This window comes from Medicago truncatula, chromosome 7 (genome assembly GCF_003473485.1).
Source record: "Medicago truncatula cultivar Jemalong A17 chromosome 7, MtrunA17r5.0-ANR, whole genome shotgun sequence".
Lineage (NCBI taxonomy): Eukaryota > Viridiplantae > Streptophyta > Magnoliopsida > Fabales > Fabaceae > Medicago > Medicago truncatula.
The window spans coordinates 22,009,855-22,081,943 of record NC_053048.1 but is presented as its reverse complement, the minus strand read 5'-3'; the positions used below and the strand labels follow the sequence as shown (position 1 = coordinate 22,081,943).

The window sequence follows — 72,089 nt, the reverse complement described above, 5'->3', positions numbered from 1 at the left end:
TCCCAAACGGCTACTTTTTCCTTTCTCTCTCCAAGGCGTTGCTTTTTGACAGTTTTTCATCCTTCCCAATGCTAACTGTCATCATATCACTACTATTCTTTTTCTCTTGCACGTTTTGTCTATATAATCAGTTACCAACTCTGATTATTTCACTTCCATCTCATTTCCTAACCTCTCATCTCTCTCCTCGCAAAAAAAAAAAATTCAAACTGCTCTGTTCTTCATTTTCTGAAAAAATGGCTAGAACCAAAACTACCCCAAGACTTTCTGAAGAACATTGTCAACCACCACCATCCAACACCGCTGCTGATCAAACCTCTGATCAACAACTTTTAAGTGAAACCCCTGTACGCACCATTCTTCAGGACGTAATCATTCCTGCTTCTGAAAATCCCAAATCTTCCAAAACCAGATCCTCTAAGAAACCCATCATCAAACCCAGACCAATACCTACCAGACGATCAACAAGGATGAAGAAACCTTTGAAGAAACCAAAGGTATCTCACGTGAATCTAGATTCTGACGAAGAAAAAGAAGATTCAAGTGATGATGAAGACTCTGAGGATGAAACAGAGGAAGATCCAGAAGAAGAGGATGAAGACTCTGAACAAACTCTTTATGACGCAATGAAATCAGTAAAAGCTTCCTCAAAAAGGGATAAGGAACTTACAAAGAAAATACTTCAAAGGAGGAAGGAGATTGCTGCTGAAGCTATGCCCTTATCTGAGGAAAAGACCTCTGAAGATGAAGAAGAAAGTGAAGAGGAAGAATCTGAAGAAAAGGCTGAAAAAGAAGAAGAGAAAGGCTCTTCTAAGAAGCATGGGAAAGGTAAAGATATTACCAAACTTGCTGCTACCTTAAAAGCATCTAGGGCTGAGAAAATTGCTCTCAGACCTATGAGCAGAACCAAGTATTTCAACCTTGAAAGTCTGGAAACCAAGGCATGGAATATGAAGGAGTTCACTGAACCTCAAGGATGGACTAACTTCATAACTCTTCAAGAACACACCTATGAAGACTTGGTCAGAGAGTTCTACACCAACCTATCAGTTCAGGAAAAGAAGAATGGAAATGAGAAGTTTCTCATATCATCAGTCAAAGGTGTAAAGATCAAGATGACTCAGGAATTTGTCTCTGAAGCATTCAAAATTCCAAATGAAGGTAATCAGCTATACTCTAGCTTCTGGTTTGATGAGTCTAGAGTTAACCGTAACAAACTCATAGTTAAATACACCAAAGAAAATCACACCTTTAACTCCACAAACCTGGAAGATACTCCCAAAATTCTTCACAACATGATTAGGCATTGTCTTTTACCTAGATGTGGATCTTTTGAACTTGTCTCTGACATAGATCTTTGTTTCATCTACCATCTCCTGAAAAAGATTAAGTTAAATCTGTGTTTTATCATTATTCAACACATGATTGATTCATGCCTAGCCATAAAACAAACATCTGCTGGACTACCCTATGGAATGCATCTCACTTCCATTTTTCAAAAGGCAAAAGTGCCCCTTGAAGGAGAGAAACGCAAGCTGGATTTTATGACCTTTTCTTCCAAGACCTTAGGTCAACTCCATATTACTTCATCCAACATGCCAGCCTCCAAAACTTCTGGACCCTCTGGAGCTGGTAAAAGAAATTCTGATCATAATGTTCAGAAAGCTGTGAAGAAAAGAAGGGTTGAAGAGATTACAGATACCAAAACTCCCTCTCCACCAGCAGAAAATTTGTTCTCTGAAGTCTCCAAGCTTGCAAAGGAGATTGTTGAAGAAGGAAGCTCGCAGTTCAAAACCTTGATTGGAGAAGATGATGCTCAGAAGGTTGATGATGCATCTCTTCAAAAAGAAGCTGAGAAAGTCAATCAAGCTGAGGAAAGTGAAGATATCCCTCAAGATGCTGCTTCCAATCCTGATGATCAAAGAGTTGAAGAAAATACTGAGTTTGGTACTCAGAATGTTGATGGAGAAACTCAGGAAGTGGCTGAGCTCTTAGCTTCAAATATGAACATTGAAGAAGAAGCTCAAGATGTGGAGTTCTCAACTGGATTTGATCTCAATATTGAAGATATCAACATTGACTTCAATAGTGAGTTGTTTCAAGATGGACAAGAAACAACTCAGCAAGCTCCAAAAGGTCAGAATGTTGAAATTCCTGCTGTTCAGAATGTTCAGAATGTTGAAACTTCTGTTGGTCAGAATGTTGCAGTGTCTAAAGCCCAGAATGATGAAGATATTCATGTCATGGCTGATCGAGACAATCAAGAGCTTGATGATCAGCATGCCTCAAATGAACTTCCTCCAGATGGCCAGCTGTCAGTTGATCCCATGCCTTTGGCATCAGGATCTCTGCCCTCTGAGGAGGTACAGCTCATGGCCCAAAATGGTCAGAATGTTAACCCATCATCCTCCACCATGGGTTCTGTTGCAGGTGCTACCAACTTCTTGGTCTCTGACCTTCCTACTCCACCTTTCATTCCTTCATCCACTCCACCACCACCACAAATGAAGACCACCACAAGAAGCAAACTTCCAAACATGGCTGCTTTATTTGACTCTCTCAACACCTTTGTGTCTGCAAACAGAGAGCAAGCTGAAGCCTCTGGTCCTGCTGAACCTGCTAAGCCTTCAAGAGCAGAGAAGATAGCCTCAAGGGCACTTAGAGTCTCCACCAAGACCCACAAAATTGCTTGTGTGCTGGCTGACTGGACTGTCAAAGTCCATGCTCCTGGTTTGGCCATTCCACCTCCAGTATTTGATGACCCCTCCATCTTTGAAGCAGAACCCTCTTCTGATTCTGGAGACTCCACTCCATGAATCTTTTCAGAAATCCTCCATATCCTTTTTTTGCAGATGACAAAAGGGGGAGAAGCTTTAGGATTCAAAGTCTTTAAGTTTTTTTTAGTTATAGGCCCTAAGTAGGTCTAGGTGATCAATTGATATTGGAATTTATAAATTCCATCTTTTGCTTTTCTTGATCACATGCACTTTGATTTTCTTTTTTGTTTTTGAACCATCTTTTCATGTAATGTACTTCATGTTATATCAAATGAATGAATATTGAATTTGGTTCAGTCTTGCATATTTTTACTTTATGCAAAAGATTATGAAATTGAGGGGGAGCTTTTTAAAGTTCTTAAAAACTCTGCATAATGGATTATAAAAATGAGGGGGAGCATTAAAATAAATGTTTTAGCTCTGTTATATAATCAAAATCCTTAATCCTAAATCATAAGTTTATCATCTTCAAAAAGGGGGAGATTGTTGAGGCAAAATCCCTAATTAATTTTAAAGATAATAAACAAATATGATTAAAGAATTAATGGACTTTGATTAATTCCTTGGTATTTAACTTGTGCTCTTGAGTGTTTTATTAAGACAGGAACAAGGTTTGAATCATACCAAGAATCAAGAAATCAAAGGACATTTGAATTCATGATCTAACACTGAGGTCAGAAAGTTAGATCAGAATGTTGCTCGAAGATCAGAATGTTCAGAAGCAAACAAGTTCAGAAGCAACCTAGTTCAGAAGGTTGTTCAGAAGCAACCAGTTCAGAAGCAACCTAGTTCAGAAGGTTGTTCAGAAGCAACCTAGTTCAGAAGGTTGTTCAGAAGCAACCTAGTTCAGAAGGTTGTTCAGAAGCAACCTAGTTCAGAAGGTTGTTCTTATACAAGCCAAGAATCTCAAGAACTGTGATCAAGGTCATGCAAGGCACATGTGACATAAATATATGTCCAGGAAAGTACATTTGCATGGATCAATCAAGCAATAAAGGCATATACAAGAGTTATGTCAAAGAAGGCATTCAATGTTCATTTAAGACTATGAACATTGACGTACTAGGAATATTTTTCAAAGGAATATCATCCTAGATGTTATTATCACTGCTCTTCATTATTGTTTCACTATTAGGATTTGATTACATCAAATGATAGTCTTACAAATCATCCTAAGTGAAACAGATGGAACATTCTGATGATCAGAATGTTCAAGCTCAGCTCATGCTTACTTTATGAACAGTATAGTAGGTGAAAAGCAAAAAGCAAAAGCAAAGCAAATCTGTCATCTTCAACAAGAGATAGACACGTCTGAGAGTTGGTACTGAACAAGGACAACACAATCTCTCAAAGCATGGGCATGAAGATGCAGAATCCCACTAAATCCTCCTGCACCGGTTCCAAGACAAAATCTGGGAAAGGAACATTCTGATGTATGAAGAAAAGTCCATACATTGGTTATTGTCCAGAAATTCATATGAAAAGCATATGCATAGCCCAGAACTTCATGTGTTCATTCATACATGATGAACCCAGATGAAGAACATGATGAACCCAGATGAAGATCATCATGAACACAACAACATTCTGATGTTCATCAGAGATCAGAATGTTTGCCCAGAATTTCAAGTTAAAGCTTGTGGGACCCAGGACACATGGCAGAACACCATTGGACACCCTACAACGGCTATATGAGCCCAAAGACTCTATAAATAGAGGGCTTGGCCTTAGCAAAACTTGCACCATTGCAAAGCATACAAGAAAACAACTCTGATTTTGTTTGAAGCTTTTGCAAACTGAAATTGATCAATCTCTAAGTCTTTTATCAACTTAGTGCAAATCAATACTCTTGTTATCTGTAAGATAACCTCTTCTTCTTCCTCCACTGTTTGTTTCACAAACACCCAACTTCCATACAAATTGTAACAAAGTCTCATCTAGCTTTTAGAGGTCCTAAAGTGTTAGGTTGAGCAAAGGTTGTAAAAGTCTAAGTGGTTAACTTAGCAAGAAGGTGCAAGCCTGCTGAGGCTTAGAGAATACAGGATTGTAATTGTTCAGGTGAACAAGATTGTAAGGTGCAGGACTTGAGAGGTTATCTCAAGCATCTTAGTGGAAACTCTCACAGGATTGTGGGGAGTGGACTAGCCCACATTGGGTGAACCACTATAACTCTTTGTGTGTTCTTTCTTTCTTCTCTATACTCTTTTATCTACAGTATACACAACACACACTCACACTTATACTTTATTAAACAATTTTGTTTATGAACTTCAGAACATTCTGAAGTCAGAAAGTTAACATAATTCCAAGTAAACAACTTGAGAATCATTTTTAAGTTTCAGGATAATTTTTAAAGGGTCACAATTCAAACCCCCCCTTCCTTGTGACTATTTTATCTACTTCAGTTTCGTCCAATGGTAATAAGAAATTTGGGAATGGTTACCCAAAGAGGAATGCTCAAGAGGTTAGCATGGTGGCTCATGGAGGACCTCAGCCCGTGTACCCTAATCACCCCTTTGTTGCCAACATCACCCCACAAATGACCGCGCCCCAGAACCCAAACTATCAATCACCCAGACCTCAAGGACCTGCACCATACTACCCCCCATTATACCAACCACTATACAACCTACAACAATTCCCTCAACAACCATATTACCCCCAACAACCATACCAACAAAGACCACAGCAACAACCCCGTCCTCAGGTTCCTCACAATCAGCAGAATCAAAGGCAACAATTTGACCCCTTGCCAATGACCTATGGAGCATTGCTCCCTTCTTTACTTGCACAGAATCTGGTCCAAACAATACCACCTCCTCGCATTCCAGACCCTCTCCCACGCTGGTACCGTCCGGACCTTCATTGTATTTACCATCAAGGGGCACCAGGCCACGATGTGGAGCGTTGTTTTGCTCTTAAGAAAGAGGTTCAGAAACTGATAAATAGTAAAGAGTTAACCTTCACCGACCCTGATGCTGTAGCTCAGAACAATCCTCTGCCTACTCATGGGCCTGCTGTTAATATGATTCAAGACGATCAGGAAGGGGCTCGCATTCTCTCTGTAGGTGATATCAAGACTCCTCTGGTACCGATACATGTGAAAATGTGTAGAGCAACTCTCTTCAACCACAATCATGAAGCTTGTGACATATGTTCGATGGATCCTCGTGGATGTATACAAGTCCAGAATGATGTGCAGGGTCTCCTAAATAGAAGGGAACTTGTGGTTACAAGGGAAACCGAGAGCAAGGACGTCTGTGTTGTCACTCCGGTATTCAGAGCCAGGAGGCCGCTGGTGATAAACCCTAACAGTACAAAGCCCGTTGGTACTCCCTTGGTAATCTGTGTGCCTAGGCCCACGCCTACTACTGCTCAGAAAGTTGTACCCTACAAGTATGAAGGCACGATTCTAGAGCCCGGAAGTGAGACAACTTCACCTGTTGCTGTGGATAATATCGCAGAGAATAGCCGGATTTTGAGGAGTGGCCGCATCTTTCCTACGGTGGGTCCGAAGAGTGTTAGTGTTCCAGTCGATGAGCCAGTAAAAGAGCGAAGCGCCGGTAAAGGTAAAGCTGGGGAACAGGCCAAAGAGTTTGACTTTGAGGATGCCGATGAAGTCTTGAAGCTGATCAAGAAGAGTGAATACAGGGTGGTGGACCAGCTGTTACAAACTCCTGCGAAGATTTCCATCATGGCCCTGTTATCAAGTTCTGGTGCTCATCGGGATGCCCTGAGGAAAGTACTAGACCAGGCATTTGTGGATTATGATGTAACTCTGGGTCAATTCGAAAGCATCGTGGGGAATGTGACCGCGTGTAACAGTCTGACTTTCAGTGATGAAGATCTCCCGGCGGAGGGGAATAAGCATAATCAAGCATTACTCATCTCTGTACTTTGCAGAACGGACTCGTTATCCAACGTCCTGATAGATACCGGCTCTGCACTTAATGTGATGCCCAAGTCAACTCTCGACCAATTGGCGTACTCCGAGGCTCCTTTGAGACTTAGCAAGGTGACGGTAAGGGCCTTCGATGGAACTAGGAGATCGGTGTATGGTGAGGTAGATTTGCCAATTTCGGTCGGCCCACATGAATTTCAGGTTACTTTCCAAGTCATGGAAATCCAGGCTTCTTTCAGCTGTTTGCTCGGCAGACCATGGATTCATGACACTGGGGCTGTGACATCTACTCTCCATCAGAAATTGAAGTTTGTAAGTCGTGGAAAGTTGATCACTGTGAGTGGCGAATCGGCCTTTTTAATCAGCAATTTGTCTGCTTTCTCTGTTATCGGTGGTAGTGGTTCTGACGGGCCATCATTCCAAGGGTTCTCTGCCGAAGAAAGTGTCGGTAAGATTGAGACTTGTATGGCTTCGTTGAAGGATGCCCGGAGAGTAATTCAGGAAGGCAAAACCGAAGGCTGGGGTCAGCTAGTGGAGTTGCCAGAAAACAAGCGTAAGGAGGGAATTGGTTTCCTTAACAGTAAGCCTGGGGTGTTCGACCCTACCAGAGGTTCTTTCCACAGTGCTGGTTTCATTCATGATTCGCCAGAGACCAATGCAATTTTAGATGATGCACCTGGAGGAGTGACACCGGTCTTTGTGACGCCTGGAGGAGCTTGCTGCAACTGGATTGCTGTTGACATTCCTTCTGTGACACCCCGCTCTAAGTAATGTGTTTGTCTTGTCTTTTGTTGTTTTTTTGTTTTTTAAGAAAACTCCTTTCGTTCTGCCCAAGGCGAAAGTGAAATCATGTAGGGCTTTGTTTTGCTTCTAGTACTTTTATTACAAATAAAAATCGTCGTTTCTATCACGGCTTTTATTACTTTTTATTTTTTGTTGCTTTTTCTGGAAAAAATGGTAATACAAAAAATTAAAAAAAAATCATTCTCTTTTTCTTTTAAATTTCAAAACCAAAGGTCTGCATTTACTCATTAAAATCAATCATGAATCATGTGCAGACTGAACATAAGTGAATCCGTTGAACACAGTGACCCCATGCTTTCTCCCAACTTTGAGGTCCCGGTTTACGAGGCTGTGGCAGAGGAGGATGAGGAAATCCCGAATGAGATCAAATGGATGTTGGAACAAGAAAGGAAGACAATTCAACCTCATCAGGAGGAGATAGAAGTTATCAATCTGGGTACTGAGGAAGACAAGAAAGAAGTCAAGATTGGGGCATCGTTGGATGTATCTGTCAAGAAAAGAGTAACTGAGCTTATCAGAGAATATGTTGATATATTCGCATGGTCATACAAAGACATGCCGGGTCTAGACCCTGATGTCGTTGAACACAGACTACCTTTGAAGCCTGGCACAGAAATTGAGGTCTACGTAGATGATATGATTGTTAAGTCTGGCACAGAAGAAGAACATGTTGAGTATTTGTTGAAGATGTTTCAGCGGTTGAGAAAGTACAAGCTCCGGTTGAATCCTAACAAATGTACTTTCGGTGTTAGATCTGGTAAACTCCTAGGCTTTATCGTCAGTCAAAAGGGTATTGAAGTTGATCCCGACAAGGTCAGAGCCATCAGAGAAATGCCTGTTCCAAAGACAGAGAAGCAAGTCAGAGGTTTTCTTGGTAGACTCAATTATATCTCCAGATTTATCTCTCACATGACCGCCACATGTGGACCAATTTTCAAGTTACTCCGCAAGGATCAAGGGGTGAAGTGGAATGATGATTGTCAGAAGGCTTTTGATCAAATCAAAGAATATCTGTTAGAACCTCCAATTCTTGTTCCTCCAGTTGACGGAAGACCTTTGATCATGTATTTAACAGTACTGGAAGATTCCATGGGCTGTGTTTTGGGTCAACAAGATGAAACCGGAAAGAAAGAGCACGCTATCTACTATTTGAGTAAGAAGTTCACTGATTGTGAGTCCCGATATTCTGTACTTGAGAAAACTTGTTGTGCTTTAGCTTGGGCTGCCAAGCGTCTCCGTCATTATATGATTAATCATACAACTTGGTTGATATCCAAGATGGATCCTATCAAGTACATATTTGAGAAGCCAGCTTTAACTGGAAGGATTGCTCGCTGGCAGATGTTATTGTTCGAGTATGATATCGAGTATCGCACTCAGAAAGCAGTCAAAGGTAGCATCTTGGCAGAACATTTGGCTCATCAACCAATCGAAGACTATCAACCAATCAAATTCGACTTCCCAGATGAAGAAGTTATGTATCTAAAAGCAAAAGATTGTGACGAACCAGTGTTCGGTGAAGGTCCTGATCCTGAATCCGAATGGGGTTTGATATTTGATGGAGCTGTTAATGTCTATGGAAGTGGAATTGGTGCGGTACTCATTACCCCTAAGGGTACTCACATCCCTTTTACTGCAAGGTTACGTTTTGATTGCACAAACAACATCGCAGAGTACGAAGCTTGCATCATGGGTATCGAGGAAGCCATCGATTTGAGGATCAAGAAAATTGTCATTTATGGAGATTCCGCTCTTGTGATTAACCAGATCAAAGGAGAATGGGAAACTCGTCATCCTGGATTGATTCCCTACAGAGATTATGCAAGGCGTTTGCTGACTTTCTTCAACAAAGTAGAGTTACATCATGTGCCCCGCGATGAGAATCAAATGGCAGATGCTTTAGCTACTCTATCCTCAATGATCAATGTGAATGGTCACAATACTGTGCCAGTAATCAATGTCCAATTTCTCGACCGACCTGCTTATGTGTTTGTAGCTGAAGCAATTGATGATGACAAGCCATGGTATCATGATATCCAAGTTTTCCTTCAAACTCAAAAGTACCCACCTGGGGCATCCAACAAGGACAAGAAAACATTGAGAAAATTGTCAAGCCGTTTCTTCCTTAACGAAGACGTTTTGTATAAAAGGAACTTTGATGGGGTCCTACTTAGATGTGTGGATAAGCATGAAGCAGAAAAATTGATGCGCGAGATTCATGAAGGCTCTTTCGGAACTCACTCATGTGGGCACGCCATGGCGAAGAAGATATTGAGAGCTGGGTACTACTGGATAACAATGCACGCTGATTGCTACAATCATGCCAAGAGATGCCACAAATGTCAAATCTATGCTGACAAGATTCATATACCACCATCTATGCTCAATGTCATCTCTTCCCCGTGGCCCTTCTCTATGTGGGGCATTGACATGATTGGTCGGATTGAACCAAAAGCTTCCAATGGGCATCGCTTCATATTAGTGGCTATCGATTATTTCACCAAGTGGGTTGAAGCAGCATCTTACGCCAATGTGACCAAGCAGGTAGTGGTCAGATTTATCAAGAACAACATCATCAGCCGCTACGGTGTTCCCAACAGAATCATCACAGACAATGGCACAAATCTGAATAACAACATGATGAAAGAGTTGTGCGATGACTTCAAGATTCAACATCACAATTCTTCTCCTTACAGACCTCAGATGAATGGGGCAGTTGAAGCTGCAAACAAGAACATCAAGACTTATAAGGACTGGCATGAAATGTTACCCTACGCTTTGTATGGATACCGTACCTCAGTGCGAACCTCGACAGGGGCAACCCCTTTCTCTTTGGTATATGGTTTGGAGGCTGTACTACCTGTAGAGGTTGAGATTCCTTCTTTAAGAGTCTTGATGGAAGCTGAATTGTCTGAAGCTGAATGGTGCCAGAGCAGGTACGACCAGTTGAATTTGATTGAGGAAAAACGTATGGCTGCTTTGTGTCATGGACAGTTATATCAGTCAAGGATGAAACAAGCATTCGATAAAGGAGTCCATCCCCCGCGAATTCAAGGAAGGAGATCTTGTGCTCAAATGTATCAAATCCTTTCAACCAGATCCTAGGGGCAAATGGACGCCAAACTATGAAGGTCCCTACGTGGTGAAGAGAGCTTTCTCTGGTGGTGCTTTAATTCTTACAAATATGGATGGAGAGGAGTTACCTCGTCCTGTGAATTCGGATGCAGTCAAGAAATATTTTGTCTAAATATATAAAAGAACAGCTCGGTAGGTCGAAAACCTGAAAGGGCGGCTTAAACCAAAAATGAGCGTCTCGGTGGATCGAAAACCCGAAAGGGCGGTCCAGGCAAAAATTAGAGTCAAAAAAAAAAAAAAAAAAAAAAAAAGGGAAATTATCCTGATAGATCGAAAACCCACAAGGGCGATCTATGCAAAAATTAAGGATCGAGACAAGTAACTGCATCAGATGAAACATCACTCGCCCGAGACACCTTGACTGTCAGAAGTTCTCTAATATTGAAGCATCCAAACTGTGGAATTCAAAGTGGTTAAGAAGTATAGCGGTTATTGTGTTCAATGTACCTATCCCTTATAATTACCATATTCCAACTCTTTGTAATCTATGGTGCCATGCCTTTAGCCGGTCACCATTTCTATTAAATCAATTTGAGCATGTGCCCCTTTGTTGGAATTCTTGTTTATTCTATGTGCAAAAAATCTTTCTTTCGTTTTTAGTATTAGTATTTGAAGCAAAAATTTTGAAAACTTTTCTAAAAATTTTATGTTTTCTTTCCAAAAAAAAAAAAAACAAAAATGACAAACATATTATCTTTAAAAACATGTATCACATAAGTATGTGTCAACAGTTGGTCCGAAACAAGCAGGTTCAACAAAGAAGAAATATTCATTGCAAAAAAAAAAAAAAAAAAAAAAAAAAAAAAAAAAAGAGGCGCCCTGGTGGATCGAAAACCCGAAAGGGCGATCCAGGTAAAAATTAGGGGCATACAAAAAGAGAAAAAGAAAAATGTCTCCCCGGTGGATTGAAAATCCGAAAGGACGATCCAGGCAAAAGTTAGGGATTTCAAAAAAAATATATATACAAAAGGGCAATGACTATTCAAACATGAAAATACGGTGTTGCATTGGTGAAATGGCGACTTCTACCCCGGTTTGGGAGGACTTACCCCAGCAGTATGTTTAAGGGCTGTACCCCAACAATGGTTGATTCATTCCCCGTGACTTTATCCCCAATGAAGGCTTTGAGTGTTCGTACAGTGATGCCGGGCCATTCTCCTCGTAGACCTGCCCAGTCCTGTCTCAACAATCTTACCATTACACCATCATATGAGTCTCATACATATTCATTCATTCATGCATACATAGCACGCATATAAACATCATCCATACATAGTTGCATTTTTACCCAATATTTTGCTTCATTATCCTCAAAATGTGTCTAAACTCAGGTATGTTATAAAACCAATCATGTTTCAAAGTGGCAGGTCTCGCCAGTAACCAGTCTATACAATTGCCCCATCGTCTTCAGACAATTTCATTGTTCCCCTCAGGTGTATCTTCGTCAAGTTAATCCCCACTGATACCAAGCTTTACTTTGTCTTTACTTTCACCGGAGGCTTTGCTTTTAGCAAATGCTAATGGTCTGTCTTGCCTTTATTTTTTTACCGTGTGTGCGCTATCCCACAATGTTAGCAAACCCTGTCGGCAAATCATGTCTTTACTTTCGCCACTCGTCGGCTAATCATGTCTTTACTTTCGCCACTCGTCGGCTAATCATGTCTTTACTTTCGCCACTCGTCGGCTAATCATGTCTTTACTTTCGCCACTCGTCGGCAATCATGTCTTTACTTTCGCCTTGAAACAATGTTATTAAACATCATCATTTATACTCCAGTCGTTTCAAGGTACCTCACAACAATCGTAAGCATTACCTATCATTTCTTTCCCCAGTGATACCTATCCATTTGTCTCCCAGTCAGTCTTTGCATCATCTTTACCTTCATGTTTATATCATATTCAGTCATATTATCACATTCATCAGCATCACATCTCTGGCGTTTCAAACGGTCCAAAATTGGCGTTTTATATATTTAAGTCTCCTCGACCCTTTGGTTTAAAAGTTTCCCTTTTAAAACCTTCGAGACGAAGAAACTTAAATAGGGGCATCTGTCATACCCCAAATTTGGACCATTTGAAATCTTTCTTGTCCGCATTTTATATTAGTCCAGATTCTCTTTTATGCGTTTTTTTTACCTTTTAAAACTCGTGTTTTTCGTCATTAATCATTTAAAGACTTTCATCTGGCATTTAAGTCCTCGCTTGCTTTTTTTTACAATATTTAAAATCACTTCATTTGAATTTTTATAAACGCATTTTATAATCCTTTTAGTCATAACAGGCAAGCCATTTTAAAATGGCTAATTGTATTTTAAAAGGCGTGTCTTTTTAATCATTTCAACCGAAATTTCGGCAGGGAAAATACTTTGAAGTACCTCATGTCAGATTTCGAAGGGACTTTTTATTTTCTTTTTTTTAGGTTAGTTTGTTTATTATTATTTTATTTTTTATTTTTTAGAAAAAAAAAACAAAGAAATGAAAGTCACGTGAGTGACTTTCTTCCTTCCTCTTTTTTATTTTTTATTCATTTTGTTTTTGTTTTATTTATTTATTTATTTATTTGTTAAAGTCTTTTTCTCCAAGTCTCAGCTGCAGGGGCATTTTGGTCATTGATTTGTACCAGAGCCAACCCTAGTTTGTCACTATAAATACACTGTCAATCATTGGGAAATGGGCCAGAAAAAAACACTGTAGCCGCGTCAGAGTCAGAAAACGGGTCAGATTGGTCCCCATCACATAGAAAACACTGTTCCCTTTTCTCTCTCTTTCCAAATACGAATCAAACACCAAAAAAATCACAAAAAAGATGAACATCACCAACAACATTCATGAATATTCATGAACATTCATCCTCATAATTTTTTACCAGAAAATCAACATAAACACCACAAATCCATAAAACCAACTCAAATCAACACATAACAAAACAAAGCAAACCGAACCGGAGCAAAAGGGACGCGCCGGAACCGAATCGGAGAGAGAGCAGATCCAAACTTGGAATCTGCGTGAGGTCGCGAAGAAGAAAGGGACGCGTCGGACCGGAGCAAAAGGAGCAGGTTGGAGCAAAAAGAACAGTTCGTGACGGATTCAACTCGAGGTAAAGATGTAGAAACTTTCTCTTTCACGTTTTTGTGCTTTCTTTGTAAAAAAAAAATTTAATTTCAAACTCAGATCTACTCCGTTTGGGACTTGTTTTCAAAAATCTAAGCTCGGATTCACGTAAAGCAGGAAAATGGATGTTTAAAAGTGCAAAAAATTTCTAAATCGGAGCAAATTTTTTTACTCCGGCGGCGACGCCGCCACCGTAAGGCGGCCGACCACCGCGCCGGAGTTGGACACCAATCGGAGAAGATGACCGGAATTCTAGAGAGAGGTCAGACTCTCTCTCTCTAGAATTCAAAGGGGAGAGAAGTTTTTTTTGTGTTTTGTGTTGTTTTTTGTTGAAGTCCCTTTTTATACTACACTTGTTTTTGTCCAATCATATATACGCGCGTACATGCTCTTTGGTGCTCCCTCGCGTTATGAGCCATCAGATCTGGATCGTTCCTTGATCTGATGGCTACTGTGTGTTTTGTTTTTGAATCATGTGTGTGTCTATTTGGGTGAACATTGGTATGCTTTCTGTTCAAACCGTCGGATCTATGATCTGACGGTCACTGTGTTTCCTGTGTTATTTCTCTGCTTTTGAGCTTTTTTTTTAAAACCATTGGATCTTAGATCCTATGGCTGTGATGAGATCTTGGGATTCAGATCTGGACCTCTGGATTCATCCAACGGTCCAGATTAGATCCTGCTGAGCCAATTTTGTTTTTTTTAATTAAGTGTTCTTTATCATTTTTTAATACTTTTTACACTTTTTTCTGACATTTTAATGCTTTTAAAAATTCCAAAAAATATTGTTCTTATCATCTTAATTTTCTCTAATTTTTAAAATCCATCCTATTTGTTTTCTTTTAAAAATTTTTATTTATTTCTTATATGATGATCTTAATTGTTGCTTGTCTTTATTCCTTGCTTTTTATTTCTTATGTCTCATTCACCATGATATTTCTTATGCTTACTAACAATTTAATTTTTGTCTTGAATCATAGCATACACATTTAATTTTCTCATCATCTTATTTCGTCATTGACTTAGTATGTATAAATAGGGAATTGATGTAATTTTATTTCTTGCATTTTTATTTTGGCATAAAGGCCTTAGGGTTGTATTTAGGAATTGATGTAATAATGTAGGTAACACACGCACCGACACTTGCACCGACACTACCACAATTTATTTACCGCTTTCCGTTCGCTTTTACGACGTTACGTTAGTTTAGAAAAATCATTTTTCTTAAAAAAAAAATCAAATATTCAAAACTTCAAAATCATTTTCTTAACAACATTTTCTCTTTATTTTCTTAATCAAACTCTCAATCAATCTTAATTCAACTTCAACCATTTTTAAATTTTAAAATCAATCAACCTCACTTGTTTTCTTTATCTCATGCCTTGAGGCCTCTTTCTCTTCTTAAAACCCATTTTCAAAAAAATCTTAAAATCAACCTAACCCACCAAAGAAATTCTTGAGTGGAACTACGTCGGTTTTGATCCCTTTCCCAAAAAGGGTACGTAGGCAGAGGACTTGTCCTTCCAAATCAAATAAAAATAACCAAAAACATACTTCTTCTCCCTCCATTCTTTCACTTAGATTTTAGGTAATAATTTTTCAAGTAAGCCAAATGAATTTAGCACAAGATAATTTAGGTAAGCGGTTCCTTCGGAGTACCGAAGTCGTTTAGGGTGCTTAACACCTTCCCTATTCGAAACCAACCCCCGAATCCAAAGTCTCGATAAGGGTTTTTACTCATTTTTTCCCTTCCCACGAATAAAAATTGAGAGTTCAAAGATTGACGATTCAAATCAATTAAAATGGTTTGATATCCGAAAATCGCGAGCACAGAGTTCATAAAAAGCCAAAAAGCCAAATAAATTCCAAGATCTCATCATTGAATCTAGATTGGGGAAGGAGGTAGGCCCTCCGACTTCCTACGTGAAGATGATTGTTATCTTAAGGAAAAACTTTAAAAAGCATCATTGAATCTAGATTGGGGAAGGGGGTAGGCCCTCCGACTTCCTACGTGAAGATGATGTTTTAAGGGATACCATTGAATCTAGATTGGGGAAGGGGGTAGGCCCTCCGACTTCCTACGTGAAGATGTTGTTCCTTAAATAAAGAACTTAAATGTGCAAATGGCAAAGAACAAAGATTCTCAAATACTCCCTCTCTTATATGAATTATAGAAGGAATCTTTCTTGGTTGGTTTAGTGCTAGGATTAGACCATGTTTCCTCATAATGCCTATCTTATACAGGAGCAAGAAAAGGGTTGGACTTCACACACACACTCACTTGAAACTTGATCGTTGGGTTGAATAAAAATTACAAGAAATGCTTGAGTTTGTGATTAGTGTACATTTGGGATTTAAGCCCTTGAGGAGACATGTGCTTTAATTGAATTGTCATTTGATATAACTGTTTGTGCTACTATGTATATGTCTTTTGCTTGAGGACAAGCAAAGATTCAAGTGTGGGGGAGTTTGATGAGTCATTTATTGACTATTTTAATATGCTTTTTAGTTTAGTTTTATTTAGATTTTATATGATTTTATATTAGTATTATTCCCTTTTTAGGATAGTTTACTTTAAATTGCATTTTATTATATTTCAGGAAAGAATATTGGATGGATTGAGTCTTGGAGCAAAAGAAAGGGACTTGGAGCCGATTGGACACAAAAATATGAAGATTGAGAGACAAAAATATGTCTCCCACAAGTCAGAAGCTTGGCACGGCCCGTGCTAGCCTTGGCACGGCCCGTGCTAGCCTTGGCACGGCCGTGCCACCCTCCAGAGTCACTTTTGCTGCTTTTGCTTAGATTTTAAGCTACTCTATTTTTATCCCAAATGTAATAGCTTAGATTTTAAGTCGATTGAATGCTATAAATAGAGTAGCCATCCATCACAAATATTCATCTTTACTTGGAATACAATAAGTGACAATTGCTTTTCTAATTAGAGTTCTTTTCTTTTCCTTTACTTTCTTGTCATTTACTTTTATGCTTTCTCTCTTCTCCCCCATGTCTACGATGAACATGAGTGAGTAGACTTCTCCTTGTCTTGGGATTGTTGGATAAGTCTAAATGACATAATCCTAATCAAACCAAGCTCTAAGCCTTAATCTTATGTAACCCTAATTTCTTATCTGAATTCACCGTCTTAACATGGATCAACCATTATCAAACTGTGGAAACGAAAGTGGAGGGTTTGATAATTGTTCATCCATCATTCCAAATATCAATTCATAAAACGAAAGTGGAGCTTTGATATTCGAACAAGTGAATTCAGACAAGGATTGCAAAGTCAGCGAAATAGGCTTTGCAATCTTTTAGACATATAGTTTCGATCTTCAAGGGAACTAATAACAATCAAGTCAGCGAAATAGGCTTGGTTGTTAGAGGAACCAAAATCTAATAGTAATCAAGTCAGCGAAATATGTAACGCCCTCTCTAATTATTTGATTATTTTAAATGAGTTTAGAATATACTTATATGATTTGTGTGATTTATATGATTTATTTTGATAAGTGATATTTTGTTATGATATATGTTATATATTTATTAATATAATATATATGTTATTTGATTTAGAAATATATATATATATATATATATATATATGTTATTTGATTTAGAAATATATATATGTTATTTGATTTAGAAGTATAATATATGTTATTTGATTTAGGAATGTATATATGTTATTTGGTTCAGAAATATATATGATTCGTTATAGAAATATATACATGATTTGTTATAGAAATAAATGTTATTTATCATAGAAATATGTATGATTTGTTGTAGAAATATATGTCATTTGCTATGGAAATATAAATGATTTGTTATGGAAATATATATATGTTATAGAGATATATTTGTTATTTATTATTGTTATAGAAATATTTTATATATATATGTATATATTAGAATAGAATATTAATATTTGGATTTAAGAGAAAAATAAGTAGGTTAAAGATTTATATAAATAGTAGAGACCTACTTTAGAAAAACATAACGTACGTACGACTGCTTTTGGAGAAAAGGGAGAAAAGCCAAGAGAAGAGGGAGAGACCTAGAGGAGGGCTGCAATTTTGTGTATTAAGGTAAGGGTGAGACTAACCTTGCAATTCTATTAAGTATGTGAATCAACGGTTAGGTTTAACATGATGTAGGATGAGTTTAAGAAGAATCGGAAATTAGGTCAAATTGATAGAATTGATGATTAAACGGTGGAAACTTGTTAAAAAGATGTAGAAACTGTCCTTAGACCTTAGATAATGATTTAGATGAATTCTGGAATTGAAATTAGACTTAGAACCTTGTTAGATGATGATTTTCGTGTAGAAAGTGCATCATGTCCGAGCCTAGATTCATCGCTCGCCACGCGAGCCTTCTCCTTCGCCTCGCGAGTGTTTTGGTATTGCTCGCCATTGCGAGAAACCTTACTCGCCATAGCGAGTTAAGGCAGAGAGCATGTTAGATTTTGTGTTTCGACCTTTTGAGTTGAACCTTAGATGCCTTTGAGTACCTTTAGGTGCCTACTATCGATTAGAGAATGATTTAGAACGAGATTGAACCTAGAACAACCTTAGTTGGAAAGTTGGCTTGTACTCGCCACGGCGAGCAAATGCTCTCGCCTCGCGAGCACTTCCAGAATTGAGTGTTTTTAGTGCATTGTGAGACTTAGGTTGCTTGGATTGGTTAGAAATGAACTTTAGGTACATAGTGTGACCTATTAAAGATAATGATTGTGAATTGTGAAGCTATATTGAAATGCTAAGTGTTTATAATGTGATTTATTGATTGATTGCATTACTTGAATTATTATTGAATGATCAGGAAGTTGTTGAAAATGAATTGATAATAAGCTGTTGATATAATCTGATTATGCTGCTATTGTTATTTAACTAAGTTACATGAGTTGTTGTTGATTATCATTTGATATTGTTATATCCTGAGATGTTCATGTGTCGCCTATGTTGTTGTTGTTGATTATGTGAAATATTTATATGCCTTATGTGGAAGATGTTTGATGTTTAAGTTGTTGATGCTTCACATTAATATTGTTATGTTGTGAATTGCAATTGATATATTGATATCTCTCTATTGTTGTGTGATTTGACTGTGCTACTGCTGTTATTTAACTAAGTGTATGATGTCTATATATATATTATGAAATGATGACGTTTAGCTCCAAGTTATTGGATGCATGATGATATGTTGATTACGATGATTACGGTGTTTTGTTGTTAAGAGTCCATGCATAGCATTTCATTGAGCTTTGTCCTCACCACGATTAGGAGCTTTGTCCTCCGCACGTTTTAGGAGCTTTGTCCTCCGCACGATAAAAGTATATTAATACTTATGATGACGATTGGTACCACATGCATATAAGTGTCTAAGTTGCATTGTCGCATATGTCGAGTCAAGGTCGTTGTTGATGAATTATCATCCATGAGTTGTTAAGTTGTCGATGAATTATCATCCATGAGTTTGTCGAGTTGTGTTCTACCTATGTGTTGTTAAAGAAGTACCTACGAAGATTATACGATGTGAATTATATGATGTTGACTAAAATATTGCTATGTTGTTTAACATGTTGATTATGATATTGTTACGTTGCTATGCTGTTTAAGATAATGATTATGATATTGTTAAGTTGTTATGATGTTGTGTATAATTGTTACTATTAAGTGATGATCTATGTTGTTATAATTTGGTTAATATGTGTTATATGATGATGTTTATAATGTGATGAGTATGAAGTAAATGATAGTTAGAAGTTGGTTGAACTATTAAGAATTATTACATGAAGAATTATTATTACTAATGATGTTATTTATGTTGTTAAATATAATTATTGAATTATATGCTTGATATTATTGTTTTGTGAAATCTCACCCCTTCTGCTTGAAAATGTTGCTCTTCGTATGAGTAACTTGCAGGTATTAATGATTAGTAGGAGTGATGGCTCAAGTGTCTTTAGGTGCTCTGATACGTAACGGGATGGGAATTTTAATGTTGTCTTTCTATTCCTTGCGTATTGTTTTTGAAGAATTATGACTATGTTTTTAGAATGGATTTTTATGAGATATTAATGATGAGGCCTTGTGCCAAAGACTGTTTTGATTATTGAATAATGTCCGCTGCGAAGTATTAAAGACTTTTTAGTTATCGAATTTTAAAGGATAAATAATGATTTATTCAGTTTATGATTTTAAGAAAAGAATGTGACATTCCGTTTAGGTGAATTACTCTGATTAAATAAATGAAATTTTCACGTTGGGAAAACGGGGTGTTACAATTGGTATCAGAGCTGGTCGGTCTGTCCGGCCAATTAGAAAAGTCGTGTCGAGTTTTAGTAATAGTTATATTACTACCTTTATGTTGTTTGATTAGTTGTTGTTGTGTTTCTGATTAATAGTTATGTTTATTATGTGATCATGTTTGATTGACTAACTTTGACGTGGTTTGCATGTTTTGTTGATGTTTCTATTTAACCATATATGGTTTAGTATGGTTATACAATAATTGAGTTTATTTCTTGTGTGCTTGAATTTCGAGGACGAAATTCTTTTAAGGGGGGGAGAGTTGTAACGCCCTCTCTAATTATTTGATTATTTTAAATGAGTTTAGAATATACTTATATGATTTGTGTGATTTATATGATTTATTTTGATAAGTGATATTTTGTTATGATATATGTTATATATTTATTAATATAATATATATGTTATTTGATTTAGAAATATATATATATATATATATATATATGTTATTTGATTTAGAAATATATATATGTTATTTGATTTAGAAGTATAATATATGTTATTTGATTTAGGAATGTATATATGTTATTTGGTTCAGAAATATATATGATTCGTTATAGAAATATATACATGATTTGTTATAGAAATAAATGTTATTTATCATAGAAATATGTATGATTTGTTGTAGAAATATATGTCATTTGCTATGGAAATATAAATGATTTGTTATGGAAATATATATATGTTATAGAGATATATTTGTTATTTATTATTGTTATAGAAATATTTTATATATATATGTATATATTAGAATAGAATATTAATATTTGGATTTAAGAGAAAAATAAGTAGGTTAAAGATTTATATAAATAGTAGAGACCTACTTTAGAAAAACATAACGTACGTACGACTGCTTTTGGAGAAAAGGGAGAAAAGCCAAGAGAAGAGGGAGAGACCTAGAGGAGGGCTGCAATTTTGTGTATTAAGGTAAGGGTGAGACTAACCTTGCAATTCTATTAAGTATGTGAATCAACGGTTAGGTTTAACATGATGTAGGATGAGTTTAAGAAGAATCGGAAATTAGGTCAAATTGATAGAATTGATGATTAAACGGTGGAAACTTGTTAAAAAGATGTAGAAACTGTCCTTAGACCTTAGATAATGATTTAGATGAATTCTGGAATTGAAATTAGACTTAGAACCTTGTTAGATGATGATTTTCGTGTAGAAAGTGCATCATGTCCGAGCCTAGATTCATCGCTCGCCACGAGAGCCTTCTCCTTCGCCTCGCGAGTGTTTTGGTATTGCTCGCCATTGCGAGAAACCTTACTCGCCATAGCGAGTTAAGGCAGAGAGCATGTTAGATTTTGTGTTTCGACCTTTTGAGTTGAACCTTAGATGCCTTTGAGTACCTTTAGGTGCCTACTATCGATTAGAGAATGATTTAGAACGAGATTGAACCTAGAACAACCTTAGTTGGAAAGTTGGCTTGTACTCGCCACGGCGAGCAAATGCTCTCGCCTCGCGAGCACTTCCAGAATTGAGTGTTTTTAGTGCATTGTGAGACTTAGGTTGCTTGGATTGGTTAGAAATGAACTTTAGGTACATAGTGTGACCTATTAAAGATAATGATTGTGAATTGTGAAGCTATATTGAAATGCTAAGTGTTTATAATGTGATTTATTGATTGATTGCATTACTTGAATTATTATTGAATGATCAGGAAGTTGTTGAAAATGAATTGATAATAAGCTGTTGATATAATCTGATTATGCTGCTATTGTTATTTAACTAAGTTACATGAGTTGTTGTTGATTATCATTTGATATTGTTATATCCTGAGATGTTCATGTGTCGCCTATGTTGTTGTTGTTGATTATGTGAAATATTTATATGCCTTATGTGGAAGATGTTTGATGTTTAAGTTGTTGATGCTTCACATTAATATTGTTATGTTGTGAATTGCAATTGATATATTGATATCTCTCTATTGTTGTGTGATTTGACTGTGCTACTGCTGTTATTTAACTAAGTGTATGATGTCTATATATATATTATGAAATGATGACGTTTAGCTCCAAGTTATTGGATGCATGATGATATGTTGATTACGATGATTACGGTGTTTTGTTGTTAAGAGTCCATGCATAGCATTTCATTGAGCTTTGTCCTCACCACGATTAGGAGCTTTGTCCTCCGCACGTTTTAGGAGCTTTGTCCTCCGCACGATAAAAGTATATTAATACTTATGATGACGATTGGTACCACATGCATATAAGTGTCTAAGTTGCATTGTCGCATATGTCGAGTCAAGGTCGTTGTTGATGAATTATCATCCATGAGTTGTTAAGTTGTCGATGAATTATCATCCATGAGTTTGTCGAGTTGTGTTCTACCTATGTGTTGTTAAAGAAGTACCTACGAAGATTATACGATGTGAATTATATGATGTTGACTAAAATATTGCTATGTTGTTTAACATGTTGATTATGATATTGTTACGTTGCTATGTTGTTTAAGATAATGATTATGATATTGTTAAGTTGTTATGATGTTGTGTATAATTGTTACTATTAAGTGATGATCTATGTTGTTATAATTTGGTTAATATGTGTTATATGATGATGTTTATAATGTGATGAGTATGAAGTAAATGATAGTTAGAAGTTGGTTGAACTATTAAGAATTATTACATGAAGAATTATTATTACTAATGATGTTATTTATGTTGTTAAATATAATTATTGAATTATATGCTTGATATTATTGTTTTGTGAAATCTCACCCCTTCTGCTTGAAAATGTTGCTCTTCGTATGAGTAACTTGCAGGTATTAATGATTAGTAGGAGTGATGGCTCAAGTGTCTTTAGGTGCTCTGATACGTAACGGGATGGGAATTTTAATGTTGTCTTTCTATTCCTTGCGTATTGTTTTTGAAGAATTATGACTATGTTTTTAGAATGGATTTTTATGAGATATTAATGATGAGGCCTTGTGCCAAAGACTGTTTTGATTATTGAATAATGTCCGCTGCGAAGTATTAAAGACTTTTTAGTTATCGAATTTTAAAGGATAAATAATGATTTATTCAGTTTATGATTTTAAGAAAAGAATGTGACATTCCGTTTAGGTGAATTACTCTGATTAAATAAATGAAATTTTCACGTTGGGAAAACGGGGTGTTACAAAATAGGCTTGGTTGCTAGAGGAACATAAGAGAAACTGTCTTGAGAAATTAGGTCTAACATAACATTATAAGCTTATAGTTTTGGTTTGAGAAGGACTTGTCATTTAGAGGAAACCAACGATCCCAGGGCTCTTTTTATTATTATCTTTCAAACGCTTGAAAACCCTCAACTTACAATTCTCTTCTCTTCTAATCATCTCTAAAGGTTAATTAAAGTGAACTACTCCCTGTCGGAACGATACTCTTTTATACTACTTCGGTAAGACTGTGCACTTGCGGTTTTATCTCATCAAAATGCTCACTGCTAAAACTAGCAAGAGACTTCAAATGTTCAAGCACAACTGCAAGAGACTTCCTATGCTCCTGAACACAATCAAGAGACTTCTACTGCTCAAGCACAACTGCAAGAGACTTCTAAATTCAAACAGAATTACAAAGAAAAATGTTTGAGGTTGAACACTTGATATACAATCAGTGGTGTTCACAATAAAAATCAGATACAGACTCTTAAGACTCTAGAATTTTTAAGATATGAAAGTTGATGAGAAATTCTAAGTGAACTTTGAGTGCAGAACAATTTCAGCAGAGTTTTGGCACTTGTAAATTGTTGTTGTTCTATTGTATAACTCTGAGTCTTCACTCCTTTATATAGAGGTGTGAAAGAGACATTGTGAATTTTCCAGTACATCAAAATAGAGTCGTTTGAAGCTTTGATCAATCATCAATGATCTTTTGCCTGATATGGTTAATGTCCTATGAAGGATCAATTTCAAATGCATTCCCATTATGAAGGAACATCGTTGCAGGCAGAGCTGTTTTCCTTGTCTTGTAGCAGAGACAAAAACAGAGTAGTGGAGATAGTGGTTGTACACTTCGTACAATTGTACTTTGTCAACGCTCTTTGAAGAACAAGCATCCAATGCCTTCAATTTCTTCCAAAAAAGTCGTTGCTTCACTTTTTCCGTCTTCTGCACTCTTTAGACGAGGTTGAATCCATAAAACAACTTTTGAAGCTTTAAGTTGCATCCTCTGATCAACTGCAGCTTCTGGTGATTTTTATCTTCTAATAAACTTGCTTCTGATGACGTCATCACTTCACGAGCACTTTGTCTTTAGAAGCGCCTTATCTTCAGGAGCATTTTTCTTCAGACGCTTTAAGCTTCCTTTTTGTTGATTCCTTTTCTCTTTATTGTTCTTCCAAGACCTTTTTTAAGATGTCAATTTTTGTCTATAGTCCTTTACACTTGAATCAAATATTAGCATATCCAATTGACAATTTTTAATACCTTGTTATCATCAAAATTCTTAAGGGTTAATGTTAAACACATTTTGTTCCAACAAACTAGTCGAAATAAATCATTATGAAGTAGTTATAAGGGTCTAGAAGTAGAAACAATGTCTTTATATTTAAAAGATGATTTAACAATTTTTCCCTTCTGACAAAGTGCGTCTAAATGATACTCAATTTCTGGTAAGCCTCTAACTAGTTGTAACTTACTAAGCTTAGAGATTAATCTCCAGTTAGCATGTTCCAACATTCTGTGTCACAACCATTTCTTATCATTCATTGATAGGAGACAAACTACCTTCTGATCAGCCAATACTGAAATATTAATTTTATAAACATTATTTTTCCTTTTTCCTTGAACACTATGGATTTATCATTTTTGTTGATTACTATGTAGTTGCTCTTATCAAACATCACATCATAACCACTATCACAAAATTGACTAATGCTAAGTAGGTTATGTCTAAGTCCATCAACAAACCACACATTATTAATAGAGATAGAAGAGTTGCCAATAGTTCATATACCAATGATTTCGCCAGTCTGGTTTCCTCCAAATCTCACAGTTCCTCTCTCTTTCATTGTTAGGGTTAGGAATATAGTCCTTTCTCCTGTAATGTTTCGTGAGCAGCCACAGTCTAGGTACCATAACCTCTGCTTTTCCTCTTAGGCATATCTGCAACATCAATCATTTCATATTTAGGTACCCATATCTTTATGGGTCCTTTAGGGTTATTCCTGAAAGATTTAGTCTTCTTTTGTGCCTTTTGCTTGAATTTAAGTGGCTTATGTTCATTCAAGACTTTAAGTTTATCACCATTTGGTCTTGAATCTCATGAAGCTACAATTGTTTCCCAAAATAAAAATTTCATAAATTAATCAGAGTAAAACACCTTAAACGGAATGTTACACTTCTTTTTCTTAAAAATCACAAATGGAATAATCAAATAATTATCCTTCAAATTTCAACAACGTAATAATTAAAACTTTGCAGCAGAATTAATTCAACGACAATAACAGCTTCAACAACATGTTCCAAAATTGATACATAAAGGAATGATAAACTTAGCAACAATTTCCCATCCCGTTACGTATCAGAGCCCTAAGACACTTGAGTCACCACTCCTACTAATCTTTAATACCTGCAAGTTACCCATACGAAGGGCAACATTTTCAAGCAGAAGGGGTGAGATTTCACAAACAATAATAATAAGCATATAATTCATCAAATGCATCTAACAACTTAAACTCCATCAATTAGTAATAATAATTCTTTTAACGACTCCTAAACCATATCATGTACTCATCATATCAACAGTCATAACTCGATATCATAAACAACATCATAACCGCATCATTTAACATCATAATCAACATCTTAATCAAAATCATATACAACATAATAACATCATTAATTCGTATTAACATTCTCCACCCAGCATCTCATTAACAACTCATGAATAGAAGACAAGTTAACAACTATACGTAACATCATCAATTCATAATAATAATTATTCATCAAACATTTCATTAGCAATTCATGAATAAAAGATAACTTATCAACTTAACATAACCATCATCAAGTACATTTAACAACTCATAGCTTAACATCATGTAATCATCATCACAACATTCATAATCATCATCATGTAACATCATAACAACCTAATTCATCATATCATAAACATCTTCTCATAATAATATAGACAACACAACATAATCATCACCTCATAATAACATAGTCGACACAACATAATCCTCATCTTATAATAATGTAAACAGCAATAAATCATCATAATAATATTCTTACTTCTTTAACTTTAGTAACACTTACTAATTCAACCAACAACGACGACAACAACAAGATTCTACCACAACGAAAACAACTCTCCCAACAACAACAACAACAGCTTAATCAACAACATAAACAACGTGAGAGTACACCACCTCTCCTAACTCGACAACGTAAGAGTACACCTTAGACCAACATTTACATCTTAGTCAAGATTCGACAGCATCACGGGTAGCACATAGACATCTCAAGATATAGCAATATCAAATGATAATCAACACAACTTAAACATCATATATAATTCCACATAATGCATTTACAAATATACCACATCATTAACAACATCAATCATCATTAACAATATCATTAATCATCTTAATTTCATCAATAATAGATATATAGTTCATCAATTAAATCTAACACCCTTTCATAATAATAATTCATCAGTATATAATTATATCATCATTAACAACATCAACAACAAATGGTAATTAAAACCAACAACATCGACTCATGCAACTACTCAACGACTCCATTAAGACTCCTCAATAATGCGCATGCATGTGGTACCATAATCAGGACCGTAGCCCTCACCGCTGTAGAATGGTTAAAGCATTCATTTTCAGGACATAAGTCCTCACCACTAACACCACTTTGAGCAACTAGTGCTCCACCACTTTGAACGACAAGGCGTTCCAGAGCCGAAACTCTCCCACTTTTATGCTTATGCAACTGACCCACCTGTGTAATCTACATATAAACACCGACAGTATGAACGACGACAACCACCCCTCAACAAATACATATATATATATATATGAATAAGACTTACACCACAATAATACAACTAATGATAGCCAACAACAACTTCAACGTCATATATTTTCCACATAATATATATATTTCACATTAACCAACACCAGCCAACATTAACCAACGTCACCTAAATATTAACCAACTTTAATCAAACGTTAACCCACTTTAATTAAACATTAACCCACTTTAATCAAATATTAATCAGCATATTAACCAACATTTTCCACAACATTAACCAACATATGCATCTTAATCAATAATAACCAGCAACATGGCAGCACACAAACAATCTCAAGATATAACAACATCAAACGGTAATCAACATCTTAAAACATCATATATACATATAACACTTCATCAATCATTGACAATATTGTATTCACAAATATATACATACATATATTAATTCATCAATCATAAACAATTCTTCACTGTGACGTACGTGTAGTAATTTGACCATAACTCAAGTTCTATAAATCATTTTGAAGTCAAACCAACAGCATTAGAAAACTAACATCCATACCTACAACTTTCGTGTTTACACCTAAGACCAATTATGTACCAATCAATACCAGTTTTCATTTCAAATTCTGACAAAGTTGTGCTGAAATTCATAAAAATTCACTAAGACCTCCTTGGAGTATTTTCATCATATCTCATAAACCAAAAATCATTTTCAAGCCAAACCAAATCCATTAAAAAGGTAACAAAATTATCTACAACTTTCATGTTTACACCAAAGACCAATTCAAAACAGAAACATGTGAAAAAGACGCAAGAACGCGAAATAGGTGATGCTGTCGCTGTGCAGCTCGCGAGGCGAGTAAGTTTACTCGCTGTGGCGAGTTGCGACGAACAACTCTACGGGAACAGACCAGTTTTCAGCCAAAAACCCAATTTTTCATCCACCCAAACCCCAAATTTGATAGGAAACTCAACCTATGTTTATTCTACAATCTGAACATCGATTCTTAACACAATTTCGATGGTTTCTACACTTTTCAATTCAAAAATCAATAATCAAAACCTAATCCCAATTATCCAACCTAAGAACAACAACATGTTAAATCACAAATTCAGAATTTATACACTATGATTACTGAATGTTAGTCTCACCCTTACCTTTGATTGAAGAACAAAACTCTACAGAAAATCTGATTATCCTCACCTGGCTCTTCTCCTAGCTTTCTCTTGGTTTTCTCCCAAAACTGATTGTAGGTGAAACAGTTTTCTCTGACTCTCCCTTATTCTTAACTCCCAAAACTTAACTCCCTTTAATTCCTTTAACTCCCACTTAATTTCTATTAATTAAAATAAAACCCCCCAAGACTCCAATTAATTATAATTCTCACATTATTCTAATTATTATCAAAATAAACTATATAATAAAATAGAACACACCACATAATCAACAAATATTATTTAAAATCATATAAAAGACTATAAATAAATCATAAATAAATAAATAACGACTAGAGCGTTACAATACTTATCATTAAGTTTAAGAATAAGATATTTGAGTTTAGCTTCATAGTTTATGACAATGAAGTCATAAGTCTCATTCTCATTTTCTTACTCTTCTAGATCCAAAAGAGTTTTTTCACGTTGTTTCACTAAATCAACATATTTTTCTTTTCAATTTTTCAATGCATTGGATATGTTTTCAAAGTGTGTGAGAAACTCTTTAAGAGACTCAATAAGTTCAGCTCTTGGAATCTTAGAGTATGCCTCATTTTCATCTTCATAGTCTGTATCAAGTTCTGCATCTTAAGCCACTATAGCTACTAACCCCACATCCACATTTGGTTCATCTTCAGCTTCATCCTTATCAGACCCTGACTCATTGTCTAAATCTTCCCAAGTAGCCATCAGACTCTGCTTGATCTGTCTTCTGAACTTGTTGGATTTGAAAGTTGGTTTCTTTGATTTTTGCTTTGATTTCTCTTTCTACAAATCAGAACAATCAACAATGAAGTGTCCAGGTTTCTTGTAGTTGAAACAATCGTTCTGATCTTCTTTTCTTGAGCTATTCTAACCACTGCCTCCACCCAAGAACTTCTTGTTCTTCCTTACCAGATACAAAAGTCTATTGGAGAGTAGAGTCATCTCTTCAACAACAGCAGGATCTTCATATGAATCTCCATCAGGAGACTCATCTTCAGATTCATTTGCTTTGATAGCTTTTGAAGACCTTCCTTTAGAGTTTAGTGCAATAGGTTTTGGCCTTCTAACAAGTTGTTGTTCATTTAAACCAATCTCGTGACATTTGAGAGTACTAATAAGATCTTCAACACTTAGAGTGTTTAAATCATTAGCTTCCTCAATTGCATTCACCTTAGGTCTCCATTTAGCATATAAGCTCCTTAGTATCCTTTTCACATGATCAGAAGCTACATAACTTTTCTTCAGAATCTGAAGTCCAGAGACTAGAGTCTGAAACCATGAGTACATAGTCTCAATGTCCTCATCCTCCTTCATCCTGAACAACTCATACTGATGAACAAGCATAGTAGCTTTGGCTTCTATGAATTTCTTGTTACCTTCATAGTTTGAACACAAGGAAACAAACACTACTTTAACAGTTGATTTATCACTCATCTTCAAGTACTCCTTGTGAGGAAAAGCAGCAACAAGAATGCCTATTATCTTGTGATGTTTCTTGTAAATCTTGTTCTGAGCAGCAGTGTGTTTCTTTCAATCAATAATAGATCTTTCTTCATCTAACACCAAATCACCAACACCATCTTCAAGGACATCACATAGTTCTTCATCTAAACCCATAATCTAACTATACATTTTGGTTTTCCACCAAGAGAAAGTATCAGGATCTCCATTGAAAATTGAAGGTTTGTTTGAACAAGATGACTTGTCATCAGTACCATAATCATATGGTATGGCAACACAGAACCAGAACCACTTCCTTCACTAGTTGATATGTTTTTCTCAGATCTTTTTCTGTTACACTGTTAAGTGGTAAGACAACAGAACCATACTCTGATACCAACTGTTATTGAGAAAAACACAAGAGGGGGGGGGGAGGTGGGTTAATTGTGTTTGCTTTTTCTTCTTTTTAAACTAAGTCCAAAGTCTAGAGTCTGATAGAGTTTAGATTCTAGAACAATGTTTAGAGTCTAATGCAGCGAACAATGAAAAGATATATATATATATATATATAGAGAGAGAGAGAGAGAGAGAGAGAGAGAGAGAGAGTGAGAGAGTGAGAGAGAGAGAGAGAGAGAGAAGAGAATAGAAAGACACAAGCAATTATACAGGTTCCTTCCACAATCCGGAAGTAGTCCTGCCCTCCTTGCACTTCTAAGGAGAGTTCACTAAAATCAATATCAGATTACAAATGCTCAAGAACACTAGAAAGATACTTCAAATACTCAAGTACACAAGCAAGAGATTTTCTATGCTCAAGCAAAAAAGTTAGATACTTCTAAACAAATAAAATTACACAAAAAGATGTTTGGTTTGAACACTTGATATACAATGAGTGGTGTTCACAATACAAATCAGATACAGACTCTTAAGACTCTATAATTTCTAAGATATGAAAATTTATAAGAAATTATAAGTTTATGATGCACAACAATTTCAACAGAGTTTTGGCACTATCAAAACGTTGTGGAGTCTCTCTCAATCTTCAAGTCTTCACTCCTTTATATAGAGGTGTGAGAGATTGCCAGCACATTAAAGATTCGTTACTGAAGCCTGATCACATCACTAATAATTTGTTGCTTGATTAGGTTAATATCCTAGGAGGGAATAATTTACTTTCATTCCTTGTGTGGAGAGTTAACTAGTGTAGACACAATTGTAGTAGTATTATATGCAAACATGAGTGGAGTAATGGTTGTACAATTGTAATATTGTCATTTTCTTGCGCTCTTCAATGGATAAGCATCCAATGCCTTCTAATTCCTATAAAATAGTCGTTGCTCCAGGCTTATATTCCTTCTGCAAACTTGCGTCTTCCAATAACCAAATATAACTAACTTCGTGTTCTTGACTTCAGACTCTAATGAACTTCATAGAAATTGCATGTTGTGTAAGAACCTTGAATCTAATAGAAGATTGAAACATGCATGTTTTGTGACACATACATTGAACTTATAAAAGAATTTTGGAAGTTTCAGAGTGTAGTGAAACTAAACAATGGGAACCACAGCTTTCAAATGATGAATTTACATTTTACCTTTTTATTTTCTAGCTTAAAAATTCATAGCTTTAACCAGTTCAATCTTCTTGGAAATGATTTTTATTTACACTTTTACTGCTTATTTTGATGTATCAATAGCGATGTTGTGAATTCGGTGAAAATCACACCAATAATAAACTTGACGTGTGGAGAAAACAGGAGAAAATAACAGTTGCATAATCTTTTCATCATGCATTTGAAAAGATTATGCAGAGATGTTATCTTACAATATGATAACTTTGAGGACTGCAGAGAGAAATCTAATGACCAATGTGATGATGCTGTCAATTAAGAGGAGAGGTTCACAACAAATTTGCACATATTGATTAAAGTTTAGAAACTACAAATTTAAAAGAACTCATAATACAAACAGAAATTAAGAAAAGGCTTACAAAATAAATATAAAAAAAAAAAACCCATGTAGGAGTAAGTAAACTCAAGCATATTCAATAAGTAGGATCTTTTTGCTTTTTGTGTGAAACCATTTTGACATTACAAGCTCCTTGGAAACCTGCTAGCTCCTTTGAAACCAGATCCATGGCAGGGCGAGATTGAGGACTTTCAGTCAAACATGTAAAAGCTATCATTGCAATCGACACTAACTCCTCAGCAATGGGATTCGAAGGATGCGGGAGACGTTTGTCCAACAATGGCATAATATCAGGTGTAGATCCAATGGTGCTCCATAAAGATATAACATCTCCGGGATGTTTTCCAAAAAGTGTTTCCAATGCTAATACCCCGAAACTATACACATCACACTTCTCATTCACTTTTGTTGTGTATGCAAGTTCTGTACGAAAACAAAAATAGGAATCATGTACGAAATAGTTTTGTTACAAAATTATTAACTATAATATTATTTATGTCTTAATGAGATTAAAGAAAGGGAAATAACCTGGAGCAGCATATCCAAATGTGCATGCAAATGAGGTTGAGCTAGTTAAATTAAGATCAAGAAGCTTAGCTGTTCCAAAGTCCGAGACACGAGCCACATATTCTAAATCCAGAAGAATATTCTTGCTTGATATATCTCTGTGAACAATTGGAGGCGAGCAATCATGATGCATGTAGCATAAAGCATTAGCTACATCTTTAAGGACATTCACTCTCTTGTTCCAATCAAACGCAATTGCTTCTTCATCATCCTTCAAAATTTTCTCCAAACTACCTTTCTCTACGAACTCATAAACCAAAAATGAAAACTGAGAATGTGAGCAAAATCCATGCAACTTCACAATATTACGATGTCTAATTTCGGTTAGAGCTTGGATTTCATTTGTGAAAGATTTTAGATTGGGATTTTCACCATTTGCCACTGAATGGAGCTTTTTCACAGCAACTACTTGGCCCGTGTGCAACTTTGCTTTGTAGACACTTCCATGCCCCCCAACACCAATTAGATGTTTCTCATCAAAATCTTCTGTGGCTTCCACAATGTTTTCAAACACAATTTTTCCATCAAAGTTCCATATTGTAAATACATTTTCTGGTACAATGATGTTCTCTCCAGCCTGGTTTTCGTTGGTGTTTGATGTTTGGAAGAGATTATATGAGTATTTGAAACAAAATAATATTAACATTAGAGTTCCAACAGCTATAAGGGGCAAAACTATCAATAAGATTTTGTTAGTATGATGATGATGATGAGATTCAATGCTTGATGTCGGGCAGGGCTCTAAGCCAGAGACATTACCACACAAGTCTTTATTATTTCTCAACACTTCGATTGTAGCGTTTCTGAAAGCTCGAATGTTGGGGAGTGGACCCTCCAATTGGTTATATGATATATCAACAGATGTCAAGCTTAACATTTGATCAAAGCTAGAGGGAATAAAGCCAGAAAGATTATTATGTGAGATATTCAATGTTTCCAAGTATTTCAACTGTGTAAGCATTGATGGTATTGTTCCATTTAAAAAATTTCCACTCAGATCAAGGCTTTGAAGGATTTTAAATTGTCCCAATTCAACAGGAATATTTCCTATCAATTTGTTATGGCTCAAATTTAAGTTCCATACCTTAGGCAAATTTGCAAGTTGTTTTGTGATGAAGCCACTTAGATCATTTTCTGCAAGGTCTAAGATCTCAAGCTCATCTAAGGATGATATTTCGACAGGAATGTTTCCGGAGAGATGGTTGTTGCTTATCAAAAGTTTGGACAAAGACAAGTTGCTTAACTCCTTCGGAATTTTCCCTGTGAGATGGTTTGAAGATAAGTCAAGTATACCCAAATTGGGTGCCCTTCCTATTTCTGGTGGTATATGACCTGATATATTATTATGGGAAATTATGAAGCTTGTTAGGTTTTGACACTTTCCCCAATTCGATGAAAGGTGTCCGTAAAAATTGTTTTCACTTAAGTCTATGTAATTCAAATTTGGATAAACACTAAAATCTTGTGTTATATTTCCAGTAAGTTGGTTTTGGTCAAGTCTAAGTCTTATAATGCTAGAGCAATTCTTCAAACTCTTAGGAACTCGGCCGGTGAAGTGGTTATTTAGAGCACCCAAAAATTTCAAATTCCCACCAATGCAAATGTTATGAGGCAGCTGACCAATGAAGTCATTATCAAATATTTGCAGATTTTCCAAACTCAAAAGCATATTCATTCCCATTGGTAGTTTCCCATTGAGATTGTTCAGAGAAAATGAAAGTTGTTGTATATTACTTAAGTTTCCAATTGTCGGCGGGATTTCACCTGAGAGAGAGTTATTGTTCAAATCCATTTGAACAACATTTCTCAACATTCCAATTTCACGAGGAATCGAACCAGAAAGATTATTGTTATTAAACTTTAACTCTTTCATTTTCACCAACTCCCCAATTTCCACAGGAATACTACCAGATAAGTTATTGTCAAAAATATATAGATATTCTAGCTTCCTTAACTTTCCAATTTCCATAGGAAGGTGGCCAGAAATAGGGTTGTGTGCTAAATTTAAATATGACAAGTTGGCCAACTTTCCTATAGAAAATGGAATAGACCCTCTGACATTGCATCGAAAAAAAGAAAGGTATTTTAAATTTCCCAACTTCAAAATTTCTTGGAGGATAGGACCATTAATGGAAAGACTATTACCACCAAGATCAAGAGTCTCTATCTTATGCAACTTCACAATTTCTTGAGCTAAAACAGACCCATTGAATTTATTTAATTCAACTCTTAAGAAGGTTAAGTTGTTCAAATTCCAAAGTTCTTTTGGAATGTTACCATAAAGGTTGTTTCCTCCTAAATACAAATATGACAACAAGGTCAGATTCCCAATGGAAGTTGGGATAGTCCCTGTGAGATTTGCATATGAGATACCAAGTTCTCTCAGATTTCTTAATTCACCTATTTCTTCAGGAATGGAACCACTGAAAACATTATTATCCAAATATATAGTTTGAAGACTAATCAAATGTGTTATTTCATATGGAATTGTTCCTGAGAAAAGATTGAAACTAAGATCAAGATGAGTAAGTTTGGACAACATTCCAATATGGTGAGAAATACTTCCATTTAAGGAATTGTGACTTATGTTTAGGGTTTGGATATTTGGAAGTGATGAGAAGTTAAGACTTTCAAGCGTACCTTTCAATCCCATATTTGTGAGATTTACCTTAGAGACAGAAATGGAATCTTCTTTACAAGAAATTCCAAACCAGTTGCATGAATTATTGCCACTCCATGAAGATAACAAAGCTTGGCTTTGATTGTCAAGGCTTGCTTTCCACATCAACAAATTATTTGCTTCACTATTTTGTATTGTTCTTGATGAAGTAGTTGAAGTAGCTGTTGTGAATGCACAAAAATAAGTCAAAAGAAAAAGCCAAAAGGGTAACAACTTCATGGACTGAAGGTTTGAAAATAGGAATAGCATGGTGGGATTTGTTTATAGGGTGAATACCGCAAAATATGTTTTTAATGTTGTTTGCTTCATGTAGTGTTTCATATATTTATAGGGAGAAGTTATAAAACAAGGGTGTTTCATAAGTAATATAATAAGTGGTGTCCCAAAGGTGCAGCACATTGCTTAAAGTATTGAAAACCAAGAACGCTTAGATGAGATAGTGTCAGTCTCTTTTAGTTTAATCAAGAGCTTGGAAACGAATCCAGCTTTGGGCATACAATAACATTAAAACTTAAAGAAAGTTTACCACACATCTAGATTCTACAAGACTCGAAAGATTAATCACAAAAATTGCGCGAAGGATTACTTAGTTACGCCCAAAAAAGATTTGAGACATTGAAAAATATTAAGGAGGTTTAGAGTTTGACTATGGCTACTAACATTTTCCCTCACTTCTCGCAATATATATAATTTACATTGTTAGTGCGTATATAACAATTAATTTATTTTTTGTTATGAGTCTTGTTAATAGTGTCAATGAGACACTCTTTAAGGATTTGAAATTATGTAGTTATTCTTTCAAAAATTTGAATAATTCAAATTTTATTTCATTGATTACATAGATTTTCATACAAATTTACTCCCCCCGTTTTTAAATATAAGCAAAATTGACTTTTTAAATTCATTCATTTATTGATGTATGTGGTTCATATTATGAATCATATACATCATTAAATGAATGAATCTAAAAACTCAATTTTGCTTATATTTAAAAACGAAGGGAGTAGTACCATTTAAGGATCTTAAAGAGTGTCTTAGAAACACTCGTTAATATTTCTCATTATTTAATAGGTCTCGCTAACAATTGTCATGTAGTAGTACTTGTTAAAAATAAAAAACATAAATAATTGTTAATTTTAAGTAAAAAAAATTACTTTTTAAAATGCACCATTTCCAACACAAAATTTCTTCTTTAGTCTTTTTTAAGGTAAATATTGTTTTTGATCTAAGCAAATAAAATATAAAAGTAGGAGAGGTCTGAACCAATACATCAGAGTCATATAATGTAAAACCTATGGAAAGAGAAACCGGATCTATCCCGAGAAAGGGAAAGTTCTAAGGAACGAGGTGACAAAGACAACCAATGTACAAAAAACTAATCAAAAGTATGACCTTTCTTAGCAAAACAACGACTAAAAGACCACTCTCTAAGAATATTTGAACAAAAATATTTGTATTCCCTATATTTTGTTGCAATTGAACCAACTATTCTTTATCTGTTAGCACCTTATTTTCTTTCTATGTCTTTCATCTTATGTCATATCAATAGTATATCACATTAATTTATCAAATTAAAAAAAAAATAATCGAATTACCTGGTCAATTTTATTTTTTGGCACATGTCGATTTCTTTTTCTATCAAAATGTTAAAGGAGTGTGGTCGTTATTATATTTATTATGAGTGACATTTGTTAGGTTGAGCAGTCTTAAGTATACGCAAGTCCACGAAGTCAAGAGATTTCGTCAAAGTCTTGGTTTTCATGCATTGATATATGAATACCCCCTTTAACTAACAATAAGAGTTAGTACATTTAATGGTTGGAAAATGTTTAATATTAATTTTTTTTAATAAATTCTTATCAATAATGAAATGACATTAATACTTAACATGTGCTCTAAGAGCACAAGTTAGCATAACTCTTAATTGTTTCATATAAATTAAGAAAAAATTAGATAATAAACGGGTCTAGTTAACGAGGGCCCCTAGACAATCTTTAAGCATTTTAAATTAAAAAAATTCTTTATTAAATACATTAAATAGTTTAATTGCCAAAGCATTAAATACACAACTTGTCGTAAAAAGTTGTTACTTGAGATCCTTAAAGAGTGTCATGGAGTCAATAGTTAACATTTCCTTTAAATAAACTATGGAAATGTTAAAAAGTATCCTTAGGTCATTGATTGTGGAAACAAAAACCAAAAATATTGTATTAATAAGTAGTGAGAAGTGATAAATTCAACTATTAAGAAAAATTAAAATTGTTATTTTAAATGCAAAACTACGAATTTTGATTTTTTTATTTTTTACAGAGACAAATTTAACTATTATCATTAATCAACCAATGTTCAATACAAGAAGGATAATAATAAAAAAAAATACGGTGACTAGCTCATGAACAGGCCGCCCTAGCTAAAATATGAGCAACCATGTTCGCTTGTCTCATAACAAACTTCACCTTGAAGTTGGAATGTAAAGATAACTGATAACTAATACTAGAAACAATATCATAGAATTCTGAATCACCATGGCCCGGAGACGATGGAGCTTGTACTAGAGTAGATGAGTCGGACTCGAAGACAACCCGGTCCCATTTGTTAGCATCAGCAAATTGAAGGGCCTCTAGTAAGGCTACTACCTCTCCCTCCAAAATTGTCATATTTGTTCGTTTCCATTTCGTTTGAGCCCGAATAAATTGCCTATGGGAGTCTCTAACACAACACGCAAAAGAAGTAATATGGTTACGGTCATGGAACGATGCGTCCACATTGCACTTCAACCACGTATCGTTTGGTTAACCACGTATCGTTTGGTTTCTTGCAAGCTTGCACTCTATTATGCCCGTGTTGCACAACCGGTGGTGAATGATGTTTAGGAACCTCTTGCCATTGATGCCATGCATCTAGTGCAGTCCTCCCAATGTTCATTGAAGTGTGACAAGCATCATTCCAAATGACATCATTACGTGCAGCCCAAATTTGCCAAAGAAGTAAAGTCACCCGACCAGCAATGTCTCGGCTTTCTTAACGACATATATCAAAAACAAAATCTGTCAACATGCTCATAGTTCCAATACGCAGATGCAGAACAGTCGAAATCCCTACCCAATACCAACTCTCATGCGCCACCGTACAACCCATAAAAGCATGCAAATCGTCCTCAACAGTCGTATCACACCAGGGACAGATCATCTCACATTGTACATGTCGTGATTGTAATCGGAGATGCGTCGGAACACACTCTCTGCAAATCCTCTGATGAGTCATTTATTATCTCTTTTAATATGTTATTTAGTTTCGTTTTATTTATATTTAAGTTTATTTAATTTTAATATTATTTTCTTTTTGAGCTATTTTACTACAATTGCATATTGTTATATTTCAGGAACGAATATTTGATGGATTGAGTTTTGGAGCAAAAGAAAGGGGTTTTGGAGCTGATTCGGTACGAAAATACGAAGATTCAGAGACAAAAATATATCTCCCTCAAGTCAGAAACTTGGCACGGCCCGTGCTAGGCTTGGCACGGCTGTGCCACCCTCCAGAACTACTTTTGCTGCTTTTGCTTAGATTTTAAGCTACTCTGTTTTAGTTTACTTGTGGAACATTCTAGTGATTGCTTAGATTTTAAGTCGAATGTAAACTATAAATAGAGTAGCTAGCCATCAAAAATATTCGTCTTTTGTTCTCTGAAATAAGAAGTGACAATTGTTTCTTTGAATAAAAGTTCACCTTTATTTTATGTTCTTCTTCTCTTCTATGTCTACAATGGACTTAATCTTATGTAACCCTAATCTCTAATCTAAATTTACCGCTTTAACATGAATTAACCATTATCAAACTGCGGAAACGAAAGTGGAGGGTTTGATAATTGTTAATCCATCATCTCAAATATCAATTCATAAAACGAAAGTGGAGCTTTGATATTCAAACAAGTGAATTTAGACAAAGATTGTAAAGGCAGCGAAATAGTCTTTACAATCTTTGAGACATATAGTTTCGAACTTCAAGGATTCTAAATTGTGATCAAGTCAGTGAAATAGGCTTGGTTGCAACTTAGGACCAAAATCTAATAGTAATCAAGTCAGCGAAATAGGCTTGGTTGCTAGAGGAACAAAAGATAAACTGTCTTTAGAAGTTAGGTCTAACATAAGGTTATAAGTTTAATAGTTTGGTTTGTGAAGGACTTGTCAATTAGATGAAACAATAATCTCAAGGCACCTCTTTTATTTTATTATTGTTATTTTATTTTAATTATACAAAAATACAACTTTCAATCTTGTAAACTTTAATTTTAATCATTGTTAAAAGATAATTGAATTCATAACTCCCTGTCGGAACGATACTTTTATTACTACTTTGGTAAGACCGTGCACTTGCGGTTTTATCTCATCATCCTCCATAATAAATTACGAGCTTTATGAGGGGAATTCACCTTCCAGATTCTATGTCACTCTCCTTCAACATGGAATTGATCGGTATGTAGCAACTTCATCATAGTCAGTTTGTAACCACTCTTAACAGTATACCTCCCGTTACGTTCCATCATCCACGTTATTCTATCATTCTGAACTTTCGTAAACAATGGTGTGTCGAGAATAGCTTGCACCATATCATCTAGAAACAAAGATTCAATCTTATCAATATCCCAAACTCGTTCCTCGGCAGCTATCAAATCAGATACATTCAAACTTTGCACACCTTGGCTTTGTGGAGATTGAATTCAGCTACCTTGAACACCTCGAACCCATGGATCTTTCATCACGCTGACCTGCTATCCATTTCCAATTGTCCACCTACATCCATATAACAGTAACTGGCACGAATTCCAAATACTCCATAAGAATATTGAGATCAACAATTTTATGAAATTATCATTGTTAGTGATTGGTATATTAAATACTCCCTTCGATCACTATATATCATAGACCAAATATATCAATTTAAAAAGTTGTTTTTCGTTTATAACAGTGATCAGAGGAAGTATTTATAAAGTGAATATAATAATTTGAAAATGATAAATATAATACAACCACTGTCCCTAATCTAGGAAGTATTTTACTAGATTATCCTACAATAATAAAAAAAGGTAGTTAATATTTATTACTTGTCGCAAAAATGATGTAACATAATTAGAAATATGTTAGTAAATAAATAACTAATTTAATTTAGTCAAAATATGAAAGATGTTTGGACTGGTATAGGCGACAATACCACATGCCTTGTAATATCTTAGTTGGTGCAGTTCAACACTAATTTAACTGTGCAAGTCATTTCAGCTCACCTCTTCTAGAAAGATCCAACTCAACATTAGTTTGATTATTCAAGTTATGTCAACTTTCATCGTCTAACAATAGTTCACTCAATACTTATTTGACTATTCAAGTTACGCCAACTCCCCTCATCTAACAGGATCTCACTAAGTACTAGTTTGAATGCTCAAATCATGCCACACCACATCATCTAGCAAGATCTCACTAGGCACTAGCGTGGTTTGTAACAACCCGTTTTTAGCTAGAATTATTTTAATTATTATTTATGTGTGTTTATATGTGTTTGTTTGTACTTAGTTGTCTTTGTGTGTATTTAAATTGGGATTGGTGGATTTGGCCTAGAAGGGTATTTTAGTCATTTTTACATTAAGGGGTATTTTGGTCATTTGATGAGTAAGGATAAATTAGTCATTTTATTAATAAGGTTATTTTTGACGTTTTAGTAAGAATGCTTATTTTTATTAAGCTACTAGGGAGTTGGGGTAATTACTTAGAGATGATAATTATTTGGTGTTTTAGCGGATTAAGTGAGTAGTAACTTTTGAGAAGTAGGAATGGTTATTTTTATGAAGTTACTAGGGAGTTGGGGTAATTACTTAGAGATGATAATTATTTGGTGTTTTAACGGATTAAGTGAGTAGTAACTTTCGATAATTAGGTAGTAAGGATGTTGTGCCCATTATGACAATTAGAAACTTAGCCCAATTAGAATGTGGTATATATACATAACTCTTATGAGAAAAACTAGGTTAAGTCATTCATTATTTCATTTCACAAACTTAAGAGATAGAGAGAAAGTAGATCACCAACTTGGAGAAGAGGAAACTAGAGAAAGCTAGGGTTTTGGGAGCTAAAGGGAGATTGAAGCTTAAGCTAGTGGATTCAAGACCTAGAGGTAAGGGGATAGATTCCTTTCATCAATTAAGCAATAATTTCTTCTTTTCAATTATGGGTCATAAGTGATTATTATGAATTATAATTTTGTGATTTTTGATGATGAATTTTGTGCTCTTAATTTAAGTGTAATTATGGGTATGTACTCATGGAATTGACATGTTTATGTGCTTAAATTCATAGTTGTTGTTGGTGATAAGTTGTTTTGATGATTTTCGCTTAATTAAGTGTAAACCATGAATTGATGAGTGATTACTATTGAAACATGTTCAAATTCACTTCATAAATGGTTATACATGTTTGTATGTTGGTGGGGTTTGAATTGGTGTAGTTGTTTGTGAAGTTTGAATAAAAAATGAGAAAATATGGGTTTTTGGTGAAAAATGAGATTGATGATGATTTTGATGTGAATTCAGGTTATGATTTCATGCTTGTAAGTGTTATGATTGTCTTTTGATGTATGTTAACTAATAACAAAGTTTGGGAAACAAATTTAGGTCAAAGGGGATCAAAATTGGGGTTTTGTGAAAATTTGGAGTGAGTTCCTGAGAGGAGCCAAAATTATAGGTTGATGTGTGTCGTGACGAGTGACACAGGACAGAACCCACAGTTTTGGAGGTTCCGGGCGTTTGGGGTCGTTCCGGACATCCCTACATGATTCTTTTAATGTATTTAACTATTGTTATGTTTTCTAAACCTTTGGAAACATCAAATGGATTGGATTGAGATTGGTTTTGTGAATGGAATTGAAATTATTTGAAAAATGTTCAAGAAGATGAAATTTTCGGAAACTCGTTTTTCTCAAGGAAATTGGTTTGTTTTCGGTAGTAATGATTATGAAATGGTTTTGAAATGTGTGTGTGAGCTTTAAACTTAGTTTTGCTTTGAAAATGAAATTCTTTTGGAAAATAATAAAGTGAGACGAACTTAATGAAAATCTTGGAATTAATCGGAATTGGATGCTTGACTTTCGGTGAATTATTTGAAAAATGATAGTTTTGAGAAAATATACGAACTTTATCAAAATGAGGTTTCGTGTTCGGATAATTTTTAATTGACTTTGTATTCATGCTAATATGATAGAATAGGAATTAATTAATCATGATTGGATGTTTAATATGATGAATGTCATTATACGAATAGTTGTCCGTTTGTTATGCAAAAATATGAATTGTTAAACGTTATTGTTTCTTTAAGGTGATAGTTGTTGAGTTGACATTTAAGTTGATGTTTTGATGATGATTATAACCATTATGATTATGATGATGATTCCTTGGTGATTCTAACATGAAATAATTGCTGATGAATATGTGGAGTTTATTAATTGATGATGATTTGTGATGTATGGGTTGTAATTACTTGACAATGCAAATGGTGTGTTAATGATGAGAATCCCTAAGATGGGATATATTATATAATGGTGTAAGTTATATAATGATGATAAGTTTTTGAGTTATGCATTATCGAGTCTTTACTTGAAGTTCATGCATTCATTGAGTATTGTAATCACGAAGATGGGAAAATCACGAAGATGGGGGAATGAATCGGTAACAATATATCCGGTTGTATCCAATTAATCACGAAGATGGAAATCACGACGATGGGTGGATTATTCAGTAATATTGTCTCTGGAATCCAATTGGTACCACATGCAACTAGAAAAGAGTCTAGATCATTGCATGCATTTAATATTTGGTGAAATCGTGTCATATTTGGCTACGTGATTTGGTGAATATGTGCATTGATGACATTTTGTGATTTATGTGATTGGTGAATAATGTGAATTTGTGTGAAGATGTGTACATGATGATGTTTGTTATTTTTAGTGATGCTTGAACACTTGGTGAATTTAGTTGATGATGATTTCTTTGCCTATACTTTTGAAATGATTAATTGTATTTTTTGGGTTGACTAGGCAAGAGTTTATGTAATCTATATGATTGATGTAAATTAGATGAATTATATGCATCATGTGAAATATGTGCTTTATGTAAAATGAGTGAAGTTGCATGTATGATTACATTTCCTAAATGATGAGTTTCGGGTAGTTTGATGATTAAGCTAAATAAAACATGAGGTGATAAATTCTTGTATTGATTGATATTGTTAATGTGATGAGCTTCAATTATGATTTGATGTAAGAATGAATATGTTTGATATGCTATGATAGAAGTATGATAATTTTCATGTGATGTTAGTATTCTATGAGTGATGTAACGCCCACTTTGAATTATTTAGTAATTTTATTGAGTTTAGAGTCTATTAAGATGATTTAGATGATTTATATGATTTATGTGATTTAAGTGATTTAATGAGGTGTTGTGACTTATTTTATTGTTTAATAAAATGAGATTTGAAAATAAAATAAATATTGAGTTGATGGGTTATTTTGAAATTTTAGAGAGTTTTGGGGGAGAAAGAGGAGATAAGATAAAATAGATGGGAAGAGATAAATAGGAGAAACCTAAGTCGGAATAGTTTTTTTTTACGTACAACCAGTTTGGGAAAAAAGGAGAACAAGAGGAGAGAAGACCAAGGAAAGCTGCAATTTCGATTTTGCTAAGGTAAGGGTGAGACTAGTATTCATTCTTATTAAGTCTGTAATGATCTTCATCGCTCGCCTCGCGAGCACTTTTCCTTCGCCTTGCGAGTTGCATGTTGCAGCTCGCCATAGCGAGCAAATCACTTGCCATAGCGAGTTTGACCAACGAAGAAACCTGATTTGTGATTTAACTTATTAAGTCAAGCTTTAGATGATTTTGAGTGCCTGAATATGTATAAGAATGATTAGGTAGGTTTTTAGATTGAGATTGAACGCGAGAAAGTTTAAAAATGGGATTTTTGGGTGAAAAATGTCAAGTTCCCGAGAGTACCCAATTAGCCTTTTTCCTGAACTCGCCATAACGAGTAGAGTGGCTCGCCTCGCGAGCTGCACAGATTCAGAATACTTGTTTACGGTTTTGCGATCTTTGTCGCACGAGATGTTATGAGTTGATCCTTGGGGTAGGAATGGAGGTTGTATATAATATTAATGATGATATGTGAAGCTGTTATACTATGAATTATTGTTGTTAATAATGTTACATATTTGTATACGCATTATGTGGATTATATATGATGATTAAGTGTTGTTGATTATCATTTGATATTATTATATTTGGATATGTTAATGTGCGGTATATGTTGCTGCTGTCTATTAATTAAACTGCATGAGTCAGTCTAAGATGGAAGATGTTGTTCCAAATTATTGGATATATATAAGAGGTCGATGTTCTAAGATGTTAAGTTGTTGAGTCCATGCATACTCATTCATGTTGGGGGCTTGATGCCCTGGAGCCTTTGCTCAATTAAGTTGAGGGCTTGATGCCCTGGAAGTATATTAATACTTAAATACATTGAGGGCTTGATGCCCTGTATTGCTACCACATGCATGATTAAGAAGTTAAGTTGCATAGTCAAGTTGAAGTCGCATTGTCAAGTCGAGTTATCACGTTGTCAAGTTGAAGAGTTGTAACGCCCTAGTCGTTATTTTATTATTTTTAGAATTAGTTAGGGTCTTTTGTGTGTTTTTAATTAATATATGTGATATATGTGGTGTGTAGTATTTATTTATATAATTTATTTAATATAAATAGAATAATATGAATAATGGAATTAATTAAGAGTTTGGGGAATAATTAGAAATTAATAGTAATAAGGGAGGTTTTAATGAAAAAGGAGAAGTTATAGTTTTAGGGAGTTAAGGAAAGAAAAGTCAGAAAACAGTTTAACGTGAAAACAAGTGGAGAAGAGAAAAGCTAAGGCAAGGAGAGAAGACCAAGAGAGAAGAACTTAGGAACTGATTTTGCTGTGCTATTTGTCTTTGCAATTCTAAGGTAAGGGTGGGATTATCTTTCAATAGTCATAATATGTAATTTCTGAAAGTTAATCAATTAAACTGTTCCTAAGGTAAAATTGGGAAAATAAGGGTTAATGATGATTTTGAAAGAAAAGGTGTAAGAATCAGGTTTATAATGTTGTATTTGAATGATTAGTATGATTTCTTAATCCATGTTGTTGATATTGATCGTAATTGAAATGAAAATAGAATATGATGGATGAATTTTGGAAGTTCTGAATGAATGCTTGATTGGGCTGAATTGATGTTGTTGATGTTTAGTTGCTGTTCCTTTTGATGTCTGATTGTATATAGGACTTGTAAACATTTCTGGAAAACGTTTTGGGTGATCAGGGGATTAAAACTGGGTTTTTGGAGTGAGGAGAAGTCTGAAAATCGTAACTTTTACCCTGCCCAGATGAGTGGTTGCTTAAGTGAAGCACTCGTCGCTTAAGCGAACATTCATGTAGCTGCCCAGGAATTAGATTCTGCCAAGACCTACACTCGAGCTGGTAAGCGAAAATTAAGTTTGATTCTGCCAAGAATTCGCTTAAGCAAGCCGTGAGCGACCCGTAAGCGAACTGAACCCAGACCTACTGTAAGATGGTCGCTTAAGCGAGCTAGCCGTCGCTTAAGCGAACTGAGTGTTAGTCAGCCTTTTTCTGAACCTTGCTTCGTGCACTAAGGGATCCTTTTGAGTACTTCTAGGTGTTCCTTCTAGCTTGTATAACCTTTGTATAGACATAAAATCCTACTTAATTTATGATGATATTTAGTTGGTTAACTTTTATGAATTTTGAAGATGTTGGAATACTTGAATCAAGTGAATGAAACATGTTGCATTAAGGGGTGGTGAGTCATATGAGTACATATGCATTTGTCGTTGAGTTGTATGCAGATATACACAAGTGGAGTCAGTTGCATAAGCATAAAAATGATGTTATGATGAGGACTTCGGTCTTGGAACGCTTTGTCGTTCAAAAACGATGGAACACTATGTTGTTCAAAACGATGTTATGATGAGGACTCATGTCCTGATAAAAGAATGGTTTAACCATTCTATAAAGGTGAGGGCTTCGGCTCTGTTATGGTACCACATGCATAGTTGCAATTGTTGAGGAGTCTTAGTAGAGTTGTCATGTCCTGCATGAGTCTTAGAGGTGAAGTCGGGTTGTCGCATGAGTCATTGTTTACTATTTCGATTACTGTTGGATGATGAAGTTGCTAATGATGCTATACTATAATTGCTGAATGATTTATGATGATAGGGTGTTAGATTCATTTATGTTATTATATATTATTATTATTGTTTGAGAATCTCACCCCTTCTGCTTGAAAATGTTGCCATTCCTATGGGTAACTTGCAGGTGATCCTGAGTAGTAGGTGGTGGCTCACAGTGTCTAGGGCTCTGATACGTGGGATGGGATTTTATTGCTTGAATTCTTTCCTATGTATCATTTTTGAAATATTGCTGATGTAGCCCTTTGTGATTGAATTTTATGTTGAAATGACTTTCATGCCAAGAATAATTATTGTAGACTTATTGATGTTACAAATATTCCGCTGCAAGTTTAATGAAAATTTTATGAATGACGTTTGATTAAATAGATTTTTCATATACACTCTATTTAAAAGATTTTTAAATGAAGAAATGTGGCATGCCCGTTGTGATTACTCTGATGATTGATGTATTATTATTATTTTAATTGATTTTGGGAAACGGGGTGTTACAAGAGTTGTGTCCATGAATTGTTTAGTTGCTTTATTTTAATGAAGTGTTTAATGAAGCATTATTAATTATGACATGTTGAAGTTATTTATGTTGTTAAATATAATTGATGAATTATATGGTTATTATTATTGTTTTGTGAAATCTCACCCCGTCTGCTTGGAAATGTTGCTCTTCGTTTGAGTAACTTGCAGGTGATCGAGAATAGGGTGCTGTAGTTGCTGTTGTGAGTGGTTTCCCTCTCACGTGTGTCTTTAGGTGCTCTGATACGTAACGGGATGGGACTTTGTTGCATGCTTTTCTATTCTTTACGTATTGCTTATAATTTTACATGACTATGATTTATATTGAATTTTTATGAGATGTTTATGATGAGGCCTTCGTGCCAAAGACTATTTTAGATGTTGAAATAAATTCTGATGCGAAGTATGAATTTTTATTAAATTCCGATGCGAAGTATGAATTTTTATGTTATTGAATTTTGAAAGATAAATTATTATTTATTTCCGTTTATGATTTTTAAGAAGTGTGACATTCCGTTTGTGATGATTACTCTGATTATTTAAATGAAATTCTTATGTTGGGAAAACGGGGTGTTACAAGTGATGAGTATGTTTTTGTGCTATGCATGAAATCCTTGAATGCTTATGTTTGATTATACTTTAATTGTTGAATGTTATCTAACCCCTTGTGTCTATTTGGTTGACCGCGTACCTATTCGTATGAATGGGTAGACGGCTTGCGGGATTAGTTTCTGTGCTTTGGTTTTGCTTTGCTTCTGAGTATGCTTGAGGTTAGCTTGGAGCTACCTCGTCTTTTGATTTTGGAGTCTTAGTGTCACGCTCTGATTAGGGTGTCTGTCTGTTGATATTTATGTTTTATGACCTTATGAGATTTACCACTCAGTATGTTGAGATTGGAGATTTAATTTGGTGATGTATTACGAGATATGTGGCATGGATACTTTGGAGATTTTATTTATCTGTTGTTCAGACGTTATGATATTATTCCGCTGCGATGTTTTGAAAAATTAATGATGCATGTTTAAACTTATAGAAGTAGTAGCATCTAAATCTGTTGTATGAACGTATTATTTGCGTGATTTATCGTTTTAAGAGTTTAGGGTGTTACATGATTGTTCAAGTCACACAAACCATGTCGAGATCGCCCCAAATTGAGCTCTATAGATAAGATTTTTGTGGTTCCATTTAAGTAGGTGTGGCTACAACTGATCAACCAGAGTCGAGTAGTGTTAAGAGTCAAAGGTGGTCGAGACTAGCACGTAATAGGTGTAAGTGTAATATTGATGTGTCTTTTTCTTCCTTCTATTGATAAGATAGAGATTGGTATGCGCATAAGGGATGATGCAAGATGCTTTGTGCTTGCAAATATTGTCTGGTTCTTGCCTCTTTGCCTAGAGTATATATATGGTGAAGTCGTTGAATTATATATTGTATTATATTGGGTGGCAAAGCTTTATCTTGATAATATGTATTTCGTTCTTGATTCCAAGAAGGTTGATGACTATCCTAATACAAGCAGCAATGACAACATTGAATTTGATTGTATTATGAATACTTGTAAGCAATTGTTTCAATATAGCTTTCAAATCAATCATGTTGAGTTTAGCCACAAGCAAGCTAATGAAATTGATTAGTTTTAACGAATGTAGCCTCATATTTATCATAGGTCCCACTTTTGATACAATGAGTTAATTTGTTTAAAGTATATATAAAAATATAAAAATAAATTTTAATTAATTTTTTTAGATACTGAATTGATCTGAAAAAATTGTGAACAACCAAATTGATTAATCAGTCTTATTTTTGAAAGAAAAAAAATAGATAAGTGAAAGAAGTGGAAAAGTTCAAAGTTTGTTTCGTTGGAACAAGTTCAATCCACAAAAATTTAATCCAATAAGTACATGCATTATAATGTCTCAAATTGAAAGAGTCAACTGTTAGCATTGACTACAATTTGCAACACCGGTCTTTCTTGGTAATGTTTCCTAAGACTCTAGCCTTGTGACGTGGGTAAATATCAACGGGCAAATTCTACGGTACACCTAACATATTTGAGTGTACCGGTACACCAACTTTTTAATTTTATAAGTAATTGAGTTGTTTTTTGAAGAAAAATATTATTTTTTTATGATTTATAATTATAATGATTAAATCTTATTCATCAAAAGTGTAAACGGAATATTTTTTATTAAAATTTTTATCGCTCATAATAGAGAACTTTGATTATTTTATACGATAATATGTAAAAAAATTACTATGATTCTTATAAACAATGAATGATGCGTTTTTCTTCTGAAATCATATTTTCTAAAATATAAATGTCGACAAATAACTATTTATTTCATAAAATTGATCGTTAGTTTATAGATTTATGAAGCAAGAGTACCGGTACACCTCAATCTACGAGTGTACGATACAAATTCCCAATATCAACTTGGTATATGGAACAAAATATAGAAAGGACGTGTTACCTCAAAAAAAAAAAAAAAAGGACGTGTTACTTTCATTCAAAGCATCAACAACTAATAAATCCATTTTTTTCTTAGAAAAGACAAATGAGAGAGTTGCAAGAGTTAGATTGGTCAAACATGCCGATTGCCTACTATTTGGATACGACACAGGCTAGGGGTTAAAGCTCATAATGACTGTGTCAACAAAATGGCTCGTAATGATTATATAATTTTGCTAATGTTGATTCTTAATGTCACACTATTTTTACAAGATAAGGTTCATCCTCAAGTTCATTTACTCGGCTACTATAATACTATAAAATGTTACTGAAGCTATTAAGTAACATGAGCTTTACCTAACAATTATTCAAATGTTATTAAATTTAATTAGTAACAGTTTTTCTGATTTAATAACAATTAAGTTGTAGCATTTTATGGTATTATCTCAATGTTGGAGTGTCACAATAATGCCAAGGTAATTGCATTTTTACATAAAATTATCACAATGTTAAAACTTATGCGAACCACATAAATACTTGTGTTGACTTTCATGGGTGCACACGTGGCACTTCATACTCTCTCCGTCTTAAAATATAAGCAAATTTTATTTTTTAGGTTCATTCAATTAATATGTATGTGGTCCATATTATGAACCACATACATCATTAATTGAATGAACCTAACAAATAAAATTTACTTATATTTTAAAATGGAAGGAGTAATAAATAACTAATTAATTTTTGGGAAATGTTGTTTTCAGTGAATTTTTTTCTCAAGAAAGTATCATGAGCGTTGTTTCTTTTATGAAAAATGATATAGAGCACGACAACATTTTTCGTGCATATGCTGCACTTGCACGACAAGGTTATTCTCTCTTTTATTTGAAGAGAAATCACAAAATATCTCTTGTGAGTTGTGATAGTGTTATGTACTATAGATCAATCCTATCCTTTTAATTAATATTTAAATAAACTCTCATGGTTTATACCTTTATCCCACCGAAGAAAATACTGCTTTGGAGGGTAGTTTTATTGATGATCATAGTGACCATAGCAACAAAGAATATTGATACTTATTTTTTGTTTTAGTATTTACTTTATTGTTTTACTATTAATACAGATAAACTAGCATCAATATTCAAGGCTATTCATTGAGCAAATTATGTGTAGCAGCGTGTCGTGCAAATTCGTCGGAAAGGGAGTCGTACCATATAGCACAGCTTTTCTTTTATTGTGGCAACTCCCATGTTTGGTAAGTGAGACCTCTTTTTTTGTTTTATTTTTTTGGTACAATTGCCGTTTTTGGTTCGTGAGCTTCTCGGGAGAAAACTCTCACATTATATAGTAGATCATTAATTTTTAGAGCAGTGCTATTTAAAGGGAAAGAAAGTGTCCCAAACTCATCAAGAATAAAGTAATGACCAATTAAAATGTTTGCTTTTGCACAATATATGGAGGAAAGAGATATGTCAACATGATAAAGAAATTGAAAATGCATGTTCGGGAAAGTGCTTCTCGCGAAATCTAGCATTACGCTAATTTTTATCAATACAAACACAATTGTAAACATGAAAAAGGTAACACTTATTTTCTTTCCTCGTATTCTCAAACTGGTCTTTTCTTAAATTTGTTATTCTTCTATTACATATTCCTTTCTCCTTGCCATATCAGTGTTTGTTTTTCCCTCCTATATTCTTTTCAAAGGATTCCCTCAAATAATCTCCATACCTGACTTTCTGGTACATTTTGGGGTTTTCAGCATTTATCATATGGTCAAAGGGCTCAACTTCAACATCTTCTCGAGGGAACACAAATGTTGCATAAGACATCCTTTTCTTGTTCTTATTTGTGACGCTCTGTGTTCTACACTCTTGTATTTTCCATTACTCCATATCTGATCACAAAAGGAATAAAGTGAAAAAATGTAGATATATAATTATCTGAATTTATGTTAGTATTTCTTTCTTTTTATAAGCTTGTTAATTGTTATAGTAATCTCTAAACATGTTTTGTTATAACAGTCAATTGTACCTACCTCTTTGACTACAATGCGAATGTTGTACGATTTTGTTTATCAAGCTTAGCATTTACATAACATAATTTGTATTTAAATATTACGGTCTAGTCTATAACAAGTTTACTCTTGAACCTTATCACGGGGGATTCAAGCTCCCCCAGTCTCAACCAAACAAACTTTTGGGCAAATCCCAAAAGTCAATCACCTAAGCGACCGACTTATCAGTAACTATGAGCCATACCCAACATGTTTTCTTTAGGCTCACAACATAAACAATTCAATTATGGAGCAGACACCTATGAAGTGCTGATAAAAAAAACTGACATGGGACCCGACACTGACACTTACGCTTAGACACTAGTAATGATTGAAAAACATGAAAGATGATTGAACCGATGTCAGACACCAACATGTGTTAACACTAGTAATGATTGAAAAACATGAAAGATGATTGAACCGATGTCAGACACCAACATGTGTTAGACACCTAACACATCTTCAATCTAAAGTACCTATGCCACATGGGTTGACGTATCAAGTTGGAACTTACATTGAAAACTCTCAATGAAATTTGTATTTATGTAGTTCTTTATGACTGTGGTCGATGAGTCTCTCTTTAAAGTTTTGAAAAAAGAGAAGAAATTATTCAATTACCTCTATTGCATCTCCAACATTGACAACTAGAGCATCTGCTATGGGAGTTACCGGTACCCAATTTCCTTTGTGTCGAATTTCTAACCCAGGAACATCATCATCTTGCAAAAGTAAGGTAATGGTGGTTGAGTCACAGTGTGGTCTCAAACCTAATACTTTCTCAGGCATGCTGCAAGGAGGGTAATAGTTCACACGTAAACCTTGAAGTACTTCTTTATGTAGTTCAACAAGAGCATGCTTCTCCAAACCCATAATTACAGACAAAGAACTTAGAAGTTCATAACCAACTCGTTTCACTTCACTCGAATAAGCCTCTATTATTTCCCTGCATTACCATGTGAATTCCATTTAAATCATAACACTATTCTTTAATGAGTAAATAATCAATTTCCCCCCTTAAATTGTAGGTTTCATCAATTACCCCCTCTAAAATTAACAAAACTTCAATTACCCCCTTGAAATTGCATAACGTTAATCAATTTACCCCTCCGTCAAATTTTTCTGTTAACTATTTACGGTTATGATAAAATACCCCCCCTGAAATTTTGCACTTATGTGCAAAATGACCCTTAAACTTAAAAATTTAGATTTTTTTTCTTACAAAAAATCATACATTTAGTTCTTCAAGTATTATATTGTACCTATTTTCATAAAAATTCTATTCACAAGAAAATGAATGAATATATGCCAAAGAAATCATGTTTTTGTCATACGCAACCTTTTCGTTCATATTTCATATTTATCAACAAGTCTTGTTTCTTCTTCCTTTTGCAGATATTAATCTATGAATTTTCTTCATGGACACACAATTATCAAAGACTTGTGTATTTTATGAGTGCATACTCTAACATAATTACCAACTTGTGTAAAAAAAAGTTTCTAAAAAAGTTTCTATATATGTATATATTTAAAACACATGAGAGTAACATATCTTCCATAAAGATTTATATGACCAATAGCTACATAAACATACATTCCCTACAAATTTATATGATGAATAATTGTTGATTTGTTTGCCTTTAATATCTTTTGAGTCAAGAATAAAACAAAATATATAAATTTTCAAGTTTAAGGGTCATTTTGCACATAAGTGCAAAATTTCAGGGGAGTATTTGATCATAACCATAAACAGTTAACAAAAAAATTTGACGGAGGGGGTAAATTGATTAACATTATGCAATTTCAAGGGGGTAATTGAAGTTTTGTTAATTTCAGGGAGGTAATTGATGAAACCTACAATTTCAGGGGGGAATTTGACTATTTACTCATTCTTTAACATTGAAACTTTTGATTAAAGTTATGTTTGGTAGAAAAATGCTAGGAACATTCTTTCTCTAGCACTCTTTCTAATATTCACTCTGCTATTAGGTGAAATTCATGTGGGTCTCACCTCTTTATGTGGAATCCACTTCCAATATGTGGTACCCACTTGACCAATAAGAAAATGAGTGTTAGAGAGAGTACGAGAAAGATAGTGTTCATAGCACTCATCATTTTTTTGTATCCGACAGTTAAACATGTAATTACATTCAATTAATTTATTTTCATAAATTATTACCGACATTGGAATGTCAATATTGGTCTTGATGTTGGTGTTTGTATCAATGTTTCATAGCAAGATTTACATATAATTTAAGGGTTATGCTAACAAGTGTCCTTGCTAACAAGTGTCATAAGGGCACTTGTTAAGGAATCCAAAAGTAGTATGTTTGCATTGGATTCAACAATAACTTAACTTTTAAAACGTTAAATTCATCAATTTTCACCATTTTCGATACACTATTTCTATATTTTTCATCTTAACCAATGTCCAAGGATACTCTTCAAAGAATCAAAATCACTATTAAGTTTAGTTTTAAATTGTCAAAAATATGCATACTTGAATTCATGTGGGGTTTTTGGCCAGAATTGAAGCTTCCTGTACTCAGTGGGATAAATCACTAAAATTAGTGAGTCAGACCAATCAAGTGTCTGCTCCTCAGAAAATACAATGGTATGCCCATAGCCTTGTATGTCGTTTGGGAGCATTGCATACTTTTCCTTCTCTTCTATTGGAAGTTTGAAAAACTCATCTGCTATATCCCTCATTGTTTGTAAAACTTCTCTTTGCACACCATGATTCACTATCTGCAGAAGGTATATACTTGCAATCTTAAGTAGCACTTGATGAAAACCAAACGAAAATCTAATTTATTGTCAAAAAGATGTCAATGCATCGATGTGAACTAGTTGGACCTATTTTGTTGTTGGTACAAGAGTTTTAAAAAAATTTAAGAACCACAATTTATAATGCAACATCAAGGTTTAATTTTTTTGGCATGTAGACAAATTTGCAAAATTAGACCTTACAAACGCAACATCAAAGTTTTTATTGACTAACAGTATCTGAGTTTTATCAAGGCTTAATTACACCTTTGGTCCTTGCATTTTGACCAACTCACGAAATTGATCCTACCTCTTTTAAATCGAACAAAATCATCCCTAAACTATATGTTTTTTGCAGTTTTAGTCCTATCTCCCTATTTCCAACTCCAAAAACGCACAAAAATGACAGTTTTAGTCCAACCACTTATGTTCAACCATGAAATAAACAAGGAATAAATCATGTGGGTACAAAGAATCTACTTTGTTCAGCACACAAACCAAGAAAAACTCTTATTTCTAAGACATGTTTCAGGTATGTAACATGTCTTGGAAATTAGGTTAGTGTACTGAATAAAGTAGATTCCTTGTACCCACATGTTTTATTCTTTGTTTATTTCATGGTTGAGCATATGTGGTTGGACTAAAACTGTCATTTCTGTGTGTTTTTGGAGTTGGAAATAGGTAGATAGGACTAAAACTGCAAAAAACAAATAGTTTAAGGACGATTTTGTTCGATTTAAAAAAGATAGGACCATTTCCATGAGTTGGTCAAAATAGAAGGACCAAAAGTGTAATTAAGCCTTTTATCAATTGAACTATGAGTGCAAGTGCAATTTTTTTTTTTAATATTACAAATTTTGTGTGTAGAATACATTGTTTTTTTATGTCCCTAATTATAAGCATCTTTTAAAAAGAAAAAGAAGTGTAAAATATGTTTTAATCCCTAAAAATTAGGACCTTCTAAGTTTAATCCTTGTTTATTTTTAATACTCTATTTGGTCTCTAAAAAAATATTGCACTCAGTTTTAGTCTCTGTTAAATCGAAATTTGTTTAATTATGCTTAAACTCTTAAGTTTTCGAACAATTATTTGTATACATGTTAAAAATATTACTAAAAGTTCCTCTGCAAAAAAGTATCTCAAATTTTGATTTCTACATCCAGATTTTTGTTACTTTTATCGTTTAAAAAATTCATATTCCATTCATTTCATGTTAATTTTTTTTTTAAGTTTTAGTAAATGAACATTTCTTAATGTTCTAAACTTTTCTCAAAGAAATCATAAAAAAATTTAAGAGTTTAAGGATAATTAAACAAACTTTGTTTTAGCATAGACTGAAATTACATGTAATTTTTTTTTTTTATAGGTACTAAAAAATCTATTAAATTTAAGTAAGGACAAATTATAATTTCCCGATTGTATAGGAATTAAAAACATATTTAACCCAAAAAAAAATGTCCTTAAATATAAGTCTCGTTTTAAATGACTTGATATACTAATTATTTTTTCTAAATTTAATAGTCATACTACTAATTTTTATTATTTTTTGTTTTGAACAACCTACTACTGATTTTATTTTGAAAGATGAGAAAATTAGAAACACATCTATGCACACAAAAATATTTTAGTAACATTAAATGCTTTTGTTTGTACAACTCAGAATTCTGTAGCTGAGGAATTACCTGAAAGAAACCCCACTCCTTGCATGCAATCTCAAGTTTCAACAACTCCTCCATGCTCCCATTTGAAAGCAGTATGAAATCAATGACAGGGATCTCAAAAGAAAGTTGAGGAATTTCATTTACTTTCTCCATTTCTTCTTGTTTCCTCACGTATTTTGTAGGAACTTGCAACGGATTCTTCTTCACCATTTCTTGAACATTTGGTACTAGTAAAGATGGAGAAAAATTGGGTGCTTCCTCCATCGCAATATTATCTATGTTGACACTCATTCTTGCTTTTGATCTACAGAAAATATGCCTTGGAATTGGAATTTCCAACCCTAAATAAACTTCACATGTAAAGAAAGCAAAATACTGCAAACATATTTTATAGTCTTATTATTGTCATTTAACGTGCTATCGTAATGGTACTTCTGTCGTGTTTTGCAACAACCAAAGGTTAAATAATACGCTTAAATATTTGTCACTTACCTATTGTTACGGTCTATCGTAATGGTACTTCTGTCGTGTTTTGCAACAACCAAGGTTAAAATAATACGCTTAAAAGGGTCATCTCTTGAAGAATCTTTTTTTGAAATCTCAAATCTTGTCAGACATTTAATTTGTTATATATATTTAAATATTCCAACGTTGCAACTTTTTTTAAAACAAAAAATTGCAGCATTTTAATTACATAATATATAATTTAAAAATTTGTACAAATATAAAGATTATCTCAATGAACTATCTCTTATTAAATAACTCTCCTCTGACACTGTGTTTTCCCTTTTATAAGAGTGTGTATGGGATAGTAAAACACAAGGGACTTCTGTAGTATGTTGTTAGTCATAATTGGCTATCGGAAATTTCATAATCGATTATGTATTTGTTTGATTATGTGGTGACGTTGATTGATTTTAGTAGAATTGATTTTGGTTTAAAGTGAGTTGAATGAAAAGTGATTTATGTTTGGATGTCGTTACATTATAAATGATTTTATAAAATATGTTGTTATGTGTCAAAATTGTTTTTATTTATGTAAATGACAAAAATGGATTTTCTTATATGGTGCATTAAAACAGATTTCATTTATTTTCTTTTACAAATTTCATATCTATTTTAAGTTAGCAATTTTTTTCCGCATTTTTAGTATTTTTTTTAAAGATTTTTTTTTTTTTTTGCCAAATAAGAAAATTTCAGTTAGTTATCTAATTTTATGTTTCATTATTTAATGTACAGTTAGATGGCAACAAAACCCATACTCGTGGTTACCCGCCCGAAGCAAACCTAATTTGACGAGTTTTTTCGGTTTTGACTGAGTTTGGGTATAAGTTTGGGTTTTCTCCGATCTCAAAACACGGGTATGGGACGGGTAACGGGTATATAGGTGCCCACCCCAAACCTATACCCAAACTCGTCATGAATACAGAAAATTACTTTACGTTGATATGCCATGTTATTTTGTTTGATAATTGTCGTGTTATAAAAACTACCCTTGATATTTAAAGGAGAAACTAAATCAATCGGTCTAAAAAATGTTAAAGTGAACATATTGTTGGATAATGAATTACAACATTTCTCTAGGGGTTGCAAAAAAACTTCTATTTTTTATTAAGAAAAAAATATTAAATTGGGGACGGAGATGGGGCGGGGATACCCGAACCCGTCGGGGATGGGGATGGGGTTCAATTTCTCATCCCCATTGGGTATGGGTAGTTTAACGCCCCATTTATTTATTTAATTATTTTATTGAGTTTAGAGTCTATTTATATGATTTATGTGATTCAAATGATTATGTGGTGTGTTGTTGTTTTATTAAGTTGCCTTATTTTATTATTTAATAAAATAAGATTTGAAAATAAAATAATATTAAGTTGATGGGTTGTTTTGCAATTTAGAAGAGTTTAGTGGAAATAAGATAAAGTAGGTTGAGGAAATAAATAGGGAAAACTAGGGTCAGATAGTTTTCACGTGAAACCTGTTTTTGGAGAAAAAGGGAGAAAACCAAGAGAAGAGGAGAACCAGAGAAGAGAACCTTTCAATCGGTCAAGATAAGGTAAGGGTGGGACTAACTTTCTCTAATTCTAAGTGGTATAATTATGAAAATCGAATTTAACAAGTTGTAGTTTGTAGTTTTGGGAATTTGGGAATTAGTAGAAATTGGAAATTGGTTGATTTAAGAGTAGAAATCTGTTGAATTGATGCAGAAATAGTGTTCAGACCTTAGGTTATTCATAGAACAATGATTAGAATCAGTTTTAAGGTTAGGATTATGGAATTAGGTGAGTTTTGTTGAAATTGCATTCTGCCCGTAGAACTAACATTCATCGCTCGCCATAGCGAGTATATGTTCTCGCCTCGCGAGTAACCCTTAGTTTGAGTTCCAGAGAGAGGTGTTTGTTCTCCATAGCGAGTAGTTCCTTCTCGCCTCGCGAGCAATGAGTTTGTTGAGTTCCCAGAGAGAGATGTTTGTTCGCCATAACGAGTAGTTCCTTCTCGCCTTGTGAGCAATGAGTTTGTTGAGTTCCCAGAGAGAGGTGTTTGTTCGCCATAGCGAGTAGTTCCTTCTCGCCTCGCGATCAATGAGCTTTTTGAGTTTCCAGAGAGATGCTTTTGCTCGCCATAGCGAGTTACTCAGTGGCAGTCAACCTTGTTTAGTGTTCTTGAGATCTTTTTCGCACGTGACGTTCTGAGTTGGTATTTGTGGTAGGAATGAAAGTTGTTTATAATCATATTGTTGTTCAGTGAGTTTGAATTAATATGAATGTTGTTGTTGGATAATTTGAAATACATGTATTATGTGAATATTGTATGATATAGAAATATTGTTGTTCATATCATTCAAGTTGCTGTTGTTGAAGTCGCCATGTTGCAAGTTGTTATTGCTGCTGTCATTGCTGTTGTTGATTGTTAAATAATCGTTAAGTAACAAGTTGTTGTTGAAGTCGCCTAAGTTGTTTAAGTTGTTGGTTGTTGAGTCCATGCATACTCATTAAAGTTAAGGGTTTGATGCCCTGTGAGCCTATTTTCTCTATTAGTTGAGGACTTTAAGCCCTGTGAGCCTATCCCTGAGCCTATTTGCTCTATAAGTTGGGGGCTTGATGCCCTGTTGATGAGTCATTTATTATCTATTTTAATATATTATTTAGTTTCATTTTAATTAGATTTAAGTTTATTTTATATGAATATTAATTCCTTTTTGAACTATTTTACTTCAATTGCATATTATTATATTTCAGGAACGAATATTTGATGGATTGAGTCTTGGAGCAAAAGAAAGGGGTTTTGGAGCTGATTCGGTACGAAAATACGAAGATTCGGAGACAAAAATATATCTCCATCAAGTCAGAAACTTGGCACGGCCCGTGCAAGGCTTGGCACAGCCGTGCCACCCTCCAGAACTACTTTTGCTGCTTTTGCTTAGATTTTAAGCTACTCTGTTTTAGTTTACTTGTGGGACATTCTAGTGATTGCTTAGATTTTAAGTTGAAACAAAACTATAAATAGAGTAGCTAGCCATCACAAATATTCATCTTTTGTTCTCTGAAATAATAAGTGACAATTGTTTCTTTGAATAAAAGTTCACCTTTACTTTCTTGTTATTTACTTTTATGTTTTCTCTCTTCTTCTTCATGTCTACGATGAACATGAGTGAGTAGACTTCTCTTTGTCTTGGGATTGTTGGATAAGTCTAAATGACATAATCCTAATTAAGCCAAACTCTAAGCCTTAATCTTATGTAACCCTAATTTCTTATCTAAATTCACCGCCTTAACATGGATCAACCATTATCAAACTGTGGAAACGAAAGTGGAGGGTTTGATAATTGTTTATCCATTATCTCAAATATTAATTCATAAAACGAAAGTGGAGCTTTGATATTTGAACAAGTGAATTTAGACAAGGATTGCAAAGGCAGTGAAATAGTCTTTGCAATCTTTGAGACATATAGTTTCGATCTTCAAGGGAACTAATAATGATCAAGTCAGCGAAATAGGCTTGGTTATTAGAGGAACCCAAATCTAATAGTAATCAAGTCAGCGAAATAGGCTTGGTTGCTAGAGGAACAAAAGAGAATCTGTCTTAAGAAATTAGGTCCAACATAAAGTTATAAGCTTATAGTTTGGTTTGTGAAGGACTTGTCATTTAGATGAACCAATAATCCAAAGGCTTTTATCTTTTCTTTTATTATTTGCTTTTAACTAAAAACCCAAACCTTTCTACCTTATAAATCTTCAGTCTAATCATTATCTAAAGTTAATTGAATTCATAACTCCCTGTCGAAACGATACTCTATTTTTACTACTTCGATAGAACCGTGCACTTGCGGTTTTATCCCATCACCTGTGAGTATATTTATGCTCTATATGTTGGGGACTTGATGCCCTAATTGGTAACACATGCATGATTAAGTTGTTGTAGTTGCATTGTCGAGATGATGTGGTTGTTGTTGCATTGTCGACTTGAATTCGTTGTTGTCGCATGGTCGTTGTTGTTAAGTTATCAAATTATCAATGAGTTGTTAATGAAGAACTATATGAAGAATTGATATTATTAACTGATGTTGTCTATGTTATTAAATTCTATTGATGAATTATATACTTATTATTATTGAATGTGAAATCTCACCCCTTCTGTTTGAATGTTGCCTCTACATGGGTAACGTGCAGATAACAAGAAATAGTTGTTGTAGTGAGTTGACTCCCTCACGCGTCGTCTTAGGGTCGCTCTGATACGTAACAGGATGGGGATCTTGCTTGTTTTCCATGTGTTACATATTTCTATGATTTTATGTTGATGAACCACCTAGAATGGGATTTTAATAAGTTGTTTATGTTGAGACCGTCGTGCCATTACGTTGTTCAATTAATGTTTTCCGCTGCAATGAGATTTGAATTGATGACATGAAGTGTTTTGAATAAATAATAATTTTACTCTATTTATATTTTAACGTAGTGTGACATCCAGTTTAGTTGATTACTCTGATTTTATGCAAAAAATTTCAAGTTGGGAAAATGGGGTGTTACAGGTAGGGTAGCGGATAAGTATATGAGAATCGGATATGGGGACGGGGAATGTAAAACCCTTCCCCACCCCGCCCCATTGCCATGCCTATGTACAATTGTGTATAGATTATTAAAAAACTATTGGGCCATTAAGAAAGGCTTTTTGATGGGTCGCACCAAGAAAACAAAAAGAAGTCCAAAAACCATTGTTTCCTCCCACAACAATGTCTTCTTCAACCTTGTTCTTTGGGATTTCTACAGCACAAAAAAAAAAAAGGACACAACAACAAAAAAAAAGCACGCAGACAACAATCAGCAGTGAGATTGAGTAACGGATTTGATTAGTGTGACACCCTAAATCCCAAAAATAATTATTACTATTATTTAATTAAAAATAGAGTTTGATTCGCAACGGAAAGTGTCAGATAAAAACTTCTCTAATAATATAGGAATTCTTCCACAAGATTTAGGATATCACATTGACTCATAACAAACATAACTCAGATTTCACTTCATTAAAAATTATAATAATATTAACATCGTCAAATTTTATGCATATGGACTCAGTCCTAAGACCTATATGCATGTGGTACCACACCTCTCGTCATAATTTGCCAGAGGTATGTTACTGGACTTTCATCGTCATAATTTGCTAGAGATATGTTACTGGACTTTTGTAACACCCCGTTATTCCAAACAATTAATAATAAATAATACATCAGAGTTTATCACCAAACGGGCATGTCACACTGCTTTTCAAAATTTCTTAAATAGAATATAAAACTATTTAATAAACAACAACTTTATTGGTTTCACCAAAACCTTGCAGCAGAATATTTTTCCTTAAATAACAACAACATCAATGTTTAATTCTCCACTAAACAATCCTAGCATAAAAGCCTCAACAAAATAATCCAACAACTAATAAAAGGGTTACATCAGCATGTTCCAAAAATAGATACATAAGGAATGAAAATAAACAAGTAATCCCCATCCCGTTACGTATCAGAGCCCTAGACACTTGAGCCACCACCTACTACTCAGGATCACCTACAAGTTACCCATAGGAAGGGAAACATTTCCAAGCAGAAGGGGTGAGATTCACAACAATAATAATAGATAAATAATTCATCAATTAAATCTAACACCCTATCATAATAATAATTATTTAATATACATATATATTTTATAATTAACAACATCAACAACAACAACAAGAACAACAACTCATGCAACTACATGACAACACCGCTAAGACTCCTCAACCAATGCGACATGCACATGCATGTGGTACCAATTTACAGGGCAGAATCCCACACCGAATTTGAATGGTTAAAGCATTCTTCAGGGCATCAGCCCTCACCACTTTGAACAACAAGGTGTTCCAAGACATGAGTCCTCCCGCTTTGAACGACAAGGCGTTCCAGGGCATGCGCCCTCACCGCTTTATATGCTTATGCAATGGACTCCACTTGTGTATATCTACATACAACTCAACAGTGCATATATATAATATGACTTACCACCCCACAATTTAACAACATGTATGGTTTAATTAAATGTAAACATACATCACAGTCATCAACAAATCATCATAGTTAATCCAACAATTCCAAAAAATACACAAATAATCATAATCATGCTCATACATCAAGTTCATTCAACATTATTCAATTAAAGAACAAACGACTCAAAGACTGGGCAACTCGCCTCGCGAGCTCATCTGCTCGCTATGGCGAACTCAAGAAAAAGGTTACTCGCCGTGGCGAGTACCAGGCGCACAAGAAAAAGGTGCTCTCGGGAGTTTTGACATTTTTCTTACTAAATCTTCATTTTTAAGCTCCCTATTCATCTTTTTAAACTAAAAATTGTCCCAGTCCTCTCTAAAATCATTTAGGCACTCAAAACTATCCATCTTACACCTTATAACAACAATTTGAAAATCATGATTTCTCACTCTCTAACTCGCCATGGCGAGTGGTTCTGCTCGCGAGGCGAGCCATTAAGTTGCTCACTCGCGAGGCGAGACAAGTTACTTGCGGGGGCGAGCCATGTACATCAGTACGGGCAGAATGCAGGTTTTTCCCCAAAATCCCAATTTTCTCAATTTCACTCCCCAAATCAGTTTACAGATATGAAATGAAATGTTGTATGCACTCAGAAACTATTTCTAACATCAAATGAGTGATTTCCTACACTCAATTCACCCAAACCTCACCCTTACCTTAAATCAGATGAACAATCTCTAACAAAATCTGGGTCACTTGGCTCTACTTGGCTCTTCTCCCTTTTTCACCCAAAAGTTTTGTTTGCACGTAAAAGTAGTTTTGACTATTTCTTTTCCTAACTCCCAATACATAACTCCCCTTTATTTCATTTAACTCCCACTTAATTCTATTAATTAAAATATAACCCGCAAAACTCCAAATAATAATAATTCTCACATTATTCTAATTATATTAAAATAAACCATATAATAAAATAATACACACCAGATAATCAACTATAATTATTTAAAATCATATAAAAGACTCTAAATAAATCGTAAATAAATAAAATAACGACTAGGGCGTTACAACTCTCCCAAACTTAGAGAATTTCGTCCTCGAAATATTACCTCAAGCAAACAACTCTGGATAAGATTCCCGCATCTTACTCTCCAGCTCCCAAGTCAAACTTTCACCAGTTACTCCACCCCAAACAACCTTCACTAGAGGTATATCCTTGCCTCTCAACTTCTTCACCTCACGGTCTTCGATTCTCAACGGTAAGGACTCAACTGTAAGGTTGTCTCTAACCTGCACATCAACTGTATTGGTCCATAACATGCGAAGGATCCGCTACATACTTCCGAAGTTGCGACACATGAAACATATCATGCAAATTCGAAAGATGTGGTGGCAAACCCACTTTGCATGCCACTGTTCCAACCCTCTCAGATATCTGATATGGACCAATAAACTTTGGAGTCAACTTCTTAGACTTCAATGCACGTCCTACACCCGTCATAGGAGTAACTCTCAGAAACACATGATCTCCCTCTTGAAACTCAAGGGCCTTCCTTCGCTTGTCATGGTAACTCTTCTGTCGACTCTGCGACGCTTTCATCTTTTCTCTTATCATCTTGACCTTCTCCATAGTCTGACGAACCAAATCTGGTCCCAACACTACACTTTCTCCTGACTCAAACCAACATAAAGGAGTTATGCGCCTCCGACCATACAAAGCTTCGAATGGTGCCATACCAATACTCGAATGGTAACTGTTGTTGTACGTGAACTCTATCAACCATAGGTGACTATCCCAAGCTCCACCTTGCTCAAGTACACACACTCTCAGCAAATCCTCTAACGATTGAATCGTCCTCTCTGACTGACCATCTGTTTGCGGATGATAAGCCGAACTCAACCTTAACTTTGAACCCAATGCATCTTGCAAACTCTTCCAAAATCTAGAACTGAACCTCGGATCTCTATCCGACACAATACTCGATGGAACTCCATGTAACTTCACAATATTATGAATATAAATCTCCGCCAACTGAGCTACCGGATAACTAATATTGATCGGAAGAAAGTGTGCCGACTTCGTCAACCTATCGACAACAACCCAAATGGCATCATGCCCTCTTTGAGTGTTCGATAAACTCGTCACAAAATCCATGGAAATGTTGTCCCACTTCCACTCTAGCACATCTAACGGTGTCAACAACCCTGCAGGCTTCTGATGCTCAACCTTAGACTTTTGACGAGTCAAACATGCATAAACAAACTGACCAACATCACGTTTCAACCTAGACCACCAAAATAATTTCTTCAAATCATGGTATATCTTTGTAGCTCCCGGATGAATACTTAAGCTACTTCTATGGCTTTCCTCTAAAATCAACTTTTTAAATCATCATTATCATGAATACAAATTCTTCCTCTGAACCTCAACACACCCTGATCATCAACCTTGAAATCACCATCTTCAGCTTGATTACTAGCAACCATTAAATCAACAAACTTGACATCCATTTGACGTGCTTCTCGGATACTATTCAAGAAATTACTATTAATCTTCAGCATACCCAACTGTACACTCTGAGGTGACAACTCACAAACAAGACTCAAGTCTCTAAACTGTTCTAGTAACTCAAACTCCTTTACCATCATAGCAGACATGTGCAATGTCTTCCTGCTCAAAGCATCTACAACCACATTAGCTTTACCAGAATGGTAATTCAAACCAAAATCATAATCCTTCAACAACTCAAGCCATCTTCTCTGCCTCATATTCAACTCTTTTTGATCAAATAGATATTTCAAACTTTTATGATCACTAAACACTTCAAATCTGGAACCGTACAAATAATGTCTCCAAATTTTCAAAACAAATACCACCGCAGCCAACTCCAAATCATGTGTAGGATAATTCTTTTCATGAATCCTCAACTGCCTAGAAGCATAAGCTACCACTTTGTCATCTCGCATCAAAACACCACCTAAGCCCAACTTGGATGCATCACAATAAATAACAAAAGGTTCTTCTGGCTTCGGTAAAATCAAAATAGGAGCAGTCGTCAACCTTCGCTTCAATTCATTGAAACTATTCTCACACTGAGCATCCCACACAAAAGACTTACCCTTATAGGTCAACTGAGTCAACGGAAGTGCTAACTTCGAAAATCCTTCTATGAACCTGCGGTAATAACCAGCCAAACCCAAGAAACTTCTAATCTCAGTCACTGACTTCGGAGTCTCCCATTGTGATACTGCATCAACTTTTGATGGATCAACTGCAATACCACTACCAGAAATAATATGACCCAGAAAACTTACTTCACTTAACCAGAACTCACATTTGGACAACTTGGCATACAACTTCTTTTCTTTCAACACTTGCAATACAATCTTCAGATACTCTGCATGCTCTTCTTCAGTCTTAGAATAAATGAGAATATCATCAATAAACACAACCACAAATTTATCCAGATAGACATGGAAAATTCTGTTCATATACTCCATAAACACTAGGCGCATTAGTAACACCGAAAGGCATCACCTTATATTCATAATGTCCATATCGTGTCCTAAAGGCCGTCTTCTGCATATCCTCATCCTTCACCTTAATCTGATGGTAACCTGACCTCAAATCAATTTTACTAAGCACACGAGCACCCACTAACTGGTCCATCAAGTCATCAATTCTCGGAAGTGGATACTTGTTCTTTATCGTCACTTTATTCAGCTGACGGTAATCTATACACAACCTCGTACTACTATCCTTCTTCTTAACCAACAATACCGGCGCTCCCCACGGTGAAACACTTGGTCTTACAAATTTCTTATCAAGCAAATCCTCCAACTGTTTCTTCTACTTAGCTAACTCGGACGCCGACATACGATAAGGTGCCATCGACATCGGCTTCGTTCCTGGAACAAGGTCAATTGAAAATTCAACCTCCCTCTCTGGTGGCACATCTGGAATCTCATCAGGAAAAACTTCTGGAAATTCATTCACAACTGGCAATCTATCAATCACAGCTTGATTCTCCAATGACAAGTATGCCATTAAAGAAAACATCAGAATTCCATCACGCTCCAACTGCTTCAACTGTTTATTAGTTAGGAACTCAGCTCCACTCTCTTCTTCAGCAGAAGAAAAATGCACCGTCTTACTAAAGCAATTAATATGAACTCAGTTATACTCTAACCAATTCATCCCAAAAACTACATCCATACACGTCAATGGTAAACAAACAAGAAGTAAAAATCTATACTACTGAAGCAAACCTCACCCTTACCTTAAATCAGATGAACAATCTCTAACAAAATCTGGGCCACTTGGCTCTACTTGGCTCTTCTCCCTTTTTCTCCCAAAAGTTCTGTTTTGCACGTAAAAGCAGTTCTGACTATTTCTTTTCCTAACTCCAAATACATAACTCCCCTTTATTTCATTTAACTTCCACTTAATTCTATTAATTAAAATATAACCCCCAAAACTCCAAATAATAATAATTCTCACATTATTCTAATTATATTAAAATAAACCATATAATAAAATAATACAACCACATAATCAACTAGAATTATTTAAAATCATATAAAAGACTCTAAATAAATCGTAAATAAATAAAATAATGACTAGGGCGTTACCATTTTCATCGTCATTTCGTCATCATGATTCCTAGACACAACTTTATATGCATGCATGAGACAGACTCTTCAAGTATTAAAAGATCATAACATCATCAATAAATTAGAATCATAAATGTAGACTTCTCCTATTATGCACAATATCAAGACAAAACACATCATCGTCATTCACATCGTCATCATAAGTAAACATCGTCATTCTCGTCATCAATGTATATTAGACATCATCATTCAAATCATCATCATAATTATACGTCATCATTCTCATCGTCAATATAAATTAGACATTGTCATTATCATCATCAATATAAAATTGACATGCATTTTATCATCATCAATATAATTAGTAACATCACCCTCATCATCATTATAAAATGAACGTCATCAATATGTCCGAATGAGGTCAAAGCAAAGTTAAAATAAAGTTAACACCCATATCTACAACTTTTGTGAAGGAACCTAAATTCAAATTCGATACAGAGAGGGGTGAAAAGGTTGGTTTTCCTAAACCTAGATAGAATGTACGACCGTGCTGACCTCTGCGTAGTATTTTGATGATAACTCAAGTTTTTGACGTTCTATTGGAGTCTCTCCAAAGCCACATGAAAACTGACTTCCATATCTACAACTTTTATGCTTGTATCGAAACCTAGTTCAGAACATAAAATAGTTAAAAATTGGTTGTCCTAAGCCTCGGAAAAAAGCACGACCCTGCTGACCCATGTGTAGTATTTTGATCATATCTTGGGTTCTAGATTTTTGAATGAGGTTAGACCAACGCCCAATTAAAGATAACACTCATATCTACAACTTTCATGCAGACACCAAATCCTAATTCTAAACAGAAAAGTCCCAGTGTTTCATTTTTGTTTTCGGTTACAGAAATCACATATTTTCTGCGATTTCGCCTTATAGGACCTTTCCTAACTTCGTTTTCGACCCTAAACTCGCCAAACTCAACCCTAACCTTCACTCCATGATTAACCTAACATTCAAACACTAACCAATTTTTAACCTACCAGATTATTCTCTTTTTAAGACTAAAAACTCAAATAAAACAAACTAAACTAGTTTTCCTCAATTCTCATCTTTCAACTTCATCTTTTCAATTTGTTCATCATCATTTTCTCATCAAAATTCACATCATAACAGTAACAACATATTAAAATTTAAGACAACCCTCCCGTCATAGATTAAGATACCCTAAATTGCAAAGATTCTCCCCCTTACATCTAATTTATCCCCTTGTTGGCCTAAGATACTCCTTAAGAGTGTCATCTACATAATAAGTTGGAACAGTCACTACTTGTCATCTAAAGAATAACATCAATGCTTATTCATCTCCAATCGACATCTCATTCATCAACACTTATCATATTTTCGATCACACATAATCATATTCCAATAGTCATCATATACACGTGGCATACCAAAAATTACATTCAAATACATAACATCACATCTATATCAATCATTAAATAAGTCATCAATCTAAATAGTTGCAGCAAATCAAGCATAAGCACAAACAAATCTATCCATGACTTCAAATACCACATATTCACATAATTTAAATCAAGCAACACCTTAATAATGTTTCTAATTCTTCTTTTAACCTCCCACGTCTAAATTTGCACATTAATTAATTATTCCCTCAAAGGGCTACAACCGTCGCGGTGAGCCCCGTAAGAACTTTGGGAAATACAGCTTTCCCGTTCATCTTAGTTATTTACACTCATGATCTCGAACTCTTCTCTCTCAACCCATACCTGAATTGAAGCTTTTATAAACATGACGAACTCGACAAAACCAACAACTCGAACGGTTTGACATGTAAACCTCTCCTTTCTATCAAGCCGTGCAACGACACAATAGAGCGCCAACAAGTTTGATGCCATTTTCACCGAAGCATTGGGCTTTCTGAAGATTACACTTAGAGGGATCGAAGAATCAAGAATGGTATTTGCTTCTTGAAACTACAACTAGGTGACTGAAATCTTGCAAATACAAGGGTAACCTATTTTGTTAATGAAGTGCCATCTTTAAATTGCCGTGACAAAGACATGGTGCTTAATCTACAAATATGTAGCCGTAGACTCATGTTAACTAGATTCTAAATTAGACAAAATTATTGAATGCTAATTCTATGTTTAACGGAGGGGTCTCTTGGTTGATGTATGTATGGGTTCGATGAACAATTTGTTTGACCATGACAAGACAAATATATGATTACATTTCTAAGAATTGCAACAAAGATATGAAGGAAGGTAGAAACATATACTGTTGACGCATATACTGGAAAGAGAGAAAGCTAGAATTAGGTCTACTGATGATATCTATATATACTAAGCGGTACTGAAATTTTGTTCTTCTAAAACTAATAGATTGCATACATCATAATAGGCTACTATCCTTTCAAAACAAATATAATAGGCTATACTAGGTTAAAAGAAAATAGATAATGTATCACGCATCATTACCAAAATCTATATATAATAATTAAAATAAACTATCTATTTATATAGTAAATAATTTAGTAATTTGATATTTGCAAAATATAAAGTAAGCTCAATTATCAAAATATATTTACAAAGTGATAAAATATTTTAAATAGTTCCACTATCATTAAATTTTAGTAAACTACTATGCAAACACTCAAATCCATCAAGTAGAAAATTATCACTTCATATTATAATGATAATTAATCACAATATTATTCATTTTTAAGAATAAGAAATTTGGGGTGTTACAAGTAGGAGAAGAGATTTGTCAAATATGAAGAGGTAGGTGAAAGGAACCGACGAGACTCAAGGGCAACATAAACAAATGGTATTGTGTGCTTCCTCGGTAAAGAGACTCAATTTCAAGAAGCTAGGAATTGCAGCTTCTTTCATAATCGATTTTGAACATGGAAACATACGAGGGTAGTGGAGTGTGGAAGGAGAACCTAACACGTAGAAATCGCGTTTGATGAGTAGAACACGAGCAGGCGAAAACGGCACCAAAAACGGAGTTAGGAGCAGGTTTTTACGCGTGAAAAGTGGGAGTGTGTTTTGCTGTCTTATGAAAAACGCACGGTCTCATAAAACGCACTGACCGTTCGTTTTTGTTTGTCAGGACTTTGAATTTTGCATTTCTGAGCCTTTTTTTGCCCTTTTCTGTATTGAATTGGCTTTTGGTGTTAACATGAAAGTATTAGATAAAGTTGTTAGATTTCTAACGGCTTTGGTTTGACTTTAAAATAATTTTTAGATTTTGTGTTATGATGAAAACACTCCAAGTAGGTCTTGGTGCAATTTTACAAAAATTCAGCATAACTATTTTCAAGTGAACACAAAAGCTATGATTTGGTTCCAAACCTCAAAATTTGAGTACTAGGAGTTTAATCATGGTGTTTAAGAGTGTTTAACCTATGGCGTGATGGATCAAACTTTTTTTTTTTTTTTTAAATGAATTGGTTTTCCAAAATGACAAAATGAGACGAACTTAGGTGAATTTTGGTATTTATCGGAATTAGCCTATGAAACGTATGTGTATACACTACTACAATTATATGTGATTTGTGTGTATACTCGGTTGAGGCATTTGAATTTTTTTACTTTGGTTTTGAATAATTTGTCGGAAAATGCTAGTTTCCATAAACTTATTCGAACTTTGTCAAATTGATACTTTATGGTTGAATAACTTGATCGTTTTTTTGAGGTGTTAAATGTTGTTGTTGATTATGATGTTGATATTTTGTTGATGTTTGATCATAATTATGATAATGATTATGTTGATGTTGATATTATGTTGACGTTTGATGATGATTGTGATATTGATATTATGTTGATGTTTGATGACGATTTTGTTGGTGATTTTGATAATGGTGAGTTATTGACGACGAATTCTTACATGCAATTGGCAACGACTTTGATGGTGTGTGTATGTATTGAAAAATGTTGATTGTTGATTGTAGACGACTTGTTGTTGAACATATGCATTAATTGAGTCATATGTTCATGCATTCATGATGTTTGTGTCGGATTGTATATCTGTATTGGCGACGACCGGATTTTATGTCCATATTGGCAACGACGAATACTTTGTATTCATATTGGCGACGACCGAATGCTTTGCATTCATATTGGCTATGATTATGATACATATGTATCTTGAGGTGACAACCTCGGTGTTGACTTGGTACCACATGCATCTAGAAGATTCTAGAACATTGCATGAATTTGAATATTTGGTGAGTCGTGTCAGAATTGAAATATGTGACTTGGTGAATTTGTGCATTGGTGAAATTTGGTAAATTTTGTGATTACGTGGATTGATTTATATGTGCATTGGTGGAGTTTTGTGATTACGTGGATTGCTATGCATGAATCCTTGAATGCCTATTTTTTATTATAATTTAATTGTGATTTTGTGGACTAACCCCTAGTGATCGTTTGGTTGACCGTCTTCCTTATCCGTATTGATGCTTTGAATCTCTTCGGAGCACGTTCATATTCTTCTACTCGATCCACAAACTTAATTTCAATAGGATTAACATATATATACCCCTCGACTTCATCCCATATCACAATTTCGTTGTTAAGCTTAATCTTTTTGATTGCGAATGGTTTTTCCCAGCCTTTCCTTGCTTCTAAACTTCTGAAGTGCCCATAAAACTCCTATGGATGCCTTCGCAAAATATGGTCTTTGACTTTACACTCTTCATAGGGAGTTTTCCTCAAGGAACCCCCAGTAGTTCCTTCCCTGTCATCAGTGTTGGTGTCTGCTGCTTCATAATCCTCTTGATATTCTTGAAGTTGTTCTATGTCTTCATTGGGGTTACAAGGATCGACTTCATCCATTGACTGGCATTCGGTACCTGCATCTTTCCTTATTTTATCCTGTGAGATATTGTGTATCAAGTATTTACGTTTGCAACATAATCTCCTTATATTCTAAGTTAATTCGTGCCTGTGAGTGGCCAGAAAAGGTTTACCCAAAGTGACTGGACAATTAGGTACATTCATCACTACTATGTTTTCTAAGAACTCGTAGTCTTCTACTACAACCTTCACATTTAGCACTACTCCCTCTGGTTCTTCTTAAGTTCTGTCAGCTAACGTTATTAACTGTTTTAGGTAGTGTCATCATGAGTCTTTCGATCTTTCTGAATTTCGCAAGCGACGTCAGGTTGATTTTATCTCCTAATTCACATAAAACATTCCGCAAGAATACACCATTAATGGATATTAGAACATTGAAGCTCCCTGGATCTCTAATCTTGATGTTGGAGTTTGTTTCAGTGTTGGTATGGTAATCTCTAACTAATGATATCCATTCTGCTGCAGTTGGTGGTATCTT

At 34.7% G+C, this 72,089-nt stretch overlaps 1 protein-coding gene and 1 pseudogene across 1 annotated transcript; both read right to left on the bottom strand.

Annotated features, from left to right (window-relative positions):
- Nucleotides 1–31,588: 31,588 nt before the first annotated feature.
- LOC11429138 (MDIS1-interacting receptor like kinase 2) lies at nt 31,589–35,160 on the bottom strand. Its single transcript, XM_039827436.1, has 2 exons — nt 32,165–35,160; nt 31,589–32,059 (listed from the first exon to the last, which is right to left on the bottom strand). The coding sequence occupies exons 1-2, from the start codon at nt 35,130–35,132 to the stop codon at nt 31,713–31,715; spliced, it is 3,315 nt and encodes a 1,104-aa protein (XP_039683370.1). The 5' UTR covers nt 35,133–35,160; the 3' UTR covers nt 31,589–31,712.
- Nucleotides 35,161–50,625: 15,465 nt separating this feature from the next.
- Nucleotides 50,626–56,029, bottom strand: LOC11427078 (protein SRG1-like; annotated as a pseudogene).
- Nucleotides 56,030–72,089: the final 16,060 nt, after the last annotated feature.

Coding starts and splice junctions, on each gene's coding strand:
- LOC11429138 (XM_039827436.1), bottom strand. CDS start 35,132: ATGCTATTCCTATTTTCAAACCTTCAGTCCATGAAGTTGTTACCCTTT. Junction 32,060..32,164: donor ATTTGGATATGCTGCTCCAG/GTTATTTCCCTT, acceptor GTTTTCGTACAG/AACTTGCATACACAACAAAA.